The sequence below is a fragment of the Cornus florida genome, unplaced genomic scaffold, assembly GCF_030987335.1.
Source record: "Cornus florida cultivar Cherokee Brave unplaced genomic scaffold, ASM3098733v1 CherokeeBrave_3.0.0_Hap2_Chr11, whole genome shotgun sequence".
NCBI classification, from domain to species: domain Eukaryota; kingdom Viridiplantae; phylum Streptophyta; class Magnoliopsida; order Cornales; family Cornaceae; genus Cornus; species Cornus florida.
Genome location: NW_026775581.1, coordinates 70,579,413 through 70,651,501, shown reverse-complemented (window position 1 = coordinate 70,651,501; position 72,089 = coordinate 70,579,413). Strand labels below are relative to the sequence as shown.

General features: G+C 33.4%; 3 protein-coding genes across 4 annotated transcripts; 2 read left to right on the top strand and 1 right to left on the bottom strand.

Annotated features, from left to right (window-relative positions):
• The first annotated feature begins 28,284 nt into the window (after positions 1-28,284).
• Positions 28,285-34,216, top strand: LOC132284021 (protein WHI4). Its single transcript, XM_059786081.1, has 10 exons — positions 28,285-28,624; positions 30,098-30,160; positions 30,703-30,784; positions 31,143-31,217; positions 31,568-31,646; positions 31,806-31,851; positions 32,746-32,852; positions 33,069-33,138; positions 33,745-33,827; positions 33,933-34,216. Exons 1-10 carry the CDS (start codon positions 28,424-28,426, stop codon positions 33,961-33,963), a joined length of 837 nt encoding a protein of 278 aa, XP_059642064.1. The 5' UTR covers positions 28,285-28,423; the 3' UTR covers positions 33,964-34,216.
• Positions 34,217-35,532: 1,316 nt separating this feature from the next.
• Positions 35,533-43,350, bottom strand: LOC132283286 (inactive protein kinase SELMODRAFT_444075). Of its 2 annotated transcripts, none has more exons than XM_059785223.1 (10): positions 42,999-43,350; positions 41,777-42,835; positions 40,642-40,796; positions 40,458-40,552; positions 39,218-40,251; positions 38,530-38,690; positions 37,295-37,371; positions 37,064-37,211; positions 36,709-36,858; positions 35,533-36,172 (listed from the first exon to the last, which is right to left on the bottom strand). In XM_059785223.1, exons 2-10 carry the CDS (start codon positions 41,955-41,957, stop codon positions 35,924-35,926), a joined length of 2,250 nt encoding a protein of 749 aa, XP_059641206.1. In that variant the 5' UTR covers positions 41,958-42,835; positions 42,999-43,350; the 3' UTR covers positions 35,533-35,923. The 2 variants fall into 2 exon arrangements, with proteins under 2 accessions (XP_059641206.1, XP_059641207.1); XM_059785224.1 differs by having other exon boundaries at positions 41,777-42,826.
• A 20,155-nt stretch (positions 43,351-63,505) lies between these two features.
• Positions 63,506-64,652, top strand: LOC132285300 (serine acetyltransferase 5-like). Its single transcript, XM_059787472.1, has one exon. The coding sequence runs from the start codon at positions 63,540-63,542 to the stop codon at positions 64,440-64,442; it is 903 nt and encodes a 300-aa protein (XP_059643455.1). The 5' UTR covers positions 63,506-63,539; the 3' UTR covers positions 64,443-64,652.
• Positions 64,653-72,089: the final 7,437 nt, after the last annotated feature.

The window sequence follows — 72,089 nt, the reverse complement described above, 5'->3', positions numbered from 1 at the left end:
ATATAAACTCCGAGAAAAGTATGAAAAAGTTAGAGAGACAAATATCTCTACTTTTACAATAAATTACCTTGGCTTGTCTATTTCTCTTCCTCGGTTTTCTGTGTCGCTTACATTTGTGTTTGATATATTCATTTATGACGTATAATTTAGTGGCTTCATAAAAAACCCGTAAAAAATTAAAAGGAAAATTTATCACGGTTATCATGTAAAGTAGACGCTCACTTGATTTAAGGTGATATGGTGAATGTATAATTTAAATGAATATATACTTTTAAATAAGTGAGACATATAATGGTAAAGAATGGGGAAAAAAATGACCCAAGTATCACCTTATTAGATAAAAGCAAGAGTGATGATTAGGAGAGTTTTTGTAAATCCATTTGTTCATTTTATATCTTTTACACATGCTTATAGGTAGATAACAAGTAGATCATTGTACATTTTGACACTTAAGCAAAAAATTCTTCACCCCCATAAATTATATATATTATAATATTTAATGAATTTAATTTTCACTTTATGAATTCCATAATTTATAAATATAACTTTCGTATAAGGGGGCATAGCGGCACTCCACTTTTCAACGATTGCACTACAATTATTAAATGAAATGACAATTCTAACCCTAACATTACAATTAAATAATTTTTACTTTTTAAATAACAAAATTGTCCTTTTAGATTTCATCTCCATCTTTTTTATTTTAGGTCTCTTTTGACAAGAAAAAAAATTAACTGAATAATTTTTTTTTTACGGGACCAAGAAATAAAAATTTATGTTGAATAAATTGACTCTTTTGACCGAACTAAAAAACTATAAAGTAACCATTAAAAAAATTATATCTTTTGACATGAAAAAAAAAAAAAAAAAAAACCAATAAACAAATATTTATTGAAGAAATTATCTTCTTTGTCAAGATTCCCCCCTCCCCCCCAAAATAAAAAAAAAAGTATGAAAATAATTTTTTTTTTTTTTTATCTATATTGAATAAATTATCTCTTTTGATAAGATACAAAAGAAAAATATATATATATATATAAAATAAAATAAGGTTATTTTTATCTAATAAATTATTTCTTTTGATAGGACTCAAAAAAAATTATAATAATAAAAAAAAAAATTACATATTTTGACTGAGAAAAAGGTCAACATTGTTGAATAAATATCCTTTTCAATTATACACAAAAAAAAATAATAATAAATAAAATAAAATAAAATAATTATGAAATAAATTATTTCTTTTGACTGTCAAAATTTTTATTAGTATAGAATAAATTATTAGTATAAAAAAACAAATAGAAAGGAAAAGAAATAGTAAAGAAAGTAAAAAAAATGAAAATTATATAAAGGATAGTTATGATATTATATATTCAGGATAGTGCATTAATGAATTCAAGGATCAAAGTAGAGTGCGCGAATATCGTCTATATATAAGGTGCAATTGCAATTGCAATATTTAATGAATTTTAATAAGAGAGCCGGACACAATTTTAATAATGAATACATCAAGATTTCATTTTGTTTTGTATATAACTAGATATATGACAAATTATTATTATTATTATTTGTAGCCAATCCTATTCTAACTCGCACAGTTTTAAAACCCTAGGTAGTTCGCCCGAGACGTCTCTCTCTCTACCCATCCTCTTTCTCTCTCTAATTTTCGGCCCAAAGCAACAGCCCACGAGGAACCAAAACAAAAGCCAACCCCAACCCCTCAAAAGCATTAGAATCATAACAGAGGTACCAGATTAAGAAACAAGAAACAAGAACACAATCAACGTACCATCAACTGAAGCAATGGTCACCATCATTTCTCTATTGTTATTGCATTTTTTTCTCTCTCTCAGGTCGTGATCTTTGATCGTTCTCATCTCCGGTCGTGATCTTTGATCGTTCTCTCTCCGAATGGATTGCAATACACCGTTAGATCATTCGTGTAGTGCATGGCAAGGGAATTTTTCAATCATTCCCATCGCCGACCCAAAACCTTACAACCAATTCTACATCGACTTCCGCGTAGGGTTCACGTATCCTCCATCCGATGATGATGATGATGTTGATTCGGGCGATGATGATTATGATTCGGACGATGATGATCGCTACGAGTACGACACACGGTCCATGCAATTTTGGGTTCCATGCGACGGATTGACATGTCACAACAACAATTGGTCCACAGTATCAGATATGCTCTGTAACATTGGTGTCCCCCTACATGTTCAGCCTTTCTTGATTCCTGGTATCATTCAATCTGCCCAATTAATGGTGAAACAAAATCTCGGGAAAAACGTACCGGTACTACCCATGATAGTGTCTATAGATGTAGTGGGCCGCGCAGAAGACGAAGAAGAAGAAGAAGGTGCAGATACAATGGTGCCAATGGAGTTGAGGCGAGTGCCGGCCAGTGAGGCATCAGTTGAGGCCTTAGAGACGGTGAAAGTCGAAATTTCGTGTACTAGGATGATGTGTGTGATATGCTTGGAACAGCTTTTGGTTGGTTCGGAGGCAACCCGGATGCCTTGCTTCCATGATTTTCATACAGACTGCATTGTTCGATGGCTCGGAGTTAGTAACTTCTGTCCACTGTGCCGCTTTCAGTTGCCCACTTGAGCAATACTTGAGGCTATGTATATGAGAATTGGAAAAAAAAAGCTTATGTATATTTGAAGTATAACTTTTGAGATTAGCCTGATATTATAAAAGTTAAGTGTTATTATCTGTATTGATCAATTCATTGTTATTGTTTGAGAAATTCATAAATTTTATTTTTTGGCTAGCTATTGATCTGTTTTTTTATTTATTCACTTTTTCGGTTAAGGTACACATTTATTTATACTTATTTACTTGTTCAACTAGATATAAATGTTACTGGTATAAAGTTTGTGGCAATAAATGTTATCAAGTTCATGTTGATGATGATATGGTTTGGTCTCCAAGTAGCAGATTACATCTCTATTGGAAAGGGACATGACGAAATACAAACATATGAATTTGATCCTTGGAGAGGCTCCATTGGGTATATTTCAGGTTCACTCACAAATCTTGGTTTTTTTTTTTTTTTTTTGGTATGAATCTTGGTTTTGTATATATAACTTTGGCTGGCCTAGGATAATTCCCATGTACAGGACTGGGATCTTCACTCATTGCAGACATACCATAAAGGTCTTGAAGGTTGATGGAATAGGAATATAGACTCATTGTTTACTGGATTTGCTCTTGCTCTTGCTCTTGCTCTTGATTTGAATTTATGCATTCACAACTGACTTTATTTTTTTTGTAGTTTTTGTACAGCCTTCAGCTAATAGTTTCTAATGCCTCTGCACTTATTCTTGTGTTGCTCATTTTGATTTTGCTAGGACTTTGCCTCTTGCTCGGTTCCTAGTTTTTGTATGGTCATGTGCCTTGTTTGTATAGTATTTCCTTTTATATATACAATCACCCTTTACCCAAAATATAAAATAAAATAAAATTTTTGGGTGATCATAGTCATTTCCTGTTATTCATGTAAGTAGTTTTTGATTAATTAATTTAATAATCATATTTAAAGTTCAAAAATTTTAGGTTCTTATATATGTGTCTGTGCAGATGTTGAAACTTGATTTGATCATGTTTCATTACAAACTTTTAGGGCTTATAGAAATGTGATTATACAGTTTGATTTGGTGTTTTCATGGCTAGTAATTTTATAATTTGTAATTATTGCAGGTTTTGGGAATTTATTGAATAATTTTGTACGTTGAGCTGTTCTGTCAAAAGAAGTAAGGAGGATGGTGTTGGTGTTAGCCCTAGGGGATCTTCACATACCCCACAGTGCACCTGATCTGCCAGCAAAGTTCAAGTCTATGCTTGTTCCTGGGAAGATCCAGCACTTCATTTGCACTGGATATCTATGCATCAAAGTGAGTGCTGTTCCTCAATTATATATTCTTACGTTTAATGGTTTTCCTTTTCCTATTGATTCAGGTCTAATTTGCTATAGCGGTATTGGATTATCTAATTTCCACTGTAAAATTTATGGATTCTTCATTCTTCTTGCATTTTGATGCGTCCATGACTTATCTCCTCCAAGGTCTATTTGTTAAGCTTCATACAAGTTTTACCATATTCATAAAGCACCTAACCTAGATAAAAAGCAGTCTATATGGTTCCATGTCTCTGGTTCAACTCACCTAGAAGGTGTTAGATAATACCTTATGCTAGGGTTGTAACTTACTTTCTAGGTATATACTTTGTACTACTTGGTGTTAGCCCTAGGGGATCTTCACACACCCCACAGGGCACTTGATCTGCCAGCAAAGTTTCCAAGTCCAAGCTTGTTCCTGGGAAGATCCAGTGAGTGCTGTTCTTCAATTATTCTTATTTTTAATGGTTTTCCTTTTTCTATTTATTCAATTTCAGGCCTAATTTGCAATCTTGGTGTTGGATACTTTTCACCATAAAATTAATGGATTCTTCTTTTATTTTGATGTGTCCTCGATTTTTCTCCTCCAAGGTTCAACTGTTAATCTTCATCACCCCATGTTCAACTATACGCATAAAGCCCCTAACCTAGACAAAAAGCAGTATATATGGTTCCATGTCTCTGTTTCAACCCACCTAGAACTTTACTAAGCAGGCTATCTAGCACTTCTGATGGCTGCCAACTTACTTTCTAGGTATATACTATGTACATCTTGGTAACCTGAAAGTGTTCTGCTTTTTATATTATCAATTATTTCGCCATCATGGAACTGATTTATGAATTGCCGACTATATTACGATCACTCCCATTAAACTGGTTGGTAGACTTGCAAACTAGGTTTGCTTGGACTTGAAATTAATCTGATTTAATGATTGCTCACTAATATGATGCATGAATCCTGTTCCTTGATGCCGTTCAGAGCATCTTTTATAGGGCTGTATCCGGTTAGTTGCATCCTTTTGAAGTTCGCGATATCCTGCTTATGATAAATTCACTTGTTTTTCACGCCTATCATTTTCATCATGAATAGTTGTCTTGATTGTTCTTTGACACATTTATTAACCTCAATATTCATCCAGCTGAGAAGCATCTCCTTGCAATTGTCCATGATGTGATGGACCAGGCAGGAAAATATACTATTTATTTATTCACTTTTTGGGTATTTCACAAAGTTTACTACTCCCCTCATCTCCTATTAAAAAACGTAGGTTGGGATGCTAAACTGGTGAATGAGTCATACCCATGGATTGAGAAGCAAATTGTTTACCGGCCAAAGCTTGGGCCATGGCAGACAGCGGTGAGGGACAGTCTTTTGGAAGTTGGGGTCTTACCCTTCAATGGATTCACCTATGATCACCTAAGTGGAACCAAGGTTGGTGGAACCATTTTTGACAAGATTGGTCGCCGTCACACAGCTGCAGAGCTACTTGCTTCCGCGAATTCTGAGAACCTTCATGTTTTGATTCATGCTACAGTACAAAAGATCATATTCAATGTGACAGGTTAGTTAGTTGCTCGGACTCAATATAGACTTTTAGTCCCAAAAGTCGTAAATACACCAGTAAGATTGGCAACTATAGAATGTGTACTTGTTAATTAACAGGCAGTAATGAGTTTATAATGTCAAATACAGGGAAGAAACCAAGGGCAGTAGGAGTGATCTTCATGGATGGAAATGGGAAACAACACCGAGCATTTCTTGCAAAGAGGCCGAGCAGTGAGATAATAGCGTCATGTGGAGCATTTGGAAGCCCTCAGCTGGTGCTACTCAGTGGTATTGGACCTAAGGCTGACCTCAAGAAGATGAATATTTCAGTGGTGCTTGACAATGAGTTTGTTGGGAAAGGCATGTCTGGTGACCCCTTGAACACTGTTTTCATTCCCGCTATTTGACCTGTGGAGCAGACACTGATACAGACTGTAGGGATTACCAAGATGGGTGTGTACATTGAGGCTAGCAGTGGATTTGGGCAGTCTTCGGATAGCATTCACTGCCATCATGGGATTGTATCATCTGAGGTTAGTAGCTAACTAATGATCCACTTATGAGAACAAATTTTATCCTATGAAGTCAGTGTTGGTCTGTTTGCTGATTGACCTTCCATTTATTCCAAGTTTCATGTTAGTTTACAGTTTAGTCTGAGCAGTTACATTGATTGAAAAGGTGTGCGTAGAAGCAACTTTATGTGATGCTGAACAGGTGGTGCGAACTATCTGGAGTAGTTAAACTGTCAAAATCTTAATCCGAAACTATAAAAAATTAGTCCAAATTTTAAACAGCGATAACTTTCAATCTAGGAGGAGTTACAACACAGGTAATATATACGTGGTTAAACATCCAGCTGCAGACAGTGACGGAGCCAGAAAATGATTCAAGAGGGACAGCTTTGAAAAATAATATGATAAAAAATAAAATAAAATAAAATAAATGGGAGGCTCCAGCTCATCAAAAGTGTGCTTTTTTTGTTTCAAGTTTTTTGGTCTTCACATTTTGTCTTGCCTAAGAAAGTCATCAAACAAATTGAGACCAAAATGAGATCTTATTTATGGAAAGGAGTTGAGAATTCTACTTTTTCTAGAGTTGCTTGGTCAGCTATATCCTGTGATCTTCAAGAAGGCGGCTTGTATATTTGGAATAAAACTATTACTGCTGAGCAGATACATACATATATTATAGAAGGTCAGAGTTTATGGGATGTTAAGATTCCTTCAATTTGTTGTTGGGTTTGGAGGAAGATTTTGCTGTTAAGAGAAACTTTTGGACCTTGTACTAAGCATACAGTTGGTAATGGATCCCTGACTTCTCTCTGGTTTGACAATTGTCCTCATGGGATGTTAAGATTCATTCACTTCTTGGTGAGAAATTTATACATGATTCAGGGATTTCAAGGTCTGCTTTAGTGGCTGACATTTTAAATCAGAATGGCTGGAATTGGTCTTCCTTCAACCACAGATCTCTTGTTATTTCAATGCTCGAGTACTTACTGCCATGGTTTTGTTCTCCAACTGATCAGTCTTTTAAAAAAAAATGTGTGGTCCTGTATCAAACCTCAATTGCCTAAGGTGGGATGGTCCCATTTGGCTTGGCTTAAAGGTCATGTCCCCATTTTAAGCAAGATCCAAACTCAAGATAGACTTCATAAGCAAGGTCTTTTAGGAGCAGCAAACTGTACCTTTTGTCGTGTTTGTATGGTAGATCACAACCATCTATTCTTTGTCTGTCATATTCCTTACAAAATTTGGCATCATAAATAAAGATTCAGACATTGATAATATATTTCAAAACCAAAGGATTACTCAAAACAACCAATTTTGTTATCTAGGATCGATAATACAAAATGGTGGAGAGATAGATAGTGGTATAACAAGTAGAATTGAAGCGAGTTGGATAAAATTGAGACAAGCTGGTGGGATATTATGTGACAAAAGCATAGCACAATGCACATAGGCTAAAAGGAAAAATTATGTAGGACCATTATTAGACCAACTTTGTTGTATGGAGCGGAATGTTGGGCCCTAAAAAAGAAACAAGAATAAGGCATTCATGTAACAAAAATGAGAATGTTAAGTTGGATGAGTGAAGAAACTAGAAGAGATGGAGTCAGTAATGGAAGTGTGGGACAAAAATTAGGTGTGGCACCAATGGTGAGAAAATTAGAGAAAGTATATTTAGATGGTTTGGATACTTGAATTGGAGACGTAGTGATGCGGTCAAACAAGGAAGACTAGTTGTCAAAGAAAAGTAAGAGGCCAGAGATGGGGATCAAAAATAACTTTGGATCAAGTTATTAAACATGACTTAAAAAGGCTAAATATAGTAGGTGAAATGGCATGTAATAGAAAATATTGCCTACTCATATGAGTTTTAGGGTAAGGATGATCAGTTCTAAGTCTGGTTTTTGTGTCATATTCTTCTTGGAATTCTTGGTTGGCTTGGGCAACAAATCATTTCAAGGGGAATTCTTTCCTTTCTATTCTGTGCAGGTTATACTAGAAATGTGTTCGAGCATTGCACGTGCAATAACATTATAAGTTTTAAGTTTAATCTTACAATAATATTATAATAGTATTAGAGTAGTGCAGGGGTTACTCCGGGGTATTTTTGTAATCTTACAATAACATTATAAGTTTTAAATTTAACAATTAAATTATAAGGACAGTTTTGTCATTTTATACCGATTTGGGGGCAACTTGATGAGTTTTTATATTTCAGAAGAGTGTTTAATTTTCATGAGGGTTTTTTTGGACAAAAACGATAGTATAGGGGGTTATGTGATTTTTCCCCTAAAATAAATTTCATAGACGTGCACATTTCTAAACTCGTAGTTATATATAAGCAGCAGACAACCCTTCACAATAGGCGTCTCTTTTAAATATAAAAGGAGAAATGCATTTTAACTGTTAATGCCTTTTAAAAATTACGTTGAAGGAAGTTACCATTTTTTTCAAGGTATGTTATATAATTAAAGTTACTTTTTAATAAAGAAATCCATAATCTAAAGTGTAAGATTGATTTAAATTAAAATTTAAAAATTGTTTAAAACAAGAACTCTTAAATTAAAGATATTATTTTAAAATGTATATAAAAAATCAAAATTGAATACATTTTTATAGGGTATATAGATATATACAATTGTACACATATGTTTATTTGTTTATAAACACATATATTTTTATAAGGCATTTGTTATAAATTTATAAATTTATATAAAAATATATATATATATATATATATATGTTGTTTTATATATGTTATAAAACATATATAAAACATAAATAAATATATATGTTATATATATTTATAAATATATATGTTTTATTATTTACATATGTAAATAATAAATTTATAAACATATTTATAAATAAATTATTTACATATATAAATAAATTTTTATATATATGTGTGTGTATATATGTATATACACACACATATGTACTTCTAGAACGTAGTAGTAGTGCATATAGAACCAGAACATAAATCTTACAACAATTAGTATATTAATTCACGATTTTGTGTTGATTTTTTAGACTAATTGCATCAGTTCTTGATTATGAATTTAAATATTAATATATGTGTAAAGAGTCCCTATTTTTGTACACTGACCTCTGTTTTTATGCATATAGAGCATGAAATTGTATATTTAAGAAATTATTTATTTCAATATTAACTATTGGACTTCGATTCCTTGTGATTCAGAAAGGAAGGGATGGCGGGTTCGAGTGGGAAACCATTTTCTACTGATTTTGTGGTATGTATATGATTCAACGTAGTGTGCTTTCATTACTTATAAGTCTTATTAACAAATTTTTGTTACCTCCCCTCCCCTTTCCCCCTCCATTTAACGAATCATAATAAAAAATAAAAAAAAGAAATGGTATATACAGCTATTAACTTAGGGTTAGTCCGTACATTTTAATCCAACGAATACAGGTTTGTCCGTACATCACAGGTAGTAAAGAAAAAGTAAAACCACTGTCTCTTGCCATTTCTTGGCACGATTTGATGTTTCATCACCGGTATATCTCCTCCTCTCCTTCTTGTTCTTTTTCTTACGTAGACTGCTAAAATGAAATATTTCGTACAGAAAGTGAAATCTTCTTGTTGATTTATTGGTACGGACTCTGTTCACAGATGTGCCTCTCTCCCTGTTCTCTATACAACTCTGATTGATAATTTCTAAGTGAATAAGAATACCTAAATAATTTATTTATAAATATATATATACACATATGTTTGTTTATATATAAATACTAGAAATGTGTACGTGCAATAATATTATATGTTTTAAATTTAATCTTACAATAATATTATAATAGTATTAGAGTAGTGTAGGGGTTACTCCGGGGTATTTTTGTAATCTTACAATAACATTATAAGTTTTAAATTTAACATTTAAATTATAAGGACAGTTTTGTCATTTTATACCGATTTGGGGGCAACTTAATGAGCTTTTATAGTTAAGGGGGTGTTTAATTTTCATGAGGGTATTTTGGACGAAAATGATTGTATAAAAGTAGAAGTACATCTTAACTGTTAATGCCTTTTAAAAATTACGTTGCAGGAAGTTACAATTTTTTTTAAGGTATAGTATATAATTAAAATTGCTTTTTTAATAAAGAAATCCAGTATCTATAGTGTAAGATTGATTTAAATTAAAATTTAAAAATTGTTTAAAACAAGAACTCTTAAATTAAAGATATTATTTTAAAATGTATATAAAAAATCAAAATTAAATACATTTTTATAGGGAATATAAATATATACAAATATACACATATGTTTATTTATTTATAAACACATATGTTTTTATAAGGCATTTGTTAAAAATTTATAAATTTATATAAATATAAATTTATATATATATATATATATGTTGTTTTATAAAATATATATATAACATAAATAAACATATATGTTATAAATTTATAAAACATATGTTTATTTGTTTATTATTTACATATATAAATAAATTTATATATATAAATGTATATATATACACATATGTTTATTTGTATGTAAATATGTGTATATACTTATATGTTTATTTATAATTATATATATATATATATATATATATATATGCACACACACATATGTACTTCTAGAACATATAAGTAGAACATATAAGTAGTGCATATAGAACAGAATATAAATGTTACAACAATTAGTGTATTAATTCACGATTTTGTGTTGATTTTTTACACTAATTGAATCAGAGTTCTGGATTATGAATTTAAATGTTAATATATGTGTAATGAGTCCTTGTTTTTGTACATTAACCTTTGTTTTTATAGATATAGAGTATGAAATTGTATATTTAAGAAATTTTTTATTTTAATATTGACTATTGGACTTCGATTCCTTGTGATTCAGAAAGAAAGTGATGGCGGGTCCGAATGGGAAACCATTATTTACTGATTTTGTGATATGTATATGATTCAGCGTAGTGTGCTTTCATTATTTGTTAGTATTATTAACAAATTTTTGTTACCTCCCCTCCCCCTTCCCCCTTCCCCCTTCCTCCTCCTTTTAACGAATCATAATAAATAAATAAATAAATAAAGAGAAATGGTATATACAGCTGTTAACTTAGGATTAGTCCGTGCATTCTAATCCAACGAACACAAGTTTGTCCGTATATCACAGGTAGTAAAGAAAAAGTGAAACCACCGTCTCTTGCCATTTCTTGGCACGATTTGATGTTTCATCACAGGTATATCTCCTCCTCCTCCTCCTCCTCTCTTTCTTGTTCTTTTTCTTGCTTAAACTGCTAAAATGAAATATTTCGTACAGAAAATGAAATTTTCTTGTTGATTTATTGCTACGGGCTCTGTTCACAGATGTACCTTTCTCCTTACTCTTTGTATAATTCTGATTGATAATTTCTTAGTGAATAAGAATACCTAAATAATTCATTCATTTACACACACACACACACATATTTGTATGTATATATATACTAGAAATGTGCACGTGTAATAATATTATAAGTTTTAAATTTAATCTTATAATAATATTATAGTAGTATTAGAGTACTGTGGAGGTTACTCCGGGGTATTTTTATAATCTTAAAATAACATTATAAGTTTTAAATTTAACAATTAAATTATAAGGACATTTTTGTCATTTTATACCGATTTGGGGGCAACTTGGTGAGCTTTTATAGTTCAGGGGTGTTTAATTTTCATGAGGATTTTTTTGGACGAAAATGATAGTATAGGGGGTTATGTGATTTTTTTCCTAAAATAAATTTCATGCACGTGCAATACACGTGCATATTTCTGGACTCTTATACCCTTAAATCACGATTAGTGTATTAATTCATGATTTTGTGTTGATTTTTTACATTAATTGCATCAATTCTTGATTATTAATTTAAATGTTAATATATGTGTAAAGAGTCCCTGTTTTTGTTTACTGACCTCAGTTTTCATGCATACAGAGCATTAAATTGTATGTTTAAGAAATTATTTATTTCAATATTGACTATTGGACTTCGATTCCTTGTGATCCAGAAAGAAAGGGATGGCGGGTCCAAATAGGAAACCACTCTTTACTGATTTTGTGGTATGTCTATGATTCAGGGTAGTGTGCTTTCATTATTTGTAAGTGTTATTAACAATTTTTTTTTTTTTTTTTTTTTTTTTTTGTAGGAAATAGAACTGAAAAAAGGTGCAAAATCAAATTGAAAGAACAAAAAACCAAGGATTCTAGTATTTCCCAATCAACCAAAGATTGAAGAAGAGGTAGGGATTCTTATACATCATAATCATTGAAGATTAACCTTCCAAATGCAAGGTTGAGGGTCCAAATCCCAATGGGGCAAAAGGCATGTGTAAATGTGACAATAAGTTGATGGAGTGATGGAGCGTTCCCACAGAAATGCAAAGAATCCCAAAGCGACGCTATGGTATTCGTAGTGTTAAGCTCAGTCCTTGTAGGGCGAGATGGTTGGCAAGTTCTTGATTAGCTTGAAATTTAGGTATTGCAGTTTGATTTGGTTTAGAGGCGGTGAGGTGGGAGATGCTTACTGGGTTATGGAAGGGAGGCTGAGGTGCTATGTGTGGTGGTCCGAGAAGGAGGAGGGAGCGAGCAAGGGGAGAGAAGAGGGAGAGGAGGTCCCATTTTTTTTTTTTTTTTTTTTTCTTTTTCTCATTTGCATGAGCTAAGCTTTATGAGTTCAATAAGTACATTATGGAGACTTATAAAAATAATAATAATAATAATAAATGAAATAAAAGCCATTATTGCATATCATCTACTGACTTCTTTTTCTTCCTTTATTAGTATTATTATTATTTCTTAATTATATTTTTTAGAAGAGCAGAAGAAAACAACCTCACCTGAGAAGAAAAGCTGAAGTGACATTGTTCGGGGTATATAAAGTTATATGAGTCTAATAGTACTTTTCATTAACATATAATTCACTAACTTTTACTTTCTTTATTCTTTCTTTATTTTTTATCGGTAAACATACCGAAAGAGACTGTATCAACTATAATACAGCTTGTTCAACCAGTCTTTTAAAAGGTAATACATCTTCTCTATAAAATTGGCATATTTTAATACTTCTCCGTAAAACTGACATATTTTTCCTTTTTAGAATAGTTTAATCTTAATTATATTAATCTTGAATCCTCTATCAATATACCTCCCCTAGTATCTTCTTAGTTTTCTTCACTATGACCATTTGTGTGGGTTTCTAGTTGTAAAAGGGAATGTAGAAAATAGATGGACTTGGTTAAAGATGGAAGGAGAGGAAGGAGGGTTCGGAGGAGGAACTGATTGGTTGTTTGGGAAGGAAGTGGTTTAATTTGTTTGCGGTTAGTTTGATTATGCATGGCTTGGTTAGCTAATTTGGGTAGGCTATTTGGTTGTGTCAGCATTGGTTTAAGTGCTAATGCTTTTTAGATCTATGTTACTAACTCGAAAGGGAATTGCAGGGGTTTTAGTTGGTTAGTTGAACTTTGCTTAATTGACATTTCAATTCCCATTCAAATTCGAATTTGGTTTTGAGATAAGATTTAGTTCTTTGCCTGTAGTGTCTGACTGTTCTTCCATGGAGGGAATGGTGGTTTTACTTTGTTTTGTAAGATGGTAGTTCAAGTAAAACCAACACTACTACCGTCACTTTCATGTGGATAATTATTCCTTATAAACTATATGCTGTTGTATCACGACCCGAACCCGGAGGCCCGAACCGTTAGCCGGGTACTTACTCGAACCCGAGGTCACTTAGGTCAAACTCATCCATTTTAGCGTCAAAACATCATCCTTAGGATCAAACTAGGCTCTCCCAAATGATCAAAACAAAATCCAAGAGTCAAGAGTAGATTAACATGAAAAGATGAGTAGAGAGAATCAAATAGGTACACTTCGGTCGATCGAAGTAGAGCTTCGGTGGGCCGAAACAGACCTTCAAGAATCGGTCGACCGAAACCCCTCATCGGTCGACCGAAAGGGGAGATCCTGATAGTAAGAGGATGGTTCGGTCGACCGAACCCTATTTCGGTTGACTGAAATAGGAGATCCCGAGAGTTAGCAACTGGTTCGGTCGACTGATGAGCCATTTCGGTCAACCGAAATGACTCCTTCGAGCCCTGAATCCTGAAACTGAAGTGCTGCACTTTAGAAATGAAGGGGAACTAAAACGGAGACTTTAGAATGATTCATACTTGAACTAAACCATCAAAATGAGACATTCTACGATCATGAACATGAGTACTATCACATAATCATCTTACAATATCATTTAATACAATTACATGACGTTAAACATAATGATTACATTAATTCCATTTACATCAAATAAAAGTTAAAGTTCATGCTTGAGTTACAAGGTCATGTATGTCAACGTAGTTACAATGCCAAAATAATAAATATACATAGAATGGCCTAAGTACAAAATAGCAAAATAATGAACTTCCAGCACTCCATCAAACTTGTGGTGGATTGTCATCCGCCACCTTCTTCCCATGACCTGAAAAATGTTAGATATAGTGGGGTAAGCAAAGCGCTCAGTAAGTGGCACCTAAGACACGCCCCTTGTGTCCCCGTGAGTCCAAACAAGGAATGGAACAATAGGAAATAGGGGTCATACTATGTCGGGACAATACAACATAATAACCAAATCTCAACATAAACAATATGATGCTATCAAATGTAATGCATGCCAATGTCGCTCCCCATTTTCATTGTTCAGGTTCATCACTTTCAAACTGTTAATATAACCCGCCCTTTGGTGACCCCGCAGCGACGCGAGAGAAGGATTGGCTAGTGTCCCTGACCCTTGGTATCCCTGCGGCGTCACTTTGGGCCCAGCTAACTCAACCACGCTAGGGCAGTCTCCCTAGTTCCCTCTAGGCTATATTAACACTCCAGCCCTTTGGTACCCCTGCGGCGACCGGGTTTTCATAAAATACTTTCATCAAAATTTCTTTCCCCAAAATTCCCCTTTTTCATTTCAAAACAATCTTTCCATTCATGTCCCATGGTATGCATGTACATATCATCTTCTTAATGCCATTGAAATGAGGGATTTTACACTACTCAATTGAGCATACTCTACAAGCTCTTTAGGGAAATTACACATGCCATCACATACCATTTCTAGTAAATTTTACAACATAATAGGCATGGTAAACCAACAATTGAACAAGGAGATTCACAATTAAGCATGTTTTCATATAATTCAAATAGCACATTTGATCATGAACTTCACATATAACATTTACATCGTCTTTAAGACAAATAATTCAAGGACAAACATGCTTTTGTAACAATTTATAAGACATGATTCACAAAGGAGCAAGAAAAACATGAATTAGGAACCCCTACCTCTTAAAATGCGAAAACCTTCAAAATGGGTCTCCAATTTCGAAAGCACAAGGGAGCACCAAAACTGAAATTGCTGATATGGATACGAAGGCCTCGTTGTGGGCTTCGATTTGTCGCAAACGGCTTCCAAAAACTCCAAGTATTGAGGGAGAAATATAGAATTGAAGTTTGAAATCCAAAAGAAAAAAAAAAAAAAAAAAAGGTCAAAAAAGAAAGGGGAAAGAGAATCCAGCGGGAGAGGAGGAAGAATGAGAGACTATGTGTGGTCTCTAGACCACTTAGTATGTAAGTGGTGGGCCCCGCCACCAACATTTTCTTTTCCCTTTTTCTTTTGCTTAATTTCTCACCACGCAAGTGCATAGATACACAATTAAACTTATAACCACTTAAAACACAATAAATAAAAATAAATATGATGTAAACGGACCCAACTGAAATCCCGTATGCGACAATACCGGTAGCAGGTTCTACACAGAGCCGTTCGGCCCGAAAAACACAGAAAATGCGAAAATGCCAAACCTTGCATTTCAATGAGTGCCGAACTCAATGAAATACCTCAAACAACCACCCGACACACCCCACGGTGTTCGGTGCGCAAAACGTGAAAAGACGAAAATGCCCTTGCATCTATAAAATTTCGAAAAATGAAAAATGTCGAAAATCGAAAACATCACATGTTAAACTACTCCATGTTGGGCTATTTAAATTGTTTCGTAGGAGTTACGAATTATGATCATTGCTGCTAATCAAATAAATTGTCTGAATTAATATACTCTTGCAGTTCATTAAATGCAAGAGTAAGTTGCAGTTATACTATTTCATAGTGTCATTTATATGAAAAAAAAAAAAAAAAAAAAATTCTTTCATTTCTTCTACTTTTTTTTTCCCCCTCTTTTCTTTCTTTTGGGCTTACACACACAAACACATGCATACGTGTATGTAGTATAATTAATTTTCAGTCTCCTAAATTGCCTAGGCACTACATAAGGTATGTAGTATGTAGTATGTAGTTGCTTGGAGAAGTTGAATTTCTTAGGTTTTGCCCAAATGCTTCATGTTTGGTCCTTTCGTATCTAATAATTATTATTTGTTCTTTATATAGGTTATCATATTTTTCTTGTTGATATGGTCGAAGCTGGGACAAGTCCAGTTTTATTTTTTCCCTCTCTTTTTCTAGTTGGTGTTGCCCTGTTGGATTGCTCATATAGTTATTAAAACTATTTTTCATCACCTGTTATGATAATTTATTTTTTTTAACTAATAATAATATGAAATTTAATTTAAAAGTAAAAGAGAATTCATGTGGCACCTTTCATGAGGGATTACACAAGGATGCCTATGATTTATTTTACTTTTAAGTATTATAAAAAATAAAGAGTCCTATAAGTAAACATAGTTTTTTTTTTTTTTTTGGTTAATTAAGTAAACAGAGTTGTTTACAAATGATGAAAGGAAATGGCTCTTTTTACTTTATGAGCAAGGGATCTGTAAGAGCTAAGAATGATAGTTACTGGAAATTATATTTTTGATGCCATAATAATATGGAAATGTATGAGATTTCTTTTATTCTAATTTGCCTATCTATGATTCTATTTATTCTTATTTGTCAATTAATGATTTTTTTTTTGGCAATTTGCAATTGTGTGGTTAAACTTTTTAAAGAGAAATTACTCCAACATTGAATGTAAAGCAATAATCCATTTTAAGTCAAAATAGAGCCTATTCATGGCAATCTTTAGGTCCTTGGCATTAATTTCAATCCGGGCCAGGTTGGAAAGTTCTTGATTAGCTTGGTGCTGCTGAGCTTGAAGAAGTTTTGCAACTTCATCTGGTTCAATCATCACTAGAGACTGTGAGGTGGGAGATGCGTAGAGAGGAGGTGTGTTGGTTTGAGGAGGAGGGTGGGAACAAGGGGTAAGTAGGTATTTGCATTAGTAATGGTTAGGCATTAATAAAATAAAATAATAGTAATAATCATAAGAATTTCCCAAACTTTTGCATATTATAAGTTGAAGAAATGCATGGGAGAACGTCATAAGTATTAATATTATGTATTCTTGATATTTGAAGATTATTATTGTATATTTTGATTCTATTTTGTGAGAAAAGTTGACCATGCATTAAATGTCTTCAAGATTGTCTACTGATAATTACTAATGCTTTAATCTATGTACTTTGCAGCCCTATGAAAAGAAAAAATATGTGGTAGACAATATACCTTTTACAGTCTATGACAAGTTGAAGGATACTAACCATCTTTATGGAACAACTACATTGAGTAACATTGGCTCAAAGGAATACAAAGTTTTGATTATTAAATTTGAAGATGATGGTCAAGGAAAAACAAATAATCGTGACAAAGTCGAGAAAGCTTTTGATGTAATCTTGGCTTGTGGAGGACATCTCGTGGTGAATGCGAAGCTTTTACACTATCAAAAGGAAGAGGGGTATTTTCTGATTGCTGATGAATTTAAATGCACTCTAAACGTATGGGTAGAGGAACAACATGTCGAGTGTGGACGAAAAGGAAAATTAAACATTTGGTGGGCATTTATTGCTGATTATTTCAAAAGTATATTCAGGTGATCTCATTCAACCCAATTTAGTTAATTCTTAAATATAATAGTATTTTTATAATTTAATAATATAGTTGTTTTAATACATAATGACAATAATATTGCCAAGGTTTTGGATCATATCATCCAATTAGGATATTGGCGCGGGAATCTTTCTGAAGGTGTTGTCATCACCAAGGGAAACACTGTCAAACTATTGCTGATCACTCATTCTTGTAAAGCAGGAGGTAAATGCATATTTTTACAATATGAATGTATTTGACTAATTTTGTAGATAGATTTACTAATTTTGATTTTCCTTTCTTATTTATTTTATCTAGAATACGATATAGAAAGCAGAGGGAAATATTTGACACCTTTATGAAAATTGATGCTGAAGGTCCTTCTATGACCTTACAAAAAAGATCTCCAGAAGCAAGATGATGAAAAAGAATGGTTTGAGGATCTCCCAAAGAACTTACTTGATAATTTTCTGAGAAATCTTAATTTGCCACCTAATTTACTTTTATATCTCAATCAGCTTGATTCTCTAATGTCAAATATGTAAGAAGAGTTATTAGCTTTTATTTAGTTTTTTTCTCTTTCATCTATGAATTTTTTATTTATTTATATTTGTATTCTTTTTGTTTTTTTTTTTCCTTATTCTTTAGGAGTCTACAACAAGTACAGTGGATTTTAGACGACACTCTATTTTGGACTCCACAGCAGAAAAATGTGTTAATTCGAAAACTTTGGTACATGCACACATTAAATCTTTTTTTTTACAACTATAATTTCATCATACCAAAATACTTCGAGAACTGGATCCAAAAGCCAACCTATATTGGGACTGACAGATTTCAATAAGTGTTAAACTGGATTGAAAATGACAAGAAGCTCATGAGGCTATGATTTATTTGTAAATATATATATATACACACACACATATGTTTGTATGTATATATATACTAGAAATGTGCACGTGCAATAATATTCTAAGTTTTAAATTTAATCTTATAATAATATTATAATAGGATTAGAGTAGTCTATGGGTTACTCCGGGGTATTTTTGTAATCTTACAATAACATTATAAGTTTTAAATTTAACAATTAAATTATAAGGACAGTTTTGTCATTTTATATCGATTTGGGAACAACTTAGTGAGCTTTTATAGTTCAGGGGGTGTTTAATTTTCATGAGGTTTTTTTGGACGAAAATAATAGTATAGGGAGTTATGTGATTTTTTCCCTAAAATAAATTCCATGCACGTGCAGATTAACATTTTTATAGTTCAGGGGGTGTTTAAATTTGACTATTGAACTTCGATTCCTTGTGATCCAGAAAAGAAGGGATGGCGGGTCCGAGTGGGAAACCACTCTTTACTGATTTTGTGGTATGTATATGATTTAGTGTAGTGTGTTTTCATTATTTGTAAGTGTTATTAACATTTTTTTTTTTAAATTTTTTTAGCTTTTGAATTGTAAGAAGTGGAACTGAAAAAAGGTACAAAATCAAAATAAAAGAACAAAAAACAAGGGATTCTAGTACATCCCAATCAACCAAAGATTGAAGAAGAGGTAGGGATTCCCATATATCCTAATCATTGAAGATTAACCTTCCAAATGCAAGGTTGAGGGTCCAAATCCCAATGGGGGCAAAAGGCATGTGTAAATGTGACAATAAGTTGATGGAGTGATGGAGCGTTCCCACTAAAATACAAAGAATCCTAAAGCGACGCTATGGTATTCGTAATGTTAAGCTCAGTCCTTATCTTCCGTTATTTATTTTATCTTATTTCGGTTCTTTTTCATTCACAGTGTTTTACAGTTTGAGCGCGTCTGCGCAAATTCCACTTTTCCAAAAGTGGACTTTTGTTCCTTCTTCCTCCCTCCTCAGCCGGCCATTTATGGCAACCTTGGGCTGCCACCCTTCTCTCTTGTTTTCCGGCCACTTCCCTCTTGAATTTTGCCGTAGTGCCTTAGCGTTTATTGTAAGCCATGGTGAGATATTCCTTCCCCCCTTATTAGAATCCGTTTTTGAATATTTTTGAGTTTGGGTTTTGAGTTCGAGTTTGAATTTTCATGGTGCCTCAAAGGTTAAAGTTGCTTCCCTCGTTGTCCCCAACATAACCTAGCAATATCATCGGATTCAGAGCAGTTTCTTTTCAGTGGGAATTGAAATTTCATCTCAAATGGAGGTAGGGGATGTTATAGGCTTATATTTTTGTTATCTTGCATGCTATTGATACTTATACAATTTATATGGATGCTTTTGTTCAGAATCTAAAATTTAATTTAATTATTTTATTTGTATAACATTTAATTCACATGGTTGTAACTAACATGAAATCATCTTGTAATATGATATTAAAATAGGCCTTGGTATGTTCTTTAACTTACGTTAATTTGAGGACATTTGGAATTGATTTAAAATCTAAAGAAAATTAATTAATTAGTTTAATTAAATTTCTTTTAAGTATTTTAGTCACTTAATTGGATTTTTATTTTGATATTGCTAATGGCCTTGGCATATTCTTTAATATATATTAAATTGAAAATGTTTGGATAAGTTTTGAAATTTAGAGATTTTAATTAAATGAGTTAATTAAAATCTATTTAATAGTTCTTTTGATACAATTAAACATATGAGTAGATATAACTTGTGTAGAGAAGTTATTAATTTAGTAGATTACTATATTCTTGTGATTTCATAATATTATGAATATGGAATGTTTATTGTGCATTTTTGGAAGTGAAATTGCTAACTTGTTACTATGTAGTAGTAATATGAGATTCTTGTGAATTATTGATATTATTAACCTTGTAAATTTCTTACTACAATGTCGTAGAATTAGTGTTTAAAGTTTACCATGGAGGCATGATTTAAATTGTTAAGTAGATGATATTGTTTTGTACATTGTATCACAGTAAAGACTTGACATTATATATGCCATTTTAGAATTGAAATCCTAAGACATGGATTTCGTGGTTTCAACCTACTTGTGCATGGAAAGTGATTTCGTGCATTATTTAATTGCGTATAAGTTGTGAACTTATTTATTGATTTTGGAGTCACTTGGAACATTGTTACAAAGATATGGCTAGAGTTTGGCTCTAGTGCGGTAGGTACGAGTTCTCCCTATTTTATGGTGTGCACTAGGTGGTATTCCTAGCGAGTTAGTGCTCGGAATAACCGTTTAGCTCTTGGTTTTACTCTGAGATTTGATGTCCAAGTCTTCCACTATTTGATTTCGCATTCAATTTCAAGTTGATAATCAATGTTTAATTGTGACTTGTGATTTTGGTTATTGGCGATTTAATGTTGTTAAGTACATTTACGCATTGTGATTTCTAATGAATCATTGCAATTTTGATGTTGTTAAATACATTTATGCTATAATGTTCAAATATAGCTTAGAAACGATCATATAGATTCATTTGGAACATAGACGTTAGGTGACATGACCCACTTTAGTTATTTTCGCATTTTAGGTTTTAAGTTGATAACTTTGATAATCTATACATTGTTGCGTTATATCATATGCTTCTATGTTTAAATTCCATGAATAATGTGATTTATGCTAGAAATGATCTAAAGTAACTTAGGATGCTCCTCGAGTCTCACCTTGGACATAGACGTTAAGTGGCATGAACCGTATGAATTGATTTGTAACAACTTAATAAATTTGTAAAACATTAGGTCTTTGCATGCTCTGTGAGTACTTGCATTTTTATCATTTTCCGGATATGTTGGCATTCATGCATTTTTATTTTATTGTCGGAATTATGATTATTTTTGCAAATGTGTTTAATTTTATTTAAATGTCATTTTTTTGTTTGGTGAGGGGTATTATAAACTTTTATTATGCAAATAACATATTTGGCATTTGATTATTTTATAAAGGGTAAAGTAGACTTTTATTATGTAAATAGCATAATAGGCATTTGGTAAAGAATGATGGATGTTTTAGTCATATCATGGGTGCATGCTTTGGCTATATGTATGATTGACATGTGGAGGGGCACTTGGTTGTATTTTGTGTGTGTGTGATGACTTGTGTATTACATTGAAAAAAAAAAATGTAAACAAAATAATTCTGCAGAAGAAATTTCGTTCCTTTTTCTTTTCTCTCCATAGTAGATATGTAGATGTGTGGTTGAGACATGTTACAGGGATATTTATTTATTTTGAGACTGTGATTGTTTGTGTGTTATGTTCAAAATTCGGACTACGGTCTAGGGGCGTGACATGCTCATCTTCTACGAGTAACTTGTTTACTCACCCCAAAGTTATCGAGTTATTTTTCGGGTACGGATACCTTGATTCGGGATGCACAATATCCCTAAGTCGTTTCGTTGGGTTGAAGTTCTTTTAAATGTATTCTTGTTCACATGCAAGTGTTAGCATGTTTGAGTTTTACTTTTCAAGTTGTAATGTATAGTTAGGTAAAAAATGTTATTTTTATCTTGAGACTTGTAATGTGTGCCTAAGCACACTTTTGATACTCATTTTATGTATATGATGTGTGGCCAAGGGCCAAACTTTATTTGGAATCCATATTATATTGATAAATGTTGAAATTTGTCTTTAATGTGAATAATATGAAAATTATTATCTTAGCATGTCATTTTTGCACCGAAGTGTGCTTTGGGTATGAAATTCAATATTTGGCCTTTATTTAATATGATGAGGTGTGGCCAAGGGCCAACACCATTTTGTTTTACGTTTTGCATATTAGTTTCATATATTACATTTTTGGTCTAAAAATAGAAAAATCTAAGCCTTTAAGGGCTCATTTCCAAATCGGGTGGTTCAAAGTGTGCACGAGCACCTCCACTAAAACTAATTTGATATGCATGAAGTGTGGCCAAGGGCTAAACGGTCTTTTGATTGCATTTAGGTTCGGTTGTCGCATTGTTTGTCTTTAAATGACATTTTTCACATATTTGAGGTTTGACAGGTCATATTTTGCATCGACGGTATTTTTAAGCCGTGTATTATTGTAACAAGCCCTAATAAGTAAGTTACGTTTGCGTGCATGATCGTTTTCAAGAAAAACCTTTTCTTAGGTGATTTGAGCCTCCTATGGACTTATTTTACAATTTTTTTTTTTTATTTTTTTTTTTTATATAATCTAGTTTAAAGGCTATTGCCTAAGTATTGACTCTAAAAGGGGGGTGAATAGAGTCTATGGCAAAAAATGGCCAATTTTGGGTTTTGCAAATTTTACTAAAACTTTCTAACAATTATGCAATAATCAATATATAGGCATAAATAATTAATAATATAAATGTAAAGGAGATAAGGGAAAAGAGATTTGCAAACATTCACACGACGATTTTAGCGAGGTTCGAAAACTCCTACTCCTCGGCTCAAGACCCCTCTTGAAACTTCCTAATCCACTATGGTACCTCCTTACGGGTAAACATTTACATAAAACAACTCTTTGCTTCACCTTGCTAAGAGACAACCTCTCTTAGTTTTCCTTTAGGTCACACCAACCCTTACAAATTGAAGCTAACTTGCTCCTTCTTCCTTTGCTAAGAGAACACCTTCTCTTAGGCTTTACAATAGATTTGAATATCAAAATTTCAGTACAAATATATCTCTCACAGATGATGTACAATTTTTAGCTCACTCTAGAGTATATATATGAATAGATTAAAGCTCAATACTCTTATAATGATATGGGATGTATGAATACAAGAACAAAAGCTCTTTAGATGCTATATGATGTTTCTCTATGCTAGCAACATTAAATCCCGAAGTCCCCAGCTCTATTTATAGAGTTTGATGCAGCTAATTTAAAAATATAACTGTTGTGTATGGGTTTCAAGGAAAAATAACCGTTCAGATTTGAATATGTGCAGGTTCGGTCGACAAAAATGAAACACCATTGTGTTTCGGTCGTCCGAAATAGTTTAAGGTTGGCTATCACTCTTTATTTCGGTAGATTGAAATGATTTACCCTTTTGTTTCGGTCGTCCGAAATACCTTCATCCTTTGATCCAAAACTCTATGTTAGAATCGGTTCGTCCAATTCATTTGCTCCTTTATTTTGGTCGTCCGAAATGATTTGCCTATACATTTCGGTCTGCCGAAATGAAACTGCTGCTTCAGGAAATTTTGTTCGATTCATTTGCTCCTTTATTTTGGTCGTCCGAAATAATTTGCCTATACATTTCGGTCTGCCGAAATGAAACTGCTGCTTCAGGAAATTTTGTTTGAAGTTAACAGATGAGACAGTTTGTGTACAGAACATCTGCACATACCTTATTTCCATTGAAAATATTTAAGTAAATGTCTTTACAGTATTTATATGTCCATTTATTTTAAGTTTACAATGTAAATAAGGAAGTACCCCTATTTGGATTTAATAAAAATACTAGAAAATTGAAATCTAACTAAATTAAAATGTAGAAATTCAATTTTAGTACAAATTTGGATTTCCGACAGTTTTGGTAAAAATGAATCCTTATGTAAACCAATGTAGACTTGGTAAAAAATTATGATAAAATCAGTTTAGTCTAGTCTTTATTAGGAAAAATTATTTTGAAATAATTATTATTTCAAAAATTCATTTTTCACACTTAGCAAAAAACACAGTTTTTCATGGCGATCATTCTAGGGTCCTAATGTCCGTTACCAACTCATGGTAATGAAGGCTTCTCATGCCTTAATTGTTGACCAATATGAATTATATGATTGATGTACATGGTCTTAGCATTTCTAGTACAAGTGATGAGTTCTTTCAAAGCTTATGCAAGCTTGAATTAACTCACTCTTTAGCAATGACTTCATGTGCAATTATATATGAATGAAGTACATAGTCTATTATTAATATATATAGGAATATATGAATGATGATATGATATGTATGGTCCTATAGAGATGAGATTCAAATTGATTCATAAATACTTTGACATTGAATCCTAAACACTTACTATCCTATTTACCCCTTTCTTCACGCTTTGTCCATGATCGTGTAGACTTTTAGGTAAACTTGCTTTCTTCCTTTCTTTGAGTTGTTTTCTTGCTCGTTGTAGTCCAAGCTATCTTTGGATGAACTTTGCATTTGCTTCTTTGCAACTTTATGTCTTTTTTGTATCCATTACTTTCCTTGATGTGATATTGAATAATAAAATACTTGGAATGATATTTCGTGCTTCATTGAGGTCATCCTTTGAATGTGAATAATCTATAACACTCAATATAAACATTAGTCTTTAAACACAATTAATGGTTTGTTATCATCAAAACCTCTAGATTGTCCTTAGATGAAATCCTTAAGGTCCTTAGATTTGAATATCAGAATTTCAGTACAAATATATCTCTCACAGATGATGTACAACTTTCAGCTCACTCTATAGTATATATATGAATAGATTGAAGCTTAATACTCATCTAATGATATGGGATGTATGAATACAAGAACAAAAGCTCTTTGGATGCTATATGATGTTTCTCTATGATAGCAACATTAAATCTCGAAGTCCCCAACTTTATTTATAGAGTTTGATGCAGCCAATTTAAAAACATAGCTGTAGTGCTCGAGTTTCAAGGTAAAATAACCGTTCAGATTTGAATCTGCGCAGGTTCAGTCGACCGAAGTGAAACACCATTGTGTTTTGGTCGTCCTAAATAGTTTAAGGTTGGCTATCACTTTTTATTTCGGTAGACCGAAATGATTTACCCTTTTGTTTCGGTCATCCGAAATACCTTCATCCTTTGATCCAAAACTCTCTGTTAGAATCAGTTCGTCCGATTCATTTGCTCCTTTATTTCGGTCGTCCGAAATGATTTGCCTATACATTTCGGTCTGCAGAAATGAAACTACTGCTTCAGGAAATTTTGTTCTAAGTTAACAGATGAGACAGTTTGTGTACAGAACATCTGCACATACCTTATTTCCATTGAAAATATTTAATTAAATGTCTTTACAGTATTTATATGTCCATTTATTTTAAGTTTACAATGTAAATAAGGAAATAACCCCATTTGGATTCAATAAAAAATACTAGAAAATTGAAATCCAACTAAATCAAAATGTAGAAATTCAGTTTTATTACAAATTTGGATTTTCGACAGTTTTGGTAAAAATGAATCCTTATGTAGACCAATGTAGACTTGGTCAAAAATTATGTTAAAATCAATTTAGGCTAGTTGAAGTATAAAGAGTTATTACCGGGAAAAATTATTTTGAAATAATCATTATTTCAAAATTTCATTTTTCACACTTAGCCAAAAATACAGTTTTTCATGACGATCTTTCTGTGGTCCTAATGTCCGTTACCAACTCATGGTAATGAAGGCTTCTCATGCCTTAATTGTTGACCAATATAAATTGTATGATTGATGTGCATGGTCGTATCATTTCTAGCACAACTGATGAGATCTTTCAAAGCTTATGCGAGCTTGAACTAACTCACTCTTTAGCAATGACTTCATGTGCAATTATATATGAATAAAGTGCATAGTCTATTGCTAATATATATAGGAATATATGAATGATGATATGATATGCATGGTCCTATAGAGATGAACTTCAAATGGATTCATCATAAATACCTTGACATTGAATCCTAAACACTCATCATTCTATCTACCCCTTTCTTCACGCTTTGTCCATGATCGTGTAGGCTTTTAGATAGATTTGTTTTCTTCCTTTCTTTGAGTTGTTTTCTTACTCGTTGTAATCCAAGCTATCTTTGGATGAACTTTGCATTTGTTTCTTTGCAACTTCATGTCTTCTTTGTATCCATTGCTTTCCTTGATGTGATCTTGAATAATAGAATACTTGGAATGATCTTTCGTGCTTCATTGAGGTCATCCTTTGAATGTGAATAATTTATAACACTCAATGTAAACATTAGTCCTTAAACACCATTAATGGTTTGTTATCATCAAAACCTCTAGATTGTCCTTAGATGAAATCCTTAAGGTCAACAGGGGCATTCTAGGTATTTCACTTGAGAAAAAAATGTTGGTCTCGACATGGTTGACCAGAAAACGTGATTTTTTTTTTTTTGGGCGGGGTTACTTCACAACTTTTTTCCAAAAAATGTCATCTCGGCCCTCAAAAATCCATTTTTTTCCCCCAAAAAACCCTAACTGTCAGCTTTTTGTTGATCTGTAGTACAACTGTGCGGGTAGGCTGATTCTCGTAACCGGTTAGATGACTTGTGGCAGCATTGCGACCATTTTGTTTTGCCTTGTAACCAGTTAGGAAAGTCTTGTAACCGGTTAGATGGTATTGGGTTAACTCCTTTTAACTTTTTTACCCTTTTTTCTTCCGTTAGCCATATTTTCTTCGTCCGAACTCCAAATCAAGTGATTCTTAAATCTAAGTTTATTATTTTTTCGTTGTCTTTCCAATGGTGTGCTCGGTAGCACCTACTTTTATTTTGAAAATGACCATTTTGCTCCTAGGTTCATTCTTATTCGTTTTTGAAACGTCGCTTCCGTATTTATTTTATTTGGGTTCCGTGACCTCATTGAGGATCACATTGGTGTCTTAGAGACGTGTTATATCTCTAGAGACCATTGTTTTATCGTCTGCTTTCGCATTATGGATTCGTTATCAGATCTATGTTCGGTTCATCACAAGACGCACTGGCCTAAAAACCAGGGTCGTCACAACAACGTTACACAAGGATATATGTGGTTCAGCTATTAAGGCTTACATCTATGACACACAAAGTCCAAAAGGCTACATATCTTTATTATACTCTTAATTTTTGTATACAATAATTACTTCTATTTATAGGTCAAATGAAAAAGTTTAATAGATAGAGAATATAAAATAATTGTTATACAATATTCTTAATTTACAAGTATTTTATAATAAAGAAATTACAGAAAGTTAAATACAAATATGGTAACAAATCTTAGCAATTATATTTTCCAACAGCTTTTCACATAATTAAATAATAATAGAAAGCTTATCAAATATGATTTTAGGCTAACTATTAGACAAATAATCATCAAACATATATGCACATACATTCATTGAGACTACCAAGAGTCCAGTGCAAAAACATCTCCTTTGTTCATACAGATGTAAACACATTTAAACTTGATTGCTTAAAAAGGTATGAATCAAAATAATTTACTTTAATAATATATAAATATATTTTAAAATATATTATAAAAATATTTTGAAACATTTTCCAACACAACCTACTTATATTTAATTTATTAAACATAATAAATTTTAACATAAATATATAGATTTAGATATAGAAATCAGTATTTTTCAAATTAAATGTATTGTCATACGAGTTTTATATATTATTTAAAATTTTAAATATCAATTAAAATTAAATAAAATGTTTAGTCACAATGACTTTCTGAACACTTAAATTAATTTTTAATTAAAAAAAAAAGCACTTAAAATTTCAATTTTGTGAAACAATATCAACATCCACTTTTGTTTCATTTTCTGCTCTCTCTCTCTCTCTCTCTCTCTCCCCTCAGTGAAGTGATGATTTACGGCACCATCCATCGTTAGATTTACAAATACCCTTCCGTTCCTCCCAGCGAAGTACAATCTGGTGCACGCCGTGATGGCTCATCAGCAGCCGTACGATCCCTATTATCTCCCCCAACAAGCGGCTGAGTACGGCGGTAAGGACCGAAGCGGCATCAACACTCTCTTCGTCTCCGGCCTCCCCGACGACGTTAAAGCCCGCGAGATCCACAACCTCTTTCGCCGCCGTCCCGGCTTCGATTCTTGCCAGCTCAAGTACACCGGTCGCGGCACTCAGGTTTTTTTTTTTTTCGTCCAGAAAAATTATAAATGTATATAATAAAAAATCTGTGTTTCGTTTGGTTACTGATAGATAGTAGATGGAGCAATTTATTTATAACGAAAACCCCTCATCGAATGATTGTTTTTAGCCATCTCAAACCGAACGTTCTTATGGTTATAAACGAAAATTCTAGGGTTTTTTTTACTTATTCTATTTATAAAGTTTATGATAAGAAAGCAAATGCAGCGATTTAGATTATTAAGATTTTTTAATTATTACGGGATTTTAATTATTTTCTAGGTACAACTATTTATGTGTGTGTAATTTTTTGAAGTAATTTTCTATTTCTGTGAGTTACATTTTGATTGTTCTAGGGCTTGTTTTCCTAAATGATCATTAAGAGTTGAAATGTTCTGATGTTTTTGTTATAGCGTGTCACTAATTTTAGGGCTTCTGCTTCTTTTTAGGATTCAATAACCAGATGGGTGTAGTATGACATTTGTGTTTGACTGCTAACTGTACTCATTTAATATTCATACATATATCTGTCTCTGTGTTTGTGTATGACGATCCCGTTTCCAACTAATTTGTTTATTGGTAAGAGGTTTCCAAGTAATTATCTGTTCTTATTGGCACCTTTCAGAAATCGGATTGTTTGCCAAGATTAGTTTGATGGATGAACTTTTGTAGGTTTGTTAATATTTAGACTAGACATGTATATCTAACTGTGTATTACGGAGTCGTTTTTCTTTTCCTGGGAAGTGAACCAGTATCAACAATGTCAAATGAGTGCATCCCAACTACACAGGAGGGTCATCCATGGGAATACAAAACCTACCTAGAAGATCAATAAAGAACTAGTATATGCAATCCAACTGTTTGTTGATGTAATGGGCAAACAATGGAGGAGATATATGTGCCGATGAAATAGAAAAGGGAGATGAAATTAGTGTAATTTTGAATATCTCCAATGTGGCCTGCAGAATTGTTAAAAACCTCTGGTTAAGTTCAGTATACTATTTATTTTTCAGTGAAAAGCCAATGGTAAAAACAATGGTCCTTTTATTTAATTAGCTAGCACGGCTTGCTGCTTCAAGTGCATTATAGAGAGAGAGAGAGAGAGAGAGAGAGAGTAATTTAACATTCTCATGGTTACCTTCGGTATGTTTCTATGAAACTGAGAGGTATATTTGACGTTTGGTCATGGTAGAATTTTGTCTTTTTATTTTTATTTTTACAAGAATTATGTTTTAATTCTCTTCCCAAGGTTCTTTGACATATTCGGATGGGCTATTAGTTCATGATGTGTGAGATTAAGCTCGTTTAGTAGTATTGTAGACACTCGCATTTTTACAGCAACTTTTTGTCATTTGTCTGTTAATTTACTCTCTTTTCTCCAAAAAACTTATTGCTCCAAGCTTCAATCTTTTTCCAGAAAATTTATTAAGCAGGTAACAACACCTTGGAGAATTCATGTGTCTCTTGCAGGTTATTGCATTTGCGACCTTTGTTAATAATCAATCAGCAATGGCAGCTCTTCATGCATTAAATGTGAGAAATTACCTTTATCACTGGATATATCTCTTACTTTTAATCCATATTGGTTTATCTGGGTTCTGTCTATATAAATCCGATCCATTGATTAATAATATTTGATAATGATTCTTATAATTGATAACTTTTGGAGGAATCATACTGGTTTCATGGTGGATATAATTGGGTAAATTACACTTATCTTTGTCGAGGTTTCTGACAGTTGCAGACAATTCACCTCTTGTTTCAAAAATTACACCAACTACTTATCAAATAAAAAAAGAAATACACCAACATTCCATCTAATTGGTTGTCAATACGTGTATCCGAATCTATGTATTATACAGTTACAGCAAGAGAACCAAAGAAAATCGAAGTTAGGAGAAGATCTGGTGACTTAGGCACTATATGAAAATTTTTCCGGTTTTAATTTTAAGACTTTAAGTCCACTTTGAATAGAGATGGTCCAACAGAGATTTAAACCGAAACCAGAGATATTTTTTAGTGAGCTTTCAAAATTTTATGCATCTTATCCACTGATTCTGATGATCTTTTTTCAGGGTGTAAAATTTGACCCACAAGCTAGTTACGTTCTGCATATTGAACTGGCCAGATCAAACTCAAGGAGAAAACGCAAGCCAGGTATGCAAATATATGTCTTATTGATCAATATTAGAATTTGAAGATGTTTAGGGCCTGCTTGGTTTGGCACACGGAAAACAGTTCTCAAGAACTCAGAAAACAAACTGTTTTCAAGAGAACTGTAAAAGATAACAGAACTATCTGAAAACAGACCTTTTTTATAACCGTCATAAAACTAAACCAAGCAGAGTTTTTGTACAGTATTCAGATTTTCAGTTCTCTGAAAATAAAAACTATTTTCTGAGTGACAAACCTAGCAGACCCTTACTAATTAAATGCTGAAAGTTTCTGGTTTGTTTTGATATTTTTGATCTCCTTTACTTTGTTGATGATCAGTCAACATTATTTGTTTTCACAGGAAGTGGAGCGTATGTTGTTATTGATAAAAGAACTAATGGTGCAGCTGATACCCAAGAAACATCAAGTGATGACGGTAATATGTTGTATAAATAATGTAACTAAAAAAAACAAAAGCTGATACTTTTCATCTTTTGCACTTCAATTCTGCTGACAATCCTTACACGGGATCAACCCCATAGTGTTAATTTGTTATGCCCCTCCACCCAACAAACAACAACAACAATAACAACAAACACACGCACACCCAAACACTCTCGCACAGACACAATGTTTACTACTTTATCCACGTGCCCACTAATTGCATCCACTATTTATCTTTGATATTGCTTGCCTCGTTGTTTGAGAATCTGTATAAAGGAGCGGTGTTACCTGATCTTGATTCTATGACTAACAAGTACAAGTTGGCATCTTTTGCTCATACAGGAGATAGTGAATCTGATGAACCGTCCGGGAATGAAGAACCCGATTCTGGTGACAAGGGTGATTCAGAGATCGCAAAGAGGTTGAAAACTCTGAGAAAGCAGAATAACTCTTTAGTTAGAAAATCTGGTTTTTATATTTTGCAATGGTTGTCATATAGTATTAAAAATGATTCTTAAAGTTCATGCATGTTACAATCCTCTCTGGTGGATCTAATTCCATTCTGTTTGATGATCATCAGTGGCGAGACAGAGATTAATCCCGAAAATGCTGTAGTTGCCGAAAATGTGAGTGAAAATTTAGAAATTTTCTTTTTTCTGTCTTTGTAAAAAAAATTTCCTTGCACACTGAAGATTCTTTGTAATTTGTGTCATTAGCAGAATGACCAACATTATAATTTTTCTTTTGTTCTTAGTTAGTAAAAAAATAATTCACTCTTGTTTCCTTCTTAATTACCTTAGAAGTTTAATGTACTATTGGAATAATGTGTAGTAGTTTACACTTATCCATGTGATATATCTGAGATTGATAAATAGGCATGTAAAAGCAAACAGCAACTATTACTCTGACGAGCAAAATATTAATATTTGGATTTTGTTATTCGGTGTAGGATATTGTGTCTGCTTTTGGTCCCTTGGGTTTGTTATTGTCATATACTGCAGGTGTGTGTGTGTTTTGGTGACAATTTTTTTTTGGAAAAATGTCCTTGCCACTAGCTCTTTGCTGGAGTATTATCTCCTAAAAGAGCAAACCCAGTGCACGAGGCTCCTGCCATTGCAGGGTTTGGGGAGGATCAGTATGCTGCCTTACCTCCGCATGCAGAGAGGCTGGAGTATTATCTCCTGCCACTCCCAAATGGAAGGTTGGGGGTTCTGGCCTTGCTTGGTACATGTGTGTGTCATAATTATCAGAGCAAGGAAAAGAAGGGGAAAAAAGAAAGCCTTAACTAGAGGTTTTTGAGTTGATTTAACTTTTTATGAATGAATTTTGTAATATACTTTTATTGTTATTCATTTGACGGGCCACGGAAATTATTCCATTTTTTAATCTGTTCTTCTTTCATAAATTAGAAATTTGTGCAAGTTTCAAGAGAATAACAGATACTTGTGTAGCAAGTGCCTCTATACTATTTTTATGATGATGTCTTAATTGTTGCTTGTTTTTTTTATTTGATATTGTAGAATCAGACAGAAAAAGCGGTTGATGGTGTCTCAGCATGTTCCACTTTGTTTATTGCAAATCTAGGTCCTACTTGCACCGAAGATGAACTGAAGCAAGTTCTATCTCAGTAAGTAACCCCAGAATTCCTAATTTTGATCTTTGTTTCTATCGACATTTATGTGCTCTTTTAAAATGCTCTATTCTCTTCTGTTGATGTTTGCCACTTAAGTTTGTAATCGTATCTTGTCCATATGTTGCTTAAGGGTTGTGTACAGTGTCAAATTTGTCAATTGGGATTACTAGGTGCATGTTTGTACTTGATTTGTATTCTTTTTGGTACCAGATATCCCGGCTTTAACTTGCTCAAGGTGCGTGCTAGGGGTGGAATGCCTGTTGCATTTGCTGATTTTGAGGTATACATACAGCTAAACTGCAAGTATGCAATTAAATTTTGTACATGCAGTGGGACATCTAATTACTACTGTAATATTCATCATGGAGTATTATTCAAAAGGAATTTATTTATAACTAAACTTATCTTGGATTATTGTTATTATTATTATTTAATGACAACATAAACTCTTAATATTAAGCTGGTCTCTTAATACCAATTGTTATGTATGAAAAAAAAAAAATTCAGCTTTTAAGGTACCGTCTGAATTTTTTTTTTCATACATAACAATTGGTATTAAGAGACCAGCTGCTTCTTGTGTAGACCAAAGAAAGTTTTTTCTTCTTAACCAGAATGCAAATGGCGACCAGCTACTTTAACATATTACATCTGAATTTTTTTTTTTTCATACATAACAATTGGTATTAAGAGACCAGCTGCTTCTTGTGTAGACCAAAGAAAGTTTTTTCTTTTTAACCAGAATGCAAATGGCGACCAGCTACTTTAGCATATTACAGAAATTAGTTTTCAGAATATGTACACTATTATATCTTAGAGTGATTCAAAGCCAAGTGAAGCGAGTTGTGAGTGTTCGTAAGATCTCATCCACAGGTTTTCTTCTTGACAGGACATTGAACAAGCAAATCAGGCTATGAATGCTCTTCAGGCAAGCACATTACCATCGTCAGACCGTGGTGGCATGCACATAGAGTATTCTTTTCCTACTCTTTATATATTTCTACTTCATTCCCTTGCTGATAACATTCTATAGTGACCGCAGAGCTAAATAATATTTTCATTGATCATCCTCTTCAGGTATGCAAGGTCTAAGATGAGGAAATCTTAGAAGAAAGCTGAAAGAGCAAGGAACAGTTAGAAGAGTTTCCACCTTACCTATCAAAGGACACTAAATTAGGGTTTTTATTTATTTTTTTTTGTCTTCATTGAGTACATCTGTGCATGTATGGTGATGTGTTGCCATGACAAAGAACCCATGGGGACTTTGCCAAACTCTATGAACTACTGAAAAAACTACAAATTTAAGTGGTTCATTCAGTGCAGTTAATAATGCATAATTTGGTTAGCACTTCAATATTAAAGTCACCTGGGAATCAAACTTTCAACCAGAGAAAGTAACTTTAGCTCGATTCCATGCATGCTTATTGCCAGCTTCAAAGTTTTTCATTTGAGCATCATATGAATTCCTTCTAACAATCTCAGCAGTGCTAGGAAGTACATAAAATCTGTTGTGGGGGTATCATTTGATTCATTACATGATTCTAGTGGTTTGAAAGCTCTCGTGGATTAGTATTTTATTAAATCTCTTTTGATTTGAAGGTTGAGTTTCTTGTAAATAGTAGGCTTGTAAACGGATTGAATATGGATCGGCTCAAGTCTAATCTGATCTAAATTTTGATAAGAGTATGTTTGATTTAATAACTCGACGAATTATTTAGAATTAAATTCATATCTGATTTGTTATTAATTGGAAATTCAATCTAAATAATATATATATATTTTTTTTTGTTATAAAAAAAATTAATATCAAAAGGGATTAGCAAACAATGATTAGGAAAAAAAGATACAAATCAAACAAGAAAAATAAAATATATATATAAAAGAGACAAGTTAGAGAGATGGGAGAAGGAAAAAAATAATGATAAATAACATTGTAATAATATGTAAATATTATAGTATTAATATGTAAATATTATAGTATTAGTGTAATGGGTGGGCGTTAGTTCATTTACCTAAAAGTTTAAGTTATTGAGTAGTGCTGCATATCTACCTATTTATACCTATTTCACTTTTCATCCGGATCCGATGTGCCCTTGTAACATTCTTCCCTGCTCGAACTCGCAACACCCTCGTTGCAGTTGTCTCACCTTGCCTACACAGGTAGGCTCACTCGAATGCCTCCGAGCCCGGTGTAACAACGAATCAAGGATTAAGTCTGACTTTAATACCAACTGTAACAGGTGAGCACTAACTTATTTACTATTGAGTATTGCTGCATACCTACCCAATAATTTAAAATATTTTTCAAATTTATTCATGAAAAGTCCGATCTTATATTTAGATCAAAATCCTCTTCCACAATTTTGTTCGTGGTTCCCTTCAATGTGAAATTTCACGTGATTCAACCATTTTTACTTGCCTATGAAAATAGTAAAATTTATCATTTAAATTTTCAAGAATGAGAAGTTTATGGTGTTAAAAATTCATAAAAATGATGAAATTCACCGAAGTAGTGAAATTCAAAAATATAGTGTGGCCGTGAAATTCAGCATTCAAAGAGGTAAAATTTAAAACAAATGTAGTGATTCTGAAATATGCAAGCTGAGGGCATTCCGAGCCCGAATCTCTTTGACCTAGTTAATGCTGCAAGCTTCCAAGGTCGACTTAGGAGGCTCAGTTTCAAAACAGCGACTGACTATTTATGGACGTGATACACAATCACGATGAGAAGAGCACAGAGCAGTGACATTAACATTTACACTTCTTGATTGTAAACCTTTTGAACTAACTTGGAATGAATGGAAAAGATAGCAAACAATCACGTTCAAGAACAAATGAAGCTGTAATTGCTGCTTGACTGCTGTGCTTTGATCCAACCAAAAACCTATCTACGTAGGTTCAGATCTTGCCAATTTGCTTCATTTCAGAACGCATCACAAAACCCTACGATCCCTAATCTCCCTCTACTATACAAATATAAGACCTAGATGGGATTGGACAAAAAAATACGAGGCTTCCACAATTTCGGCATATAATACCATGCATGCATTTCAAGAGGAGGAAGCTCTTTACAAGTCTTCCTCACATGAAGTTCTCCTGGCTTTATCTACTTCCCAGAAAGGTGGCCTTGGTGACTCAAGGGAGAGCTTCCCACTAAACCCTTCGAATGCCTCATTTAATATCGGACCACTGTAGTGCTGATGTCGCTGCTGCTGTTGGTCCGTCCAAATCCTTCCACTGCGATTGCCCACATCATACCCATGTGTTGACATGCCATTTGAGTCCATGATCATGTCGCCCTCCAGTATTCGAAGCACCTTTAACATGCAAACACGAAATGCATAAGCAATAGTCGGACCAAAATTATCACAAAAAAGCCATAAAGATGACAATGAAACAATCTAGCGGAGAGTCGGAGACCCTTGTGTTGGAAACCAGCTTCAACTTATAAAATGCTTTTTTACAGATGGCATTTGAAGGATTGCTACTCGTTGTAAGATGCATTTTGAAGCTTGGTAAAGGAAAGTTATTCCAATGTAAAAACCACACAGCTTCCAATTTAGTTCCATTTACCATATACTGCAACGTATTTAACAACACTAAGTCTTGTCACTCCACATTTCAGTTTCTGAGAGTTCCTCACTAGGGTTCACTTTAGATTTAGGTCTCTACATTGTCGTCAAACACAACCACAAATAACTTGGCCTTAACACTGTTCTATCAAATTGCAGAAGCTTAATACTCAACTATTATAACTCCATTTGAGCCGCCTTATTAATAAATGCCACAAGATCAATGAGCATTAGTATTTACAAGATGACCAACTTTTTTTCCTTGCAAATATTTCTCTTACCTGTGACATGCGAGGCCTTGAATGAGGATCCCGCCGTATGCACAAGGAGGCAGCATGCAACATACAGTAGACCTCCTGTTCATTATAGTTGTTTTCAAGCCGTGGGTCAACCAATTCATCAATGGCATATTCTTCCAACAGTGGACGTGCCTGTTTAAAATCAAAGGGTATAAACATCAAGCTAAAGGAAAAAAAAGTGTGGACGACCAAGATGATACAACTATTGTTTCATCCTTGTCCATTTGTTTCGGCAAACTGTAATGCTTTTCAACAATTTTACATGGACAGCATAACTTGATCTTAATGCGTAATATTTGGTCATTGGACATGATAAGTAAATATCACAAAAATATACCCATTCAGTGAGGCACTGCTGGCCCTTTGGCCGATTGAGGTCCACAGCTTTTCGTCCGGTAACAAGCTCCACCAATACAACACCAAACGAATAAACATCAGCTTTTTCAGTGATCTGGCCGCTTTGAGCATATTCTGGAGCCAGATACCTACAATGAACAGAATAGTATAGTTGAGTTCTATTATCACAAAGATGGTCCAAGACAACTAAAAGCTACATCTCAATACATACCCAAATGTTCCAATTACTCTTGTTTCCACACCAGTGTCTCCGTCAGGCTGCCACCTCGCCAAGCCAAAGTCTCCAACCTAGCAAACCAATAATTTGATTTAGTTTGCGACACGTTACAACTTACGTTCATGAAAATACATTGCACACTGAAAATGCCAATTTAAAAAATGAAAAGAATGTAATCAAGAAAAACTTACTCAATTATTGAAGGAATTACCATTATGAAAGTAAATTTTAGTTGCATCTACGCTTACATTCTTGAATGTCTAAATAGCAATTCACGTAAAGAAATACATCCATCTTACTCACGTCACATTTTCAGTTCATTTAATTTTATCTATATCCTAGATTAACAAACACCTTCTCCTAGATAATTATTGATAGTGGTAATCTCCAGCATATAAAATAATTTGTAATTTGTGTTTGTGTATTGTAATTATAACAAATTTTTTGGTTCTTAGTTACTTCGAACGGTGATCCATAAAGATATGAGTTCCTCTTATTTTCATAATTAATAGATTTATATAACTCACTACACATTTTCAGTTCATTTAATTTTATCCATATCCTAGATTAACAAATCAGGATGAATGATTTGCATTAACCATCGATGACACATTCTCTACAGCAGTTTCTTATATATTAGTTCTTCAACCAATACTATACAACTCTCAAGTATGTGCTAGGAGTAAATATGAAGTAAACCATGTGAAGCACTGAATCGATGGTCACTTGTGTATATGCTGAAATTCATATAAAAAAATAAAAGAAACAAGATAACAGAAGTAAGAATTTCTTAGTACCCAGGGGGAGCCAATTTTTCCTACAAAAGAGTAGTTACAGAACATCTTACTGAAATGTCAACTATTTTAAGTCCGCCAGTTTGCCAAATAGAAATAAATGTTTTTCCTACCTAAACAATTTATCCCAAACCTCTAATATATCCTTTAAGAAATTGACTGTTTATAGCAGATAATTTGATCATGATTCCACATTCAAACTGTACAGTATGATGAGAAGTTCTTTTTACAGACTGGAAGATGCCCTCATTAAGTTTAATAAATTAGAACATCCATAATGTTTTCCTGAGAAATTTCTTTATTTTTGTTCTTCCTTCTTATTGTTTGAGGGGGAGGTCGAAAGAATGCAACGAATACGACGAATATATGAAAATGAAAATACATTCAAGATCTAGACTTCTCAACTATTAGAAGGAAGTTTAAGAATTGCCATACCAGTGGTTCAAAATCATGGGTGATGAGGATGTTGTTGGGCCGCATGTCACGATGAACAATGCAACCCACTCTGCATTCTTCATGAAGATACCGCAGCCCTCGAGCAGCTCCCACAGCAATTTTTTGGCGCGCAGACCATTCTAATGGTTCTCGATGACGTCCTGAAAGTAACAAAATCATTTTAGCTACAATTATAGGAAAAGAGAAACAATCTAATTGAAACATTTTAAATGTTTTATGCTCCAAATATTGATAGTGATGAACCTACAAACAAGGTGTACTTTAAGAAATGAAAAGTCAAGTACTTGTTCAAAGTTTTTTTACTTCAAGCAGTAATACTAGTCAAGCTCTAGAGACTAAATCTTCACATTCTGTCGAAGTTTTTATGCTTCACTGATTGGAAGAAAGAGGTTTGTAATGCCAATTGCCAAGAACTAGTGTAAGACAGCAAAATAGTTAATAAGCTAGACGCTCTTAGGAAATCCATCAGACTTACATACAAGATACAACAATCAAATAAGTCCCAGGTTTTTCTTAAATCTTTATGCTAATTTTATATATTTTTGGCTTAAAATCGGCTGGCAGGAGACTTATTCACAATGATAACAAATTACATTGGCCAGTCATTGCTGCATAGGCATTGCATTTGCAGTAATAGCATTGAGTATTCCAGTGGGGTAGAAATTACCGTATAGATGAGAATCTAGGGAACCATTGCATATATATTCATAAACCAGCAACCTTCTCCTGTCCTCAATGCAGAATCCAATCAACATAACAACATTTCGGTGCTGAGCACAACTTAGGACTTCCACTTCAGAGCAAAACTCTTGATCCCCCTGAGAACTTGCCAATTTATGTTGCTTGACAGCAACCGCCTGGCCATCTGGGAGAACCCCTCTGTGGACAGATCCAAAGCCTCCTTCAGCTAAGAAATTAGCTTGTGAAAACCCTCCAGTAGCAAGCTCCAGCTCAGCATAAGTGAACCACCTAGGAGGCTTTCCAAACACGGGAGCCTTGTGTTGACATATTGAACACAGAGGAGGGGGGCCAGGAGGTGCATTTCTGGATAGAGAAACTACTTCCCGCACATTTCCACTGAAATCCTGATCAGTTCTATAGTTTGTCATTCCGTATCCAGCATCTCGATCAAGTTTAGAGAATTTCTCTAGAAAACCCTTGGTTGTGGAATTCTGAGTCCTATTGCTTGATCTTTGTGAGCTTTCTTCAAAGTGTTGCAAGGATTGGCGATGAGAACTGAGAATTTCCGCCATCCATGGCTGGAACCCTAAACTTGCTGAAGAATGAGACAAGTTTTCGCTGTCTGTGTCAGAACTTGATTCATCATGATCCAGAGTTTCTTTTGTGCTCAATGATTCCTCTTTCTTCAGGTCTCCATTTATTTCAGAGATTAAAAATGGAGAAGTTCCAGGATCTGAGCTTGATACTGATGACGTTCCAACTTCAGTTGCAGTAAACAGCTCTGGACTACTGGTTGGAGTCACAACAGGTCCTCGAATGGAGTTTGCATCATCAGTCTTGTTTTTAGACTGTTTCTCAGATGATTGATCTAGTTCAGAAGGTAACGGACAAGCTGTTTCAGATTCCTTCTTGGGTGATCCGACCAAGTTTAGGCGCAAAACTTTTGGCTGGGAGCGTTTCATAATCACAATGTTGCATTGCAGCTCTTCCATGCAACGCTTTTCCTCATGTTTGAGCTCTCTGCAATAAATGACAAAAGGAATCACAGAAGGAACATAAATTGAAAAGCTAGACCATGTTTGGTAAACTAAAAAATTAGTGGCTAAGGCTACTAACTTAATGAAGAAATTAAAAAGAAAAATATTTTTTTTTAATGATTTTTGAAACCAATATCACTTCATAATCTGGTACATATTAATTGCATGCCTCAAAACAAAGAAAATTACTTGTCCAGTACAACCCAATTAGCTTCAGTTCTCTTTGCTTCTGCAGCCACTGCCCCACATGGTGACCCAGAAACAATCTTTATCTTCACATTTATCTATGAAACAGAATCAAGAAATAAACACAAATCAGCAACCACTGAGAAGGTATGACACTTGACATGAAAATATAAATTGAGGAATCAACCTTATTAGGATCATAAACATCATGAAGCTGAAGGATCATCTGGGAGCAGGAATCAGTAATGTCATATTTCGGTTCTGAACTTGTTCCCGAATGAGACTTTCGGTGGCCAATGGCACAGTCTCCTGCAAATCTAGGAAAATTCCATAATTTCCTGCCTGAAGAATAGGAGATATAGATGATTGTCAGTATTGTATCTGTCAAAGGTTTTTTGAATCTTTAGTTGCCATAAAGTACTCAAAATAGATGATAAAGACATGGAAATGATGATCATAAGGATCTTCCCAGCACAAAATCAAAAACTGAAAAACTTCCTAATATATATATATATATATATATGTCAAAAACTGCAAGACAGGTATTATACCAGAGACTTCATTCCCAATGTAAATCATAATTACAGCTTAATTACTTGGTAACAATACTCTGATACTCATATGAAGCCAAACAAGTTCAAAATGTGCCACATACAGAAAATCACAGAATTCCAAATTCCAATTAAGGAAACCAAAGAGAAGGGCGCGGGGGGGAGGGGGGAGAGACACTCATATCTTCTAATGACTGAAGAGATACTTAATAAGAGGATCTTCTGTCCCCTTATGCAACCATAATAAAAAAAAGGAAGCCAATCAGACAGAGAAGACAATAAGAGACTCTTCTTTTCCCTTATGCAACCATAAGAAAATTGCAAGCTAATCAGACAGAGAAGACAACTAATCTGATTACACAGAAAACACACCAAATGAGCAGCCGAGCTAATGCCTGGGATCAAATAAGACAGAGTAGCATAAAATCAAACCGAGGAAAGATCTAGCACTAAATCCATTTTATAAACCATGGAAATATCTGGATTACTTTCCTGTTATGACAACAATTATCAACTAGATAACTAGATAGCTGAGTGTTTAATACATTCAACCATGACAAAATTGCCCTCCATAAGGCACATATACAAAATTTAACCAAATGATCAGTACTTTGCCCCTTGCAAATAAAGAGGAAAGGAAATCATTATGCGACAAAAGATCAAACATAACAAGGTGCATGAAAAATATTACTGAAATAATTTGGCATCATGAACAAAAAAGAATTTGCAATTAGAGAGCAAGGAGATGAAAAGGAGGGCAGAGAAAGGTACCCGAACTTTGCGAAGGGACAACAACTAGCAATGTAATGCAATCCCCTGGTTGAACAACATGAGTTAAAGCCCACACCAGAGCAGTCTTGGGAATCTCCTTGGTTGCCTTAACGGCAACGACAACCTTCTCCGCGACGTCCGACTCCTTCTCTTGCTTCCCCCGCTTCATTTCCCTATTCATTAGCAAAGAAAAATAGTACCCAAACTCCTCTCTTAAACAATCCAACCCTCCAAACCCATGAATATCATATGTTCACAAAAGAACACAACCCCAGGAATCCAAAAAAGCATACAATGTCTACATAAAACAACAACGACAACAAAACATAATTTGCATTATTGTGTACTTTGCTCCCACCACAAAGCAATGATTCTCATACATGTACCGCCGACATCTCACTGTTCTGTGACACTGCCAAGCCAGAGAAGCTCAAAATGACAAGACCCTTTTCACCACCACTCTCTCAAGAAAATCAAAATTAGCAAGGGTTTAAGCTATTTTACCCAAACTTAAAGAATCTCAAAGCTCACAACAACTCAATTTAATTTGATGTTGCGTTTACACAACCAGAGAAATGTGTACTCCAATCTTCCAAATATAGCAACCAGTGCAGATCTCTTGAATAGATCTGCAGAAAACCTCTATTGCAGAACCTAATGAATCCAAAAGTTTTGATGGGAGCTCAGACTTGTTTGAAGTTTCAGAACACTGCTTGGCACATGATATGCGACAACACAAACGACAGAGCATCAAAGTCGACCCCAAAATCCTTACAAGCCTTCAAATCACATAGTCAAACTTGAAATATCCATGCATATGAGCTGTTTTCCAGATCCAAAAATCAAAACACTCTTCTCTCACTAAAAATCTTTTTCTCTCTCTAAAATTAAGTGGAATGCGACTGAACACCGAATTTAGACAAACAAGCTCACCCAAAAATCAATCACCAAATCACCAATACCACACCAAAAACTGTAGAATCTTCGGCTACAAAACTCAAATTTCAGCCTAATCAAACAGAATCATACAGTAATCAGAGCCTCGCACACCTGCAAAACCTAAAATCCAAAATATCAAATCACATTCCCAAAATACAATCAAAATCCAAAATCCAAAATATCAAATCACATTCACAACACATATATACACCTATAATATATAGATAAAGATAGAACAACAGCTAATAGATATAGTAAAAAAAATAGAGAAGAGTGAGCTTACTGAATTCATTGAAAGAAAAGTTGTGACATTGTTTGAGCACATGGTGGTTTGAAGTCCGAAAAGAGAGGGCAATACTACTCTATTATTGTTGCGATTGGTACTGGTATCGATTTTGTTTGTTTTGTTCTTCCTCTGCTTTCACATCAAAACAGCAACCGATAGAGAGAGAGAGAGAAAGAGAGAGTGGTACAGACTCAGAGAGAGATTAAATGCAAAATGCAAGCGAGTGGAAGACAAGAGGAGAGATCCAAACGCGAAATAGTAGTAGTAGTAGCCGTAGTAATCAACTGTTTAGGGTTTCAATTCAACACAACTAACTCACCGAGGCTGTAATTATATCCCCAAAATATCATAGTAGTACTACACATATATACATACATATGTGTGTGTAGATATAGATATATAAATATATGGGAAAATTACATATAAATGGAGTCAAAGTTCTATATTTACTTAGAGGCTGAGTCAAAGTTCCATATTTCTCTAAAATGGATTGCTGAGGTGGCACATGATTTTTTACTGTTTAGAAATTGTGGTGCCTAAAATACCCTTCCACGAAGGTACTACTTTTTCTTCGAAGGTACTACTTTTTTGAACTGAAGGTACTACTTTTTGGCGTCCAGGTACCATGTTTTTTAAACACCCGCGAAGGTACTACTTTTTCTCCGAAGGTACTACTTTTTTGAACTGAAGGTACTACTTTTTTACACTGAAGGTACTACTTTTTTGTCAGGAAAGGGCATTTTAGGCACCATAATTTTCTAAATAGTAAAAAACCATGTGCCACCTCAGCAATCCATTTTAGAGAAATATGGAACTTTGACTCAGTCTCTAAGTAAATATGAAACTTTGACTCCATGTATATGTAATTTTCCCTAAATATATATATATATATATGCAATCACTTCAGTGTCAGTGATTTTCATATTTCACGTAAAAATACAATACAATGAAGTGTTAGTGTTACACGAATCCCGAAGTTGACCACAGTAATCAGTTTTTACTTTGTTTTGCAGATTTTTTTACTGCTACAAAATCGCAGTCTGATGGATTTAGCCATTTAGGTTATGGGGATATGGGCCTAGTTTTGGAGGAAATTTCGAAAATGACCTGGCTCTGGGGATGTGACAAACGACGTCGAAGGGAGCGTTTTTGAGATTTGAACTCGCGCAGCGCGGTGTTTACAGGGTGAGTTAAAAGGTGGAGTTTGGCTTTTGAGTTTGTCCTTTGCTTTTTAGGGGATCCCATTTGGTTTACAATGGGAGGCGCCCAAACACGGCTCTACTTTTGAGAAAGAAGATCCTTAGATTAATCTAACAATGGTATGTATGAGTTCTATCTCAATTGTGAAAAAAAGAAAAAAGTTTCTCTTGATTTGCAAATAATTGACAAAAAAGTTTTCAAAATAAAGACTCTCTTCATAGTGTTAGAACGAAAAGTAAAAAGAAAAAGAGATTCTCAATCCAAAGAAATTAAAGTGTGGAAGCATATTCGGGTTACCTCAAAATATTTTCACTCTGAAACGAAAAACAAATCTTCGAATACTTCACATATCTTCGCAATGAGCATAGAACTTGAATCCACAGTCCAAAAGCTTGTATGCTATGGTTTTTGTGGGTCTATATTGTCTAGATGTAGAAACTAAACCTTTTTTTTTTACTTAGCTTCCAAGAAAAATACTACATACGTTCCATATTAGTTATTCATTTCAAAAAATTTAATTAACAATTTTTGTGAAAATTGACATCTTATATGAGATATAGATAATATATAAGTATATAAAAATAATATGATTAAAAATAGCTCAAATGGCTCAAAAATAAAATGTGGCACTGAGTTAAAGTTTTTGAAATGAACAATTAATATGAGACGAGATAATATCATATAATAAAAGCTTATACATACTGTAATTTAGATTTTCTAATCTGATATGAACACTAATTTGGATTCAAATCCAAAATTCAACGTGGAGATTCTTTTCTCACATGGGATGAAAAGGGTGTTGGGCTTACAAGATGGGTAAATTGTACCACCATCCAACAATGTAAGATTTTGAGAATGATGTAGACCTGTAAATTGATCCGATTCAAATCATATTTGGAAACTTTTTTAATTATAACTATTTTTTTAATATTCGATTTTATGATTTGACAGAGGGTGTAATTAAAAAAATATTTAATATCAAAAGAGAATGGCAAATAATGATTAGAATAAAAATAATAGAATGTCAAAGACAAATAAAAAAATCGCAACGCTTATCTAATTTATTTAATTAAACGAATTATTAAATTTGAATTCGTTAACTAATTATTGGATTAAATCTTAAATTTATATCCAAGTTATTGAATACAAATGACGTGCAAGAAAAAGATATAACTCCTATATGAGGTGTTAAGGTGGAAGTGTCTCCATAATTGAATTATTGAACATGAAATAATGTACTGACGTGCTACCAACAACTATGACTACGATGACAATCACTGTAATTGTTGCATGTTCTTAAAAATAGATTGAAACATTTCAATTTTATGAGGTACAAACTAAAAGTCAGATTTTTTGTAGAATTAGTTAAGGAATCAGATTCCCAAACATAATTCTTTTTTGAAGGCTACTTAATTGCTAGCAACAATTACATTTTTCTCCCTCACCAATGAAATCATTAACACTTTTTTTAATTTCCTATATTAAACCATTATTATTTATAAAGATATAGTTTTTTTTATGACAAAACTACCTAAACCCTAAACCTTTATATACAAAGAGAGACTGAGCGCCCGCTAGATAGCAACTTAGCAAGTGATATATATAATACATAAACAATTGAAAAATAAATAAAAATGAATGTAGCTGCACGCATATTCCGACTTGGATCCCTTCCTGTTGAGGAAATTATGTGGTCTTATAGTGTGCCTTAAAATTACAGCGTTTCAAAACATTCTATTTAAATAAATTAATAAATATCACAGAATATACACAGACAATCAAGCAAAAGGGAAAGAAATGGTTAAAAGTCATATATATATATATATATATATATATATATCTTAAATATGTCATACAAATAGAAAAATTGTAATTGATGATGATTTAATATAGATCAATTAGAAGACTGATTGTTGCTAAACAGTCATTGTAAGAACATCTTTAACAGTGTGTTAAATTTTTTTTTTTTTTTTTTTTTGTAAAATATACATAAGGTGTAGTATTTTAAGTTTTATTGTCACATTTACATGACTCTTTTACATAGTCATATTAGCATTTTTTTTTTTTTTTAAACTTTTTTCTTTCTCATCCCATCAACAAATTAACCTATTATGAAAAAGTTTTTTTAGATGTCTTAGACATGACACCTGATTAATTATTATTTGTAATTGCATTTTTACAAAAAAATATATATAAAATAATAACCGGAACTAAAAATAAGTAGGGTAAAGTACACTGACACCCCCTGAGGTTTGGGATAAGGACAGCCAGATGAAACTTAACCTATTTTGGGACAAAGACACCCCCTCAAGTTTGATATAATAACCAAAGACACCCCAATGGTAATGAGTTGACATTTCTGTCCTTTGACTTTTATATTGACCATGAAATGACAATTCTATCCTCAGATACCCGTTCCAATTTCTCTCTCTCTCCTCTGTTCTCTCTTCCGCCGCCCCAACACCAACGCACACACATACATATATACACAGACACATACACATATATATATATATGTATATACAAATACATATATATATATACACACACATATATGTATGTATAGACAGGTGGCGATGGTGAATGGATGCGGGCCTTTATCCTTCGATTCCATCGGTGAGCTTACCCAACGCCGGAGTACGCAAGTCATGAGTTGGGCTTAATGGCAGCGGTGGCAATAGTTGTTCGACGAGGGCGACGGTGAGTGCTCTCGCTTGGTTGATTCTTTCTGTCAGGTCTTGATATATCCCACGGCAGCGCACAAAATTGGAGCTATCAGTCTGACGAAGCTTCAAACTACAAGACCTGATTCTGTCCAGCGAGCCCCAAATCCGGTGAAGCCTAGTTCAGATCGACGAACCCCAAGCACGAACAGTTCCCGCGACCCAGAAGAAGAGAATGAGGTTTCAACAGATTGAGAGGGATCGCAGAGAACTGGGTGGTTGCGCCGCCTTGCGTAATCGGAGGGTATGCTGAGAAGGGTACGCAGATCTGACTCTGCTTTCTGGATGATTGAGAGGAACTCTTTCCCTCTGTGGCTCATTTCCATCACGCTCATTCTGGTTCCACGCCAATTTTAGAGCTCAGATTTGGCCATCTTGGGCACGTTTTCAGGTAGAGTGGCTGGACTGGCGGCGAAATTGAAGACCCGATCTTGGGATTGGGAGGTGGGGGTTGGGTGATCTTGGACTTGGGTTGTTGAATAGGTGATCGATATGGGTTTGTTGAGGCACGAAGATAGGTTGAGGGGGAAGCCATTGAAGTGGGTGGTGGTGATTGTGTTGGGGCTTTTGAGAAGGTGAAGGTTAGGGTTTTTCAGGAAGAGAGGATGAGGTGAAGTTGTTGACGTTGCCATGGTGTTTTTAAAGTTGTTCACATTGCCATGGTGATAGACCAAAAGCTTGATCCTTCCCTTCCATTGGAGAGCTTGAAGGCACGGTGGTTTGGGGGTGGGTGTTGGTGGTTGTGGAGTTTTGGTGTGGTTGCTGCAGAATCCGGTTGTAGGATTGATGGGGGTGTTGAGGGTAATTTGGTCATTTAATTATTTTAATATTTTATAATTAAAATTAATAAAATAGTGAAGGGTAATGTTGACTTTTCATATGTTTTAAGGCTCTGTTTGGCTTGCAAATATTATGAGGGGGTGTCATTGTCCCAAAACAGAGCAAGTTTTATCTGGCTGTCCTTTTGATAAACCTCAGGGGGTGTTAGTGTACTTTACCCAAATAAGTAATAGCACTCTTCAAATCAAAAACCATATCATCGACTAACTTAATTTACCATCAAGCATAAGAAGAAATAAAATTCTTCACATTTAATTATTGAATTAAAAAATTATATCAATTAAATAAATAAAGAAAAAGAACCCATAATTCTTGTAACGACAAACCTTGCATGACAACATTAGTTCTTTAATCTTTTATGGGATCAAGGATGTGCATTTTTGGATGGACACAAAATTTGAAACCATGGTACTGACTGTTGAATATCAGATATCATTTTCGTAAATAACACAAAAAAACTTGGCCTTTTCTTCACCCACATGTGATCTAACAATTCAATTTTTGAAAACTTGTCATAACTCATAAATGAAGGAAGGCGTGAACTTAACCTCACGCTCACGTTAGCATTCAAATCACAACTGCCACCCCCACGCAACCCACAACACCTTCAATCACAACAGGCAGTGTGGGTCAGTAACCCCCAGGTTCCCTTTATGTGGGTCCCATCGCCGTTATCCATCTCCGTCAGCTAAAACTCATCCCCACCACCACCTGTACTCTCTGCCCACTCCGTTTTCCGATGCAAACGTTTTCCGTAAGCCCACTAACGTCCACCGTTACCTCGCCGTCGCTGTCGACATTAAATCGCTGTCCACCAGAGAGTCTGCTGCGAGACGGCGACTAAACGGCGGTGGCTCGACGGCTGACGTCGTCAAGTTTTTGGCGGCACGTTCGACGGATCGTGTCTCAGCTTTTCGAAGCTCCGAAAGTAATTGATTACGTGTTTCGAGGTTGGAAATTAACGTGTTGTGAGACTGAGATTTGTATTATCATAATCTAATTTTATTTGTTCAATGTGTCCACGCCTTCATTATTTTAATCAGAAATTAATATTTTGAATTTATCGTAGCAGACAAATTTAAGATCCGCTGAAATAGAGTAGTAAAAAAATAAACAGTGGGCGTTAATGGTGGAGGGCTGATTGATGGACGAGTAATTATTACATGGTCATGACTTTATCTTTTGCGTTGAATTACTTAGTACGTTGAGTTGTAATTGTCCGAAATTGCGTACTCTACTGTGTTAGTGAACAAAAATTGTTAAACCAAATCGGGAGTTGTGCAATTGGACTTGGAAATCACCTATTTTTCAATCGAAATGTTGGGCCTACTTTATTATACAAATTTTTTATGTTTTGTTTGCCAGTCATGAATGGAATAGAAATTGAGAATGGAATTTTATTATGTTATGTTTGATGTGCAACAATGAAATGAAATGTAAGTCGAAATAGAATAAGAATGTGAATGGAATGGAATGAATATTTTCATTCTATTATTTGACTGTAAATATGAAATGTGTAAAAATGGAATGATAATAATTATTCTATTATTTGGTTGGACCAATTTAAAATTTAGAATTGAATAAATTTCTAATTGAATTCTCCAAAATATCTCTCTCGGTAACAAATAAATCAAATTAACAAAATGACATTCTCTAATAATTTTTAAAAATCAATGGTGGTGATAGTGGATGGTCGGAAGCGGGAGTAGTATAAGTGGTGGAAGGAGATAGTGATGTAACTATGGTGATGGTGGAAAGCAGTGGAGGTGGTGGTGGTGGAAGGTGGTGACGATGATAGTGGTGAAAAGCAGTGTCATTGGTGTAAGGCGGTGGCGGTGGCGGTGGCTGTTGCGGTGGCGGTGGTGGTGGTGGAAAGCGGTTGTGGTGTTGGTATAAGGCGGTGGCAGTGGCGGTGGTGGTGAAAGGCGGTGGTGGTGGTGAAAGATGGTGGCAGTGGTGAAAGGCAAAGGCGGTGGTGGTAATGGAAGGTGGTGGCAGTAGTGGTGGTGAAAGCTGGCGGTGGTAATGGAAGGTGGTGGCAGTAGTGGTGGTGAAAGGCGGCAGTAGCGGTGGTGAAAGGCGGTGGCGGTGGTGGAAGATGGTGGTAGTGGTGGTGATGAGTAAGGCGGAGGTGGTTGTGGTTGTGGTGGAAGGTAATGGTGGTTTTTGGACTTGAAACATGAGGGTTTTTTTGGGGAAGTTGATTATTTTAAAAAAATTACTTTAGAATGGAATGGTCATTCCATAGGTGGTGGCAGTAGTTGTGGTTCCACGGTGGCAGTAGCGGTGGTGAAAGGCGGTGGCGGTGGCGGTCGTGGTGGTGGAAGACGGTGGTAGTGGTGGTGATGAGTAAGGCGGAGGTGGTTGTGGTTGTGGTGGAAGGTAATGGTAGTTTTTGGACTTGAAACATGAGGATTTTTTTTGGGGAAGTTGATTTTTTTTAAAAAAATTACTTTGGAATGGAATGGTCATTCCATAGGTTTAGTTGTGAATGGATTTTCATTCTCAGGAATGGATTTTCATTCTAATGGAATGGGCATTCCATTTCATTCATGCACACCAAACAAAGGAATGGTTGGAATGGGCATTCCATTCCATTCCATTCTTGTACACCAAACGTAGCATTATAGAAATGAGATAATAATAATTTTTTTAGTGTTCAATGAACCAATTTTAAATTTATAATGAAATGAATTTCAAATTAAATTCTCAAATATCATCTTATTGGCTAATAAATTAAAAGATAAATTACATTGACACCTTTGAGGTTTTGATCAATGCAGCTCAACGGACCATCAATGACTTTTTTTTACATTGACACCTCTTGAGATTTCAAAAATGTACATTGACACCCCTCCAAACTTCTAAAACTATATGAAATTACCTTTTAATCCTTGATTTGCAACAACTCCATTTAAATAATGAAATTACAAATTTAACCTCCTAACTAAATTTAATGGACCAAACTATCCTCTTTAACTCTTCTATACATATAGATATAGTATATATATAATAATACTTATACTACCATAACCACCATCATAACGTAAAAAATAATAATAATAATAATAATAATATATTTTTAAATAGCCAAATAACTGTACACCACTAGTACTACCACCACCACACCCAAACACCACAGTTGAAAAAAAAATTAAAAATAGTCATGGTCAACCCATACTTATACGTTCCAAACGCCACTAGAACCATCACTACACCAAGACAACACCACCAACACATCCAGATGCTACCAGAACTACCACCACCACAATAGAAAAAATAAAATTTTTGAAACACCCTGATAACCAAGATATCAACATAACCACGACAACCATACTCAAACCACACCACAACAACCACCACTAGAGTAGAAAAAAAAAAAAAAATTACAACAATCATGGCCAGCACAGACCCACCACAATAGGGAAAAAAAAAAAAAAAAAAACACCCCTGTGTGAGATCGAGAAGAAAGAGAGGGAGTGTCGGTGGCTATGTACTAAAAAAATAAATAAATAAATAAAGATTATGATAGAGAAATAGGCTTAATGATGAGGGTAATTTTGTTAATTATTAGGGCTGATATTTTGTAAATTAATTGAATTAAATAATCAAGGGCAAATATGACATTTAAAACCACATGGGGTGTCATTGTTAAAAAAGTTGTTGACCCGCATCTGAGTGACATTGATTGAAACCTTAGGGGGTGTCAATGCAATTTACCCTAAATTAAATTAATAAAATAACATTATTCTAAGTTTTTTTAAAAAGAAATGACAACAGTGGTATAAGTGGTGGCGATGGTAAAAGGCGACAGTGTTGATGGCGGAATGTAGCAGTGGTGTTAGTGGAAGGTGGTGGCGATGGTGGAAGTAATGGTGTAAGTGATAATGGTGGAAGGTAGTGGAGGTGGTGGTTATGGTGGTGGAAGGTGATGGAAGGCGGTGGTAAAAGTTTGTGGCAGAGGCGGTGGTGAAGGAGGTATGTGGTAGTGGCGCTGAAGGTGGAAGACAATGGACGCAGTGACGGTGTGGTGGTGGTGGAAGGTAACGATGACGTGGTGGTGGTGGAAGGCAGCGACAGTGGTAAAGGTGATGGTGGCAATGGTGGAAGGCAGCAGTGGTGTTGGTGATGGTGATGGAAAGCGGTGGCGGTAATGGTGGAGTGGTGGTGGTCAAAGGTGGTAGTGGTAGAAGGTAATAGCAGTGGTGGAAGTCGATGGTGGTGGTTTTTGTGATGGAAGGCAACGGTGTTGGTGATGATAGTTTTTGAACTTGGAACATGAAAGGTTTTTTTGGGAAGTTGATTTTTTTTTTTTATTAATATTACTTGGTAATGAAATGGTTATTCCATAAGTTGAGTTGTGGAATGAATTTTTGTTCTTAGGAATAGATTTTTATTCCAATGAAATGACCATTCCAACTTTCAATTGCACACCGGACAGAAGAATGGTTGGAATGAACTTTTCATTCTATTTTATTCATGCACACCAAACAAAGTATTAACATATTGATTAGATATGATAAAACATTCATATCGGTCTTCGACATAAATAGATCTTCAAACAAAATTATTTTGTTTCAACTATCTCTTTCAACTTGTTTACTTGAATCATATATTTTAAATACAAGTTAATCATATAATATCCCCATTATGTTCTCTCTTTTTTTAGTAACAGATTCCATAGCTTTCTAAATTAATTTATTTATCTTATCATTAATCAAGAATTTCTTATATAGCTTGAATGCCCTTCACAAATTGTGAATACTAATTTGTTAACAATTAATAGATATAGGGTCGTCATTTGTTGGAATTGAAATATTTGTGAGATTCATATCACAATTTGTATCGGTTAAACAAATTGTTGTTCAGCAATCATTCCCGTTATATATTTAATCCCGTCCAAATTTTAATTTTTCGTCAAGTAATTAATCTCTAGGCAACATATATAAAATGAAAACTCAAACTTAAACATTTGATCACAAACACATCTTACTCACTGAGCTATCACACCACACTCAGCTTGAGTTAAGTTAAGATAACTACTACAGTTGTATTTAAAAATTGTTGTCTTAAACTTTGAAGTTATTTTTTACTTTTTCAATTAGAACATGTGTCATGGTTTTCAACGCAGTTGATTAAAAGCAATGGTACTTACAAGAATCGCGTTATTAAAGAATTGACCTTCTAAACTAAATGCGTTTGAAGCTGGTTCCACATTCATCGGACCAAGTGGGTCATCAATGTCTCCTACACCAATTAATTAATCTCCTCCTCCTTAGTTTATTTATCATATGTATCCAAATTTATATATAATATTGTAACCTTACCCGATATATATATATAAATATTATACGTTGTAAATCTGTAATAATAATTGTAGCATGCATGCACGTCTTGTGGGTGTTCTTTGTCCTTTTCTTGGTTTATTAAACAAAACATTACTATATAAAACAGGACAAAGTTCCTCAATTTCATAAGCCAAACGACACGATTTTTGCATGACCAAAGCTCTGATAATTTCAAATCAATAAAGTGTCAATTTCAAAATAGGAAAATGTCTTTTAGGCCAATTCAGCCCAAATACCGAACAAATTAAGCTCTTTCAAATTTAGAGGCAAAATTGACATGGGCTCAATTCAAATTAGCCATTTATGGAGGCTTCGTTTGGCTTTTTGTAAACTAGAGCTCATAGTAAACATACCAATTATTCTCCCATCCATTTCAACTTCAGTTATAAACATTTTTGAAAAATAATTCTTGAACGGATTTGTTTGAGACCAACGATCTTGAGCGACCGATTTAGCAGAACCATTCAAAAGATAAAGAAGTTTCGTTAAGTTTTTCATTCTCGTTCCAAGTTCAAAGTACCATTTGTACAAATAAGAATTCCCCGTTCTATAGCCAGTGTGGATAGCGGAAGGAATTTTTATCCCTTTGATACTACTATTTACTAGATCTACTGTAAATATGTAAAATAGTATTATTAAAAGAAAAAAAAAAAAAAAAATTCTTCGAAGGTCACTGTTTTTTTGGACAAACAATGTTAGATTAGAAATTTGTGTTGTGAAGGTTTAAAGTTGGGCTCTAAAAGATAACGAGAAACAATCCAATCACGGGATTGCAAAGGCGTTTGTTCCAAGAACTTGCATGAGTCTCATAAATGTATATAATTTATGTCATCGGCCATTATTCCACGGGAGTAATGGAAGAAGATATTAATTGGTAGCTTAACATTAATTAAGCGGACCAAAACCTAACCCTAATTCCAGTGCTATTGGCCTATTCGTCCCAATGAGATATCGTTTGTTTATTACCATCTCATTTAATGTGGATGGGATTCATTCGTAGATAAAGCTAAACACTTGACAACAAATAATAGTAATGTCACCATTTGAGGTGGTCGTTTGGTTGGTAACTTGATGAAATATATTGACTTCACAATACATGGGGGTTGTTTTCTTTCCATCAAACCCATACCCTACAAGGCTAGAAGTCATGTATATATGTACATGCATATTCTCTTATCTCTCTCAATCAAAACATGATATTGATAAAATAAATATATATATATATATATATATATATATATCAAAACATGATGGTCCTTATCTTGCATGTGGACCACTTGATCAGTTACTATCTTTCATAGGAAAGTTGCTTCCTTTTATTGTGTATGTATATAAAGTCAGATGAACATCCATGTGGAAAAAAGTTTACCAAAAAAGAAAAATAAAGGGGAAGTATGTAAATGGTAAAAAAATTGGAAGCTAAGTAAATGGTAAAAAATGGTTAGAGATATGATGCCATGCATTATCATTAATCAACATCAGCTAGCATAGTGATGAGAGAGAGAATGACATTACATATTTTGCTGATGCCAAGTTGTTGATATGGATTGAGGACACATGCAGATTGTTCTTTTGTACACTTTTATCAAGAAAATATTGGGACAGGCCATTCATTTTTCCAACATTTGATAGCTCCAATAGAGATGTACTACTAATTGTTTATTTTGCAATGAAATGTGTTTCCATACCTAATTAATTACTAAGTACAAGTTTCTCCCTCTTATTTGAATTGGTGTTGACTAAGTAATATAAAGTGAATGGAAATTAGAATTGAGCACAATTTAGATATTTTGTAATTTTTAAATTTAAATATTTATTTATATTACGTTATAAAATATTCAAATGTGAATTAAAAAATTTATATTAAAAAAACAACTACTAATTATTAAATAAGCTATTAATTATTAAATTTCTTTAAGAAATATAGGAAAAGAAAACAAACTTCCTACCTTTTATAATTTTATCTTATGAGTATTGAAGACGCATTGAAATTAAAATTGAAAAAAAATTATTCAAATTTTAAATTAAATTTCTTCTAATTTCAATCTCAATATCCCAATTCGATTGTAATTTAAGATGTTCTATTCATTCAAAATTTTAAGTTATTAGGTAGTATTACATATTTACCTATTTATATCTATTTATTTTTTCATTTGGATCCGATGTGGGACAAGCTTCCCTTTGTAACATTCTCCCTAAACTCACAATGCCCTTGTTGCGGCTCAAGCCACCTTGCCTACACGGGGTGAGGACCCGGGCACCCTCTGGTTCGGGCTCTTGGTGTAACACCGGATCAAGAACCGACTCTGATACCAACTATAACGGATGAACACTTACCAATTCATTCAAAACTTAAGCTATTGGATAATATTACATACCTATCCATTCATATTCATTCATTTTTTAATCCGGATCCGATATGGGGACAAACAAGTTCTAAGCTAGTTCGCTCTCTCTCTCTGTCTCTCTCTCTCTATTCCAAAGATAATAAATTCTATAAAATTTTCATTAAAAAAAAAAAATTAATCCAACTTTTAGAAATTATTTTTAAATAAGTTGAAACTCTATCAACAATGAATCTTTTGGGCATTGCCCTTTATTATTCTCTCTACTTCTAGTTTTTTTAGCTAAAAGCTATTTTAAAAAGTATTAATATATTGTTAACAACTAACAATGCTAATATACTTAACAAATTATTATTATTATTATTTTAACAAATAAGTTCCACCAAGCTCTTATTTTGGGAAGAAGAGGGATACACCAGGCTAGATGTCTCTTTAAAATATGAACAAATTAATTTAAATTTAGGCCCTAATAAACTACTCATAAATTGTTAAAAATACAGCGGATATTTTTCATGCACTTCATTTATGAATAATAAATGAATTGTTTCCATCATATTCAAATTTTCTACTTCATATCTCTTTTTTAAGAAAATCGTCAAAGAATAAATAATTAATATATAGAAATTTTAGACATTATTATGTAAAAATGTGTATTGAATTTATCTTAATGAATCGAATATAACATGAGTTTGAAATAAAGATTCTTTATCCTTTCTTTAAAAAATTCTTTTTATTGACTCAAAAGTTTTAACACAATTTTTTGGAGAAAATTAGTTAACTAACTTATATGATATACAAAAAATGGTCGAAAATGAATTGTATAAGAACTTTGTTGAAAGTTGGAATTTTTTTTGCCTTATAAACATCTTAATTTGGACAAGTGAAGAAAACACTCCTAAAGTATACTCTGCGTAACACTTTTACTCTCTATTTGAAAAAGTGTGCAAAAAGCACCCATAATCTTTTCACATTGTGCAAAAATACCCCATCTGACATAAATTAGTGTTATAATACCCGTTTTGCCTTTTTACTCTTCCGAAATTGCCTAAGATGGTATATATGCTACTAATCTCATAGTATAGGGATATTATGTGCGCGTTACGTTCTTTTTTTTTTTTGAAACTTTTTTCTCTATATGTCTCTAAACATTTTTTTTTTTTATTTTTTATTTTTAACTTTGAGAATTTGTAAAACATAGATTTGAATTTTTTGAGATTTCAGTTTACTCTTTTCTACTATTTTTATTTTTATTTTTTTCATACCAACACTTAAAAAATAATAATAAAAAAAATTAATAAATTCCTAATATTAGTGTTCATTGATTTTCGGAGTTTGAATTTTTTTTGTTTTCTTTAGTTTACACTTAATTTTTGTTTTTTATTTTTTATTTTTTATTTGTATCTTTAGTTTTCCTTTATACTTTTACTTTTATTTTATATTTCTATGTTTACTTGTCCATTGCCGGCGTCCTCCAATAGTGTCATTTTACAAAATTATTTATTTTTATATATTTTATAAAATGGTTCCGTAAGAGTAATTTAGTTAACTTAGGATTTAAATTTGTCAGAGGGACTTATTTGCACAAAATTGAAATTTTAAGAGTATTTTTTGTACGTGAGGTGTGTTATGCACTGTAAGCATACTTTAAAGAGTGTTTTCTGCACTTGACCCATTTTAATTGGAGTGAAAAAGTAGGACTAGTTGGTGATTTTTACTTTTAATTTTTATGTTTTACTTGAATTAATTACTTCTCATGCTCTCTATACTGCACTACATTTATAATTACTTTTTCATTTTGACACATAGAAAATGTGATCATGATGAACTAAGTAAAATTAGTGATTAATTAGCAAATTTTGCCGAATATATACTAATTAGCAAATTTTGCCGAATATATACAAACAAATATTATATACGTGTGTGTGTGTGTGTGTGTGTGTGTGTGTATAGAGAGAGAGAGAGAGTAGGGCAGACTGAATAATGCAAGGTCCAGCTAGGTCCGTTAGAATTTGTTTGTATTGCAGTTTAGCATGTTAAGGCCAAATGGTTGACGAAAAGAATGCTGGTGAAAATAATGAAATGAGGTAGAGTGGGACAACAATGTACATAGCCTTCAGATGAACTAATTGCATGTGCCTACATTCAGAGGGTTCTATGGATTACTGTAATCAACAATGGGACCATACTCATCATCCTATGTTCTAATGTTCATGGTTTTATATATATACATATATATACATATACGTTTTTGTAAGTAAAGCCCAAATTCGAGAACAGAGAGTAGTTAAAAGCATGTCTTTTTGTTATGACTAGTACTGAATAGTGTTTTTGGACACTAGTCGTTTATATCTTTCATGAAGAGCTCCTTTCTTTCCATTAAGAGTGGTGTTGATTATTCTGTACCAGAGAGCAGGAAGATAGAGTTCCATGAGAGAAAGAGTGTGGTGGTCCTGGTTAATTGATTGCTAATAAATTAGGGCCTGCAAATCTACCAAGTAGGATGGGCCGTAATCCATCCATGGGCCCAAATCATTTACTCTTCTTTTGGGCTTATCAATTTTGACTTGGATATCAATTGAGTCACACAGTACTTCATTATAATTTGGAGTTGGTAATGCTCCTAAGAGTCCCTTTTGTTAGATGGAAATCAATGCTGGAAGTGGAAGTAAAAGAGAATAAAATAAATTTTCTAGGATTCATTTGGTTAGCAAGAAATTTTTTCAAGAAACTTGTGAGAAACTCTCATTTCATATTTTGGTTAGCATGAAAGTTAATAGAAAATATTATGATTTTTCTAGATTGTCTATTTCTTATTAAATATGACAATAGGTCTAAATAAATTTGTATTTAACAAAAAAAAAAAAATTATTTTTAAAAAATAAAAGTAATATAAGAATCTAAATAATAAAGTTTTGTGATATGTAGAGAGATAGAGGTAACCATTATAATATTTTTACTAAAATTCATGCATAAACACAATTTATTTTAGAAAGTGAAAAGGGGGTATAATTGAAATTTCATATAGTTTTCTCAAGAAAGCATAAATTTCTTATGTTTTTTGGAGGAAAATTTTGTGGGAAAGTTAGGTGGTTATGGAAAGTTATATTCCCACAAAATTTTCCTTTTCTTCCTAACCAAACTTTTAAAAAGTTTGAATTTTTTTTTTTTTTTTCTTTTCCTTTCCTTTCTTGCTATTTCCATCTAACCAAACTAAGCCTAAGAGGTTCCTCTCATGAGAAGAGCCACAAACAACTTATTTATTTATTTTTTAACTTAGATGCATTAAATAATTTATTTAACTTTTCACACATCTCAAAAACTGTTTAATCCAATGGTTAAATAGGGGAGCTCATGGTTCTTTTCATGAGAGGGACCTCTCAGGAGCATTATTCATTTGGAGTCACATCATTTAAAACTTGATATATTCATTTATTATAAGGGAAAAAAAAAATAACAAAATTGAGACTAGTCAGTTGTCTCACACAGCTACCATGTGAGGGTCCCACGTTGTGTGAGACACCCGACTTTATGCTTCGTTTGGTAGGAAGGAAGAAAATTAGATGGAAGGGAAAGAAGAAGGGATGAATGAGAATAGATTGTATTCTTCACTCTCTTTTTGAAATTGTATGGAAGATAAGAGAATGAGATAATACCTTATTTGGTTTGTTTGGAGATGAAAAGAAGAGAAGAGAAGAGAGAGTGTTAATTATAAGGAAATAATTGTAGTTTTAAAACATTTATAATAGCCTTATGTTTTTTCCTTTGGGTCTTCCATCAATATTTGGATGGATGAAATTTGTGAAGAAATAATGATGACTCATCCATACCAAATGAAAAAAGTTTGCTTCTTCCTTTCTATCGTCCCTCTACCTCTCTTCCATCCTTCCTTCCTACCAAAGTAAAAAGGTCTAGCATGAAATCACTTCTGAAACTCCTTTACAAATCTTGGAGTATTCTAAAATCTATGACTTTGAGTTATCGTTTTCTAGCATTCAATGTGTAGTCTAAGGTGTTGTTTGACAAAACTAAAAATTAAGCACTGAAAATTTCAAGTACTGAATTTTAAGCGCTAAAATTTTAAGTGCTGAATATATTAATATGTAAACTTGTTTGATATTATATTAATTTTAAGCACTAAATTCATTAAGAATGTTTGTTAAATGCAAAAGTTGAAATCTAAATGTTGTATATATTACATTTTTGCCTCCAATAATTTACCGTGTTGTGTGTTAAGCGCTGAACAACGATATTAAACAGGCCTATATTTATGATATTATTGGGGGCAAAGCCAATTCTTAGTTATGGTCCTTCCAACAGGCCCACCAGGCCGGACCAAATGGATGTCCTTGGGCTTTCTCAGCTCAGGATTTCTCTCCTGGGGAGTGACCTGGTAATATTGTATCCAGAGAACAATACTGTCAGTCTGTCAACAAGTGGATTTTCTCTTAGAAATTGATGTAATTCTGGCAGTGAGGCTTTGAAACCCATGCACTTTCATGTGGGAATGCTCTTACTTTTTAGTTTCTAAGCCATGTAATTTGGAAAAGTTTTCAATTGATCCACAAAAATTTGAAAAACCCATATTCAACCAATCAAAATTCAACACACATTTATTCACTTGTCGAATTGTGATTGGTCGAAATCATGTAGTATCAGACCATATAAAAATTTCACAAATACGAAGGAAGAACATCCACTTATTTGGATTGGGATGTGTGGCCCATGTGGTTGCACCAACCCTTTTTTTTTTAGTTTTTCCTGTTTCTCTTTACTTTTGCCAATTTATTGAATGGAAAACAAAAAAACTATAAAAAATCGATTTTTTATACACTGCTGAACTACTAATCTCGTCTACATCAAAGACATACCTAAAAATCTCTTACCAATTCAAACTTTTACTATATCGAAGAAAAAAACACACACACACCTAAAAATCTCTTACCAATTCAAACTTTTACTATATCGAAGGAAAAAAAAAAAAAACAAAACACACACATTATGACTCGAATCTTCACTTTTCACTTTAAGAAATAGAAGAGATGCCGTAAATCAGCGGAACGAGTAATATTTTTGAGGGGAGGCAATCATTAACAAGAATTTGATAAGAAATGTTAAACCTAAATAATATAGCAGAAGATGGGTCCTTTTTATTTTGATTTTTAAAAATTTTGTAGGATCCATTGGAGAAGAAGAGACATTGGGTCTTTTTTGAAATTTGAAAATTACCTTTGGGCCAATAAATTAGAAAATGAGGGTTTTTTTTTTGAATTTTTTTAAAAGTTTTTGTTAAGGTGTTTTTTTTGAATTTTTTTGGGATTTAGTGGGGGCACCTTTAGAATTATTAAAATTTATGTAAAAAAAATAAAAATAATAGAAAATTTCAATGGAGGCAATCGCGAACTTTTTAGAGATTTAGTTAGGGCAATTTTAGAATTATTATAATTTATTTATAAAACATATATAAATTTCAAAATTTTTAATTGGGGGCAATTAGACCCAACGTGAATTCGCCTGATAAACCAATATAAAATTTTAATTTATTTTATAAGGTGAGAATTGGTGGGTAATTTATTTTGACTTGTACTACAATGGTTCTATATGTGTTTCTAGTCATTTAGTAATCATTATCATTTGAACTCCAAGCAAGTCTTCTCTTTTTATTGTGCCATGACAAGCCCTAGTGAATTAGAAGTCATGCTTCCCTTAAATTGCACCCTAAGGCTCTCCGACTTTGTTTATGATTGGAGAGAAAGATGGAGGAAAGAGGGAAAGGGTAAAGAAAAAGAAAAGAAAAACTCAAATAAATCTATACAAGAAAGGAAAATCGAATATAATAATAAAATTAATTATATTATGACAGGTTAACTGTAAGGTGCACGTTCATCCTCATATGTAGAACTTAAAATATGTTCCATCAGAAATATTATGGTCATTAAAGAGAAGAGTTCCTAATCTAATGGTCAAATCTTAGCTATGCTAATTTGTGATTAGGTGAATTATCGTAATCATTTGACCCTTCAATTGTTAACTTAACAAGATGGGTAAGATTTATTAATTTTATGGACACGGTATGGTAACATCTCAACAATCATTCTAGAACTCCACAACTATAGAACAAGTGGTCAACTCTTTGAAAACATATTTTCTCAAAGGGGTGGTTACGAAATTACAAATCACTGGAGAGCATATATTTGACAATGGTAGTATTTATATACTCTCTACATATATATATATATATATATATAAAATTTAAAATTTATTATTAAAAAAATTAAACGTATCAAATTACATTCGAAAAAAACACCCAACAAACGTAGAGGCAAAATACATAATTTATGAGCACTTTAATTTTTCCCTCTAAGACTCCGTTTGTTTGGAGGTAAAATGTTTTCTAGATAAACTTTTCAGTGTTCCTCACCAATATGAAATAGTATTTACAATTAGCTCTCTTTTTCTTCAGTGTTGTTCACCAAAAGGGAATAGTACCCCCTACACCATCTCTCTCTCTCTCATCGTTACTTTCTCTCTTTCGACGGTAAACCATACCTCCCTCTCATTCTTGTTACTTTCTCTCTCCACTCGCTCTATACCAGAACACGCTCTTGACCCAAATATGTATCTCAACCAACCCAATTTTTGTTTCTCTTTCTCCTCTCACTCTATGTGTACATATAGAGAGAAAATATTGAAGATTAGATTTTTGGATTGAGAGAACTGAAAAAGAGTGGTTATTAGAGGGACACAGGTTCAATAAGAATACATATGGTTAGATAACCCAATATAACCCAATTTACCATATGAAATGCTAAACCCAAACCCAATCCTAATCCTATCTTTAACCCTAACTACTATATCCGAGTCCAACTCATCTTTTTACTTTTAAATTCGAGCTTGCAACTCGGGTTTAGATTCATCGTTAAAACTTCGGGTTAATTCAGTTTACTCATCTAGCTAATCTTCACACCAGAAATTTAATACGATCTTGAATTAGTTTTAGATTAAATTAATCTTAAATAATAAAAAGTTTAAAGATTTTTTTTTATAGAATTTTAATAAATTACAAACAAATTCTTAGAAAATTAATTCTGGTAAATGTTAACATACAATAAGGTAAAATTTAACAAAAGAAGTTGAAAAGAAAAAAAGGTACTCATAGTTTAAATATTATATGTAATATATATATATATATATATATATATATATGAAAATAATATTAAAATTCGGACTCGGGTTAACTCGGGTTGCTAACATTTTAACCCAAACCCAACCTTAATTACATTCGAGTTTGGATTTTGTAACCCAAGTTCAATCCTAATTATAAAAATAATTGCCCAAACTCGAAAAAAATCGAACTGAACTTGATTAAGTTGAAATTGCCCAACCCAAGTTGTACCTCTATCAAAAACAAATTAAATTAGCATTATTGTGATATCCTTACGTTACCATTAGTTTGACCTTATAAATTTTTTGAATGATATCACAAGTGACATATTTTATATATGTTACATTCATAGTGAAAGTGACTAATTTGTATATACTAACATATACACAAATAAAATAATAATAATAAAAAAAATACTAACCTATAAGAATTTGTATACAACATCATAAACTATGGTCAGCAAAAATGCTTATTATAAGCGCCTATAATATAAAAATGCATGTATAATTGAAAAAATATATTTTGTTTTCCTAGAAAATTTTCAACTTAATGAATTTTTTAATTAAATCATATGATACATGTTTCTACTAGTGTAATTAAGCATTCAATAGAAACCAATGGTTAATTCCAGATCGTATCAGGAAAAAAACAAAAAAGGTTAAATTCAAGATCATCTTTGTTTTAGGTGTTGACTAACAGTCCACGTTTTTCCTGTAAGTGGGGTCTACCTGTATAAAAGATCGAATCACAACACACCACAGAAGAAAAACGCATGCATGCACGAAAAATGTGTCTCTCTCACCACATCATCCGTAATATGCATAAAAAGCAAGGGTATTATCGTAAACCCAGTTCAAACTCATCTCTTTAAATTCTCTATTTGTAATTCTCTTGTCCCAATTTCACCTGCACGCATCAAAATGCCAGTCCAAGAGAACCATATCTCAGTGACCTCACCATCGCCGCCGCCGTCTCCGGCCTCCGTATACGGCGGCGACAACAACGATGACGAGGCCTGGGTCTGGACCCAGATCAAGGCGGAGGCCCGCCGCGATGCCGAGTCCGAACCCGCACTCGCGAGTTACCTGTACTCAACGATCCTCGCTCACTCGTCTTTGGCTCGTTCTCTTTCCTTCCATCTCGGTAACAAGCTCTGCTCCTCCACTCTCCTCTCCACCCTCCTCTACGACCTCTTCCTCAACACCGTCACCTCCGACCCCTCCCTACGCGCCGCCACCGTCGCCGACCTACGCGCGGCCCGTTACCGCGACCCAGCTTGCATTTCATTCTCCCACTGCCTTCTCAACTACAAGGGCTTCTTAGCGATCCAGGCCCACCGCGTGGCCCACAAGTTATGGGCCCAGAACCGGAAGCCGATTGCGCTGGCGCTCCATTCGAGGATCTCCGACGTGTTCGCCGTCGACATCCACCCGGCGGCGCGGATCGGAAAAGGGGTGCTGCTGGACCACGCGACGGGTGTGGTGGTGGGTGAGACGGCGGTGATCGGAAACAACGTGTCGATTCTGCATCACGTGACGTTGGGTGGGACCGGGAAGGTGGTTGGGGACAGGCATCCGAAGGTGGGGGATGGGGTGTTGATCGGCGCCGGGGCGACGGTGTTGGGGAATGTGAAGATTGGGGAAGGGGCGAAGATTGGGGCGGGGTCGTTGGTTCTAATCGATGTGCCGCCGCGGACGACGGCGGTGGGGAATCCGGCGAGGTTGTTGGGTGGGAAGGAGCAGCCTAAGTTGCATGAGGACGTGCCTGGAGAGTCAATGGATCATACGTCGTTTATTTCGCAGTGGTCCGATTATGTTATCTGATAGGTTTTGGTCATCATGATCTGTGACTCGTTTTTTTTCTTCTTTTTCTGTTTTTTGTTGTGTGTAGTGAGATCAATATGAGGTGGGTTCCACATGTAACAAATGTGGGACCAATATAATGTGGTATTCGCAGTGAAATTAGTTACTAAAACAATGATCGGTTGTTTTGTGCGACACCAGTAAAATAAAGAGCAATGCCACGTTTCTGATGTTTTTTGTGAACTTTCAAACGAGGGTGTATAAATATTGAGGTGTGCATTTAACCGATAATTATGTAATAAAAATTTTGAATTAAAATTTAGAATCGATCAAAGTTTTAGAAGTGTTTTTTTTTTTGGAACAATTTACACTGTTAATTTTGATCATTTCTTATAATTTCATTTGTAGTATTTTGAACTGATTATTATTATTTCTTTTGTATGGTTAGATCACTTTGTTAGTACCATACAGATATAATTTGTGCATTATTTTCTTTGAATCTCTCCTTTTGTTTCAAAATGTTCCCTGGGCTTTAAAATGACACAATGGTAGCTAAAAAAATAAGAATTGAATCTCTCTCTTCCTAAAATGTTTATCTCAACAATGACATTCTAGTGGTAATAAAAATTGATGCAACCGCGGATTGGGTGCTCATAATCACCCTTCTTTGAAATCTAACGTCTCCTTAGTCACACTGTTAACTAGGTCAAAACTTAATAATTGAATCTATAATTGCTTAACGTGTCATTCATGCTTTAATTATAGAATTATTATGCATAAGTTATTCAACCTTTTAATACATTTACACTTCTAAATTCGTCTCCTTAGTCACACTGTTAACTAGGTCAAAACTTAATAATTGAATCTATGCTTAACGTGTCATTCATGCTTTAATTACAGAATTATTATGCATAAGTTATTCAATCTTTTAATACATTTACACTTCTAAATTTTAACACATTTACACTTCCAAATTTTAACGTATTGTTAGAGTCAAAAATTCATCGAAATATGTTTCACTTTATGTGCGAAGATTTTCCACTAAAAATACCTAAAATACGTTAATTTGTTGACCCGAATGTCACTTAAATAAATTAAGAGTCTTTTAACTTTAGTGATAATTTTCTACTTGTTCTCGAACCAGTTCCCTGTCCAATGCACCAACACATGTGGTTGGAGTCCTACACTAAAATGACACATATAAATCACTCTAACATGTAGAAACCAATTACATTCTTCTTAATAGAAAATCCAATTTTATTAACGAATCTGAACAAGCTTATAATTATGAACTATTTATATCTCCATAAATCATCCTATCAGAATTAATGGGCACTTAATTCATCCTCCTAAATTAATCAATACAAACATTCACCCAATATTTATTAAGATAAATAAAACACAATTTATTAAACTTAAATATAAAAATATAAATCAAATTTGTTTTGTATGGCACACACAATTCCAACAATATGAAACCTTGGCAGTTGGCATTTAGGTTGGATCCATAATTTTTGCATAATTTTTGAAATTGGGACACAGCAACTTGATATGACGGGTCGGTCAAAATTTGGTCTCTAATGCTGACACCATTTACTTTGATGCAGCCTTCCAAGACTTAGAGATTATGAATGGGACAACACATGGGTGGATTATCCAGCTCTTGCAAGAAACGTGGGACATCCAAAGAAGTCTTGCGCACTCTCGTACGCTATTATTTAAATTCTTTTAAGAGTAATAATAGGGATCGGAAAGGAATCACAAAGGAATCATTTACTTCGAATTTGATGTAGTTGATTATTTTTATTCGGTATTAAATAATTATTTTTTAAGTAGATGAAGTGAATAAAAATACGTCAAATTTAATATTTATTCGGGGTTAATTCATCGATCTCCCTATCATTATTTTTCCTTTAAATATTATCCACTTTGAATGCTCTTGTTTTTGGTATTTATGGTTTTGATTAAGAATGTCACACTCTTTTAGGTGTGATTGTTCATGGCAGCTTAGTATCCATGTAGATACTGTCAACCCCTTGGATGAAAATCAACCACCTTACCGAAAGTCATATCCGAGCATCTCATGTAAAATTTGCACAATGTAACAGAAGTTTGGAAATCATAAAAGGCTCTGGAAACTCAAAGCGAACATTAACGGGAACTTACAAAAAAAAAAAAAAAATGGTCTCTCTAAATATATATATATTTTTTGAATTCTTTACTCTCATAATATGTTTTTGCAAGTTTTCTAAATGAATGAAAGAAAATTTTCTCTCATTTGTTGGCGGTAATAAGTACTACATACACGTTTGTGTGTGTATATATTTGTACTCTAAATTCACCCATTTTTTATTTTTTTTGATCATCCTGGCAAACGTACAAAAAGAAGCAAGCAACACAAAATCAACTTGGATAATCCTGAGCGGCTAGAAGTTGAGCGTCAAGAGAAATATAGACAAGAGCAATATCCTTTAAAAGATGACTCACGGAGACAATGGCCAAAAGATAGCCTTACAAAGGTATAAAGCTCAGTCAAAGTCGCATTCGAAGCTAGAAATGGACTAAAAATCACTACCTCCAAGATAGTACCTGATGAGTCTCGAAAAACAGCTCCATCTCCCCCTACTTGGAAAGATTAAGAAAATGAGGTATTCACATTACATTTAACAATATCTGGAGGCGAAGGTATCAACGTCATTCCGCCACCTTGACAATTGCGACTATGATAAAAAGAAAAGACTCCTTAAACTCCCAGAAAAATGACCCTTACAACCCAACCACCCGGCAAGCATCCCAAAACTCTCCCGAAAAAAAAAAACGAATTTGTTGCGAACCTTCCAAATAAACCAATAACAGTAAACAACAAACCCCAGCACAACGGACCCCCCTCCTTCGATCCCTATCGGCGAAACAAACTCAACCCCCAATCTCTAATGGCAGACTGACTATCCTTAGTAAATTCATCCAAATGGGATACTCCTGTTGAGAGATATCTGAGTCAAAGATACTTATTAAAAAAAACAGAAAGAAGAAGAGGAATCTGAGTCAAAGATAGAAACTTAGAAAATAAAATTTACATAAAAAATTGAATATATTGTATAGAGACATATAGTGCAATCATCTATTTCACTCAGAAGAATAAATACAGGTAAATTATTTTGATATAATTGATTTTTTTATTATTTCAAAAGTATTAATTTCCCCATTCACCTACAAGACGTGAAATTAGTTTTTTTTATTAAATGTATAATTCTAGTTTTTTTGGTAAGAAATCATTTATTATACTACAGTATTTTGGAAAGATTTGGCCTACAAATTAACTCAGCACAAAAAGGACCTACTTCTTTGGTCTAAGCCACACACATTGCTTCTGCTATGAAAAAAGAAAAGGAAGACTTTGACTACCAGTCGCTCTCAATTATAACATTAGAGAAGGAAGAGAACTCAAAGCTGAGTCTTGCATCTTCATCAATTTATACTTTGTAAAGATCTAAGTTTGTGTCCAAGCTAAGACTCTTTACTCACAATCAGGTTGGGATCTATCTTCTTTCCAATTAATTTTCCTTTTGTAAAATTTCTTTAGCTTTCTTAAATCTGATTTTTGTGAAGTGTGTGTATATATATATATATATATATATTTGGTTAGTCTTTATGTATTTCTGCAATTATTTATTCTGTAATAACTAGTAGTTGGGATACACAATTCCTACCACAATACATGTGAATTATTGATAAGGGTATTTTCTTTATTTGGTTAGTGGAAATCAAAATTATTAGGCAATATATATTTTTCTTGTGTAAATAAGTTGGTTTAGGAAAATATTATTAGTTTTACAAAAATTTAGTCAATCCACCATATTAATCATAAGATGGGGTTAGTGTGAGTAAATTGTTTAGGATATCTTTTTCATTAATTGATTGCTTTGAAGATAATTAAAGGCGATTTTATTTATTTATTTATTATTTTGATCCGCATTTTCTTGTCAAAAGTTGGAATTTCTCCGTTCATCTACATGACATGAATTTATGTGTATTAAATATTTATTAATTTTTAGTAAGCAGCTAGAAATTTGTAAACTAGACTTTACTTCTTCTTCTAATTCTACCTACCTGAAAAAAACAATATATATTCTTGTTTGGGGCATATAAATAAAATATGAAAATTATTAGGCAGTATATAAATATGTTTATTTAGGAAAATATTATTACTTATACAAAATTGATGATGATTAATGATAGATGGGGTTAGCGTGACTAGGATATATTTTTTAGGGTAATTTATACATATTTCCTCTATGATTTGTCATGATTATAGGGATCTCCCTCTGGCTTGATAATTTACTCGAACCTGTCATACATGGACCTCTTTTCTCTTAGAGTCAACGTAAGTCAACGACTTTCTCTTAGAGTCAACGTAAGTCAACGACAGAATTTGCTGACGTAATAATTTAATTTTGTGTCCAATAATTTCACTAATGGTAAGATAGTTACTATTTTTCATTAATTAAAGGTAAAAGAGCAAAAAATACTTTTAAACTATACCATTGTTGCTTAATGTCTCTTGAATTAATTTTTGGAGAAACTCAGCCCTTTAACTATAAACATTGCATATTGCTCCCTTGGCAACATTTTCTGCTACTGGAAGTTAATTTCCTACCAACAGAGACACACAATTACTAATTTACCCCTTACTTAGGAATTTATTATAAAAAATATAAAATATTATGAGTGTTAAATTCTGATAATGCCCTCAAATTTAGAGTACAAGTATAGTGTGTATATATTTGTACTCTAAATTCATCCAAATGGGATACTCCTGTTAAGAGAAATCTGAGTCAAAGATACTTAAAAAAAAATTAGGAATCTGAGTCAAAGATAGAAACTTAGAAAATAAAATTTACATAAAAAATTGAATATATTGTATAGACATATTCCGCAGACTGCAATCATCTATTTCACTTACTAATTCATTTTGTTCCACAATTTTTCTCCTCTCTTAAGAGGAACACACACAATATATATGTAAGATAGAAAATATCTGTGTATATGTATTGTAAGGCTTCAGCCTTTCTATCTATTTTATACAAAACGCAGCTCTAGTCCAAGTGATTTATTAGAAGTCGACCGGTCATTGATCATGAATGGTTCCAATAAAACCTCAAACTATAGTCAACTATGGCGTGCTGGACTTCGTTTCACATATGAATCTGTCGGTGATCAGTAGGAGTGACAAAGAAATGAAGTTTTTTAGACTTTTCTTATAGACTAGAAGATCCACTCCAAAAACACCAATTAATATAATATATACCTCTGAGAATCTCCATTCCCACAAAAAACTAGAGAGAGAGAAAAAATTGTGATTCAGTTGTTGGCGCTATTGTTAGAGTGGCTAAAAGGAGCTTCATCAGCATCTCTAGCAAAGCATGGCTGCAAGGAAACATGCCTAGGGTGGCAAATGAGCGGGTGAGATCGAATTTGAATTGGGTTAAAAATAAATGGGTCAATGTGGGTCAGGATCCATAGTCAACTCGTCGTTCAGAACAAGTTGAAAATGAACGGATTGAAAATAGATAGGGTCAACCCGTTATAACCCATAAATTCATTATTTTTAATTTTTAAAATTATTTTAATTATTATTTTTTAATTATTAATTTTTTTCTTTCCCCCCAAATCATTTCATTCCCTTTCTTTTTCTTCCAAAATTGTAAACCAAACACCAACAAACTATATACGTCCAATTTTTTTTTTTCCTTTTATGTCTTTCCAACCAAATTGAGCGTGAACCTCCATATATATAAACCATATTACAAGTCATTTGATTATATTAGTCGTCCATTTTTTTGACAATCTTGATATAGCCTATATATATATATATATATATATATATAGCCTAGAATTTTTTTTATTATTATTTTTTTATACCTTAATAATAATTAATTTAAAAAAATCAATAAAAGTCACTAAAATCTTGGCAAGTAAGCTAAATAGCTAATTTTATGTAAAATCAAATTTAGTGACTGGACACAGGACAATCCATTAGATTGTGATTTCACTGAATTAGTTTTCTCTCTTCAATGATGAGATTGAAATGAAAGGCCTAGATTTATGATGGCCTATTCAATTGGAAGATGTGTAACTAAAAAACTCCCTCAAACCCACAATGGCTCTTTCTTACCTACCCCCCCTCTCTCTCTTGTACACACAGTGACACACACATCAGATTCAACCTTTATCAGTTGATAACCGTTTCTGTATCAAGATCGACAAAAAAAACCGTTTGTGTATCAAGACAAATCTTGTTTATTTCCTTCTTGGAAAACACAATTTTAGAGGGAGAGGGAGAGGGAGATGTTAGGGCAGGATTTGAGGAGAGTCAGAGAGAGAGGAGACGTTAGGGCAGGATTTGAGGAGAATGAGAGAGAGAGAGAGAAGGGGAGAGGGCGAGGGCAAGGGCGGAGTCAGAATTTTATTTCAGAGGGGCACAATATATTTGTTAAAAAAAAATAATAATAATAAATATGACAATATAATTTTTTAAAATAAAAAAGGTAAATAAAAAAATAGTTATAAAATAATATACTAAATAAATACCGTAAAAAAATATATTTACAAATATAAGAATCAAAATATTAATTAATAATATTTTAATTAAATACAATCACAAATGTTATCGATAAAAAGAAATAATTTTAAAAAATAAAAAAATACATAATTATACATGAGTGAAAAAAGAATTTTTTTGAAAAAGGAAACAAAAAATAAAAAAGGAAAAATATATTGTATATTTGAAGAAGGGATGTATGTAATTTTTTTTTTTTTTTTTCAAAAGGAAATTAAAAGAATTTGAAAATTTGAAGGAGGGCACTATTTAAAATTACCATGTGAGTACATATATATACCAAAAATATATATCTTTGTATAGTAGGTTGGAGCAAAGTGAGGAGGGGCACGTGTCCCCTCTGGGCCTTAATTGGCTCCGCCCCTGGGAGAGGGTGGGTGGAGAGTGGCGGCGGAAGGCGGTGGTGATGGGCGGTGAAGTGGGACGACAATTATTTATTTATTTTTAAAAAATTTTAATTTTTTAATTTTTTTAATTTTTAAATTATTTTTTTTCCGAAAGGTTTTAAAATTTTTTATAATGATTATTATTATTATTTTTAAAGAAGTTTCTTAGAAAGAGAAATTTAGAAAGGGGATTGATAAGAGATAAATTTAGAGAGAGAAAATTGTGAGTGAGAGAATTTTAGAGAGAGAAATGAGTTGAGTGCAATATATAATAGATGAGAGAATTCTCGTCGACGGCATAAACTTGTCTCTGAAGTTTGGTTCGTTGTTTGTTGGAGCATGCGTCGGGCGTCGTTGAAATTACAAGTTTTAGAATGCATTCAAGTGCATGATAAGGTCATTTAATTATTAATTTTGATCTATGCATGCTTAGGAGGCTAGTTGCTGAATTATTAAATCGTTTCCTGCAACTATATGGTTAATGCTTGGATTTAAATTGCCGAAATATTAAATTGCGAGGAGAAATCTTAAGAAAGAATTCTTCTGCATCCCATGCCATGTTTGGCCAAAAGTACCCTTGTGTCATTGCTTTGTGTGCTAAAGATCTTCCTGTTGAATGATTTTCGCATAATTGATGACCTGTTTGATCAGTTGAAGGGAGCT

Excerpts from the sequence above, each read along its gene's own strand:
- LOC132284021 (XM_059786081.1), top strand. The coding sequence starts at position 28,424 with ATGGCTCATCAGCAGCCGTACGATCCCTATTATCTCCCCCAACAAGCG. Across the intron at positions 31,647-31,805 it reads GATTCAGAGATCGCAAAGAG|TGGCGAGACAGAGATTAATC; the intron begins GTTGAAAACTCT and ends GATGATCATCAG. Across the intron at positions 33,828-33,932 it reads CGTGGTGGCATGCACATAGA|GTATGCAAGGTCTAAGATGA; the intron begins GTATTCTTTTCC and ends CATCCTCTTCAG.
- LOC132283286 (XM_059785223.1), bottom strand. The coding sequence starts at position 41,957 with ATGAATAGGGAAATGAAGCGGGGGAAGCAAGAGAAGGAGTCGGACGTC. Across the intron at positions 40,797-41,776 it reads TGTCCCTTCGCAAAGTTCGG|GCAGGAAATTATGGAATTTT; the intron begins GTACCTTTCTCT and ends CCTATTCTTCAG. Across the intron at positions 37,212-37,294 it reads AGAGTAATTGGAACATTTGG|GTATCTGGCTCCAGAATATG; the intron begins GTATGTATTGAG and ends TGTTCATTGTAG.
- LOC132285300 (XM_059787472.1), top strand. The coding sequence starts at position 63,540 with ATGCCAGTCCAAGAGAACCATATCTCAGTGACCTCACCATCGCCGCCG.